We start from the raw sequence: 72,089 nt of genomic DNA on the forward strand, positions 1-72,089 counted from the left end.
TAACAACAACCCTACAAGTAGGACCTCTCACTCAAGTTGGACAGTAACAGTGTGAAGCTACAGTTATGAAGAGAAACAACCTCCAACTACCCTAGAACTAGCACATTTCACTCACTGTCACAGTAATGCTGAGAAGCGACAGTATTGACGAGAAACAACCTCTCAACAACCATATACCTACGACCTGTCACTCACGTGTACAGTAACAGTGAGACGCTACTGCAATGAAGAGGAACAACCTCTCAACAATTGCATAACAAGGTTGTATCACTCACAATGTACAGCAATGATGTGATGATACAGTATTAAAGAGGAACAACCACTCATCCACCCTAGAACTAGGACCTCTCACTCACGGTGTACAGTAACGTTGAGAAGAGATGACAATGACAGGGCTTCACCTTCTCATCAATCCTTTAAGTAGGAGGACCTCTCACTCACGGTGCACAGCGGCTGTGAGAAGCTACAGAAATGATGAGAAGAACCTTCTGCACAATCTTCTAACTAGCACCTCTCACTCACGGTGTACAGTACCCGTGTGAAAATACGGTAATGAAGAGGAACAAACTCTCAACAACCCTAGAACTAACACCTTTCACACACGGTGTACAGGACAGTCCTCGCTTTCTATCACACTACAGTATCCCACTCAAGAGGACAAATCATGTTGATCAAGCGTCCTTTCCTTAATTTTTTCTCCCTCTTCTTGATCGTATTATACCTTGACAGTGAGGAGCACGCGCCAGTACTGTTCCCGGTTTAATTCTACTCGAGACACACAAGCTAGTTTTGCAAACCCAGCTCACTATCCGGTGCCCTCCTGCAGTCACCATTCAATGCAAAGCTTGGAAGCCAGTTAACTGGGAAATAACCCAATAGTTTTTACAATCACCACCAAAGTGGTGATGTCATAATTTGAAATAAACGTTACAATTTATTGATATGATGATGGTGGTAATAATAATACTGAGGTGTTACTTTATGTACTAAAAAATCTAGGGGCGTATCAGCAAGGGCCTGCGATATTTATTGCCCAGCGCTTTTAGCTCAAGGATAATTATCGCAGGCTAATGCTGGATTCTATCGCGGAGATAGCGTGCTATTAGCAACGCTTATCTCCCAAGCAATAGAAATCCATGCCTTAGCTGAAAAACAGTGCGATTATCGCTGGAATTCCAGCGATAATCGCACTGCGACCAGCGATACCTTGCTGATAGGGCAGGGTGGTCTTAGCTATGTAATCCACCTCCCATGGCTAAATCAGATTACAAGAAGGCGTAAGGAAAGTAGCGATAACTGTGGTTAGAGCTACTTTTCTTATCACTCTGCTTGTTTGCGTGCAGCTTGATAATTGGAGAAATGGCGGTTAGCGACATTTCTCCAGTTATTTTGGCACGGAACGCCCACTTTGCATCTCATTAGAAAAACACTCAATAGCGTGTCTTTGCTGATAAGGCGATTAATTTATTGCCACAAACGCAGCGATAATTTCATAGTGCCCCCTTGCTGATATGCCCTTAACAACCTGACCATTCCCCCTGGATACATCGAAGTAGGTGGCTGTTCGCCGTGAGCACAGTGCTTTTCCCATCTTTCCCTGGTGGCCAGCAGCATGATGAGCGGCTGGTGCCTGGCCGTATCCCAGGCTTCTCAGCCCTGGAGCCCTGTAAGCCTCCACTCTTGGTGCCAAAACACATCCATTCGTCGGCACTGGTGACAGACCAGGCGATAAAAGGCGAGCAGGCGATGTCAGAAGGAGCGCAGAACTGACGACAAGTCCGCGTACTATAACCCTGGAGCCGAGCACGTCAGACGCTAACAAGCTTGACGCAACGAGGCAGGCCCCACGCTCCCACAACCCTCTTTGCCCAGTGCCAGGGTGCTAAGCCGCAGTTTGTCGGCCTCTTTCCTCGTGGCGGTCCATCACGCGTGCCTTGGCTCCACTTCTCTGCTGCCGCCCTCCAGATTAATGTTCAGGGCGGGAAGTTCAGCCAATCTGTTGTGTTCACTAGAGGAAGGGCGGCCAAGATGGACGGGCTGTTGAAGGCCCTGGCAGACCTCATTAGCAGGGCCTCCATGTGGGAACTCACAAAAGATATCGTGTTCCCGCCAAAACACCCTTAAAAGCAACATTTTTCATGTCACTCAAGGTGCGTGGCTTTGACGTCTCGCCTTTGCCTGGTACTCAATGAAAGACCAACTTTCTAACTTTTCATGGGCTTCCTTGACTGAATTATTACGTTTGTGGCCATTCAGTGAGCCTCAGTCTCAGACAGAATGCCTTTGCTTTTTAAATAATAGAATTTCGTGTAACTTGACTCAATATTACGCTACTTTATGGTGGTTTCTTGTATAGCTCTTTCAGCAGCCCAGCAGGGTTCAAAGCGCTGAATACAACTTGATTTATTGAGCTCGAAAGTGACAAAAGTAAAGGGGGTGCAAACCAATGAACTGTAGTTCACACACAGGCTCTTGCTGCAGGCCCTCAGCTGTCTGGTATGATGCATCGGAAGAGCTCCCTGACTAGTCTGCTTGCCTGGATACATGTTGGCATTAAGCACATTGCTCAATTAACATCACACAATTACTAAACAATTATGAAAATGTATGCTTTTAGTGCAAAATGTGAGCTGCGTCTATTGAATGTCACTTTTTCCCACTTGAAAACATATTTCAAGAGAAAGAAAGTTGTGTTAGATACTGAAGCGAGTGTGGTTGGAGGAGTAAACGTCTATTCGCAAGACATTTTATGTGTGAACTAGTGTCACACGCTCGACAATTATGTGAAATAGCATAATGTCAATTCTTATCGATTTCACATAACGTCAAATTCAGTAATTTCACAGATTTCGCAAATTTAAATTTCACCCAGGCCTAATAATCTTGAAAAACTGCATTCCCGGGTATGCCATGGTATGTTATGTTTTGGTATGACATGCTACGCAATTTTCTGTTACCTTACACTTTATTATTCATCCTTTAGATTGTGATGAAGTTTCTAAAGCGCCTCAGTTCCTCTAAAGCGCCCTCTTAGCGCTGAAGGGCCTGTCTAGAAAATGAAAATACATCACAACTTTGATGAATACAGTAATTCGTCCTAGAGCGGATTAAACCAGAACGAAGCAAGAATTCTAGTGCACTGGGGGCCTTATTTATGGCACTCTGGCGTAGGGCAGAGCAGCTGGGCACCTTGCTGCTCACACCAAAGTGAAAGAGCAGGACTGCACCATATTTAAGCAATTCGGTGCATTCTTGTCCTTTCTGCCTGCGCTGGTGCCGCTTTGGAAGCCTAGCGCCAACACAGGGCAAGGGTGCCTCCGTTGCAGGCAGGATTCTTTTTGTGCAGGAAGGGGCACCTTCCTGCACACAAAAAAAATCCTAGGCGGCGTTTTCCTCTTTCCATGTGTGCTTCAGAATGCAGCACCCATGGAAAGAGGAAAAAAGAATGCGAAATGAACGTATTTCTCCTTGTTACGCGTCGCCTCGAGAGGCGTACGGATTTGACGCTTTCCCAGCTTTACATCACTTTGTAAATCTCACTGCAACACCCATGGAACGCCTCCCGGGTGCAGAGTAAGGAGACGCAGAGATTTGCGCTGCATCACCTTACTCATTATTCATGAAGCCACTCAAAGCAACTCAGGGTGGCTTTGAGCAGCTTATTAAATCTTTATAAGAGCCCTGCGTCACGCATGTACCACTTTACGTGCTGCAAAAGTGACGCAGGCCTCTCATAGGGTGAGCTCAGATGCTGGCGATGCGCAGTGACGAAACCATCACAATATTGTTCCTAAACTTGCAGTATTAAGCCTGTGACATCAGATGAAAGATTGCCGGGTTCCTTATTCAAATTCTCCACAATGGAAATATAGAATATGAAATGGGAGTCCATGGAAGGGGTAATGTGACCACGGACAGTGTACCACTCTTCTGAGGAGCTCCTGCAGAGTCTGCAGATGCTGACATGCTGCAACCACCATCACCAGTGTGGCACAGGGGCATCCTCCTCTGGTGGTGGATACCACATGTCCACGAGCCGTAGTCTAAATTACATCCTAAGTCCTTGCATGGTTCTGGGCAAGGTTTAAGGATGAGACCAGAGCTTAATTTGAGCCAGTGGTTGCCAGTGCTCAGCGGCTCAGTGGTTAGAGGCGGCAGACCCGGAGGCTGAGAGCGGCCGTGGACCAGGGTTCGGTTCCCGACGCGGCAGGGTCTCGGGCTCAAAAATTCCACGGACTCGTTAATTCTCGCGCCGGTGCCTACTCAACTCACGGGGTCACACTCTGCGACTCTGGGCAATAGCTTGCTTAATCTCCACTACGGCCCCTCGCGGCGGGATGCCTGGCTTTCACCTTGTGGATACCCTGCCGGGGGTATCTCACAAGGGAATACCAGGACGGGTTCCCTAAGCAAGCGCCCTGAGACCTTCGGGTGATTTGTGCGCTATATAAGTCAAATTACATTACATTACACCTGCACTTAATTGTCAGCATCGGCACTTATGACAGCTGTCACTAGCTGCACTTTTGTGTGACTTAGAGACAGAAGTTGTTTCAATAATTCAATATACATTAAAAACAACTAATGCTCACTGTCAAAGCCTTTCTAATAGCTTCAGGGGCCTCAAACAGTCTGAATTGTCACACTTCTAGCAGTAGAATGATTAATAGTTCTGTAGGTACTGTGATGGCAGCGCTGACAGGGCCAGACAGTGGTGCAAGCTGCGATAGCCTCCCGAGGAGGACCCTAGCACTTATTTTTTTTACGAATTAATCACTGGATGAGACAAATCCGGGGATGCTTGTGTACAGCCAGGTGACCGTCTGAATCATGGAAAGCCAGAGAAGCTTGTGCCGCAGCCTGGTGGCTTGCAAAGTTCAGGAAGGCATGGCCTCAAGATGTGATTGCTTTCAGCTGAGCTATTTGTAAAAGATTCCCACTAGATTATGCAAAATTGTGAATGACATTTGTGGTTGATAATGGAAAGACTCTGCTATAATATTGAGGGTTTGTGCTGTCTCCAATTTCTCTGAAGATCCCGTACCCAGTAGATGGAGGAGTGAGACACTTCAGCTAAAACATGTCTTGTGATACTTTATGGAACCTCCCTTTTCGTGGAATGCCCGGAGGGTTAGTGCTATTTCTGCAGTATTACACCTTCAGGGGACTGGCACAAGCACAAGATGACACAGCCATTTGGTGGTGCTCTCAAGTCATCTTTTAACCCGTTTACCGCGGTGGACATTCCGCCGCGGTGCGGGCGTTCTGAAGAGTAGGCGGGGCTGCGTCGGCCAACGGTCATGCGCAGCATCAGTGAGGGAGTGCTTGCTTTGACCAACCGAACACGGTTAAGAGCCAAAAATATTGTGTACACTAGGGCATAGATGAAACAGCTATTGCGATCACAATTTCCGCTGGCGCAATTCATCAACCAAAAAAGCATGAAATAGCAAATACTCAAAAACAAAATCACAAAACCAATGTGGAACCCCCATTGTGATTCCTTAAGAGCGATTACCCACATTTTCTGTGAATTATATTGCGAATTCGCAAATAAATTGCTACCCAATTCATTAATAATCGCAAAAAGCGGAAAACACCAAAATCGCAAAAAGCGAGTTGCAATTTAAGGAGAAGCCAAACCAGGTGGTAACCATGAAGTTCAATTGTAAAAAAAAAAAAATGAAAAGAAACAGGTGTAGGGTAAATCAAACACACTTAAGGAGACACAGTAGGAGCATGAGGAAAGTCACAATGCCAGGTCTCTACATCGTGGCAAGACGGCTGAGGCTTCACGCTGCAGCCCGGAATCGACGCAGGATCCAGGAGCGCATCTTCCGGCTGCGGATTACACTCCTGGGCCACACTGAAGAGGAGATCTACTCCAAATACAGGTTGAATGGGGCAATGAAAACTAAGCCCATCAGAGACCTTGGACCCCTGATGCAGCACCCAACAAGGAGGACCAATGCGTGCCCACCCATGTCCAGATCCTGTTCTGCCTGCACCTCCTGGCCTCCGGAAGCTCCAGGGGATAGTTGCATATGCAGGGGGGATATCCCAGAGCACACTGTCACGCTGCCTCTGGAGATTCCTGGACGCCATGCTGAGCTGGATACACCACTACATAACCTTCCCAACAACCCAACAGGAGTTAACCCAAACAAAACTGGACTTCTATCACACCGCCCAATTCCCCCATGTCATTGGCTGCATTGACTGTACCCACATCCACATCTGTCCACCCGCAGAGACAGAATACATGTACCGGAACCGCAAGTCCTACCACTCACTCAACATCCAGATGGTCTGCAATTCGAAGACCATCATCACCGACATTGTGGCCCAATACCGGGGAGCACACATGATTCGTTCATCTTCCGATACAGCGGCATACACACCCGCTTGGCCAGGGGTGACTTTGGCGAAGGACATCTCCTAGGTAAGTACACATGCCCACATACAGTATGTCAAGACCATGTAGCTGCGCATAACAGGCACTGACCCTTTGTTCCTATCCTTCAGGTGACAGCACCTACGGCCTCTGTGAATACCTCCTCACCCCATTCCTCAACCCTGCTACACCACAGCAATGCGCTACAATGCTGCACACATACACATAAGAAATGTAAATGAGCGGACATTTGGGATGTTAAAGAGCCGATTCTGTTTCCTACACAAGACTGGCAGGCCCTCAAATACCAGCCTGAGATCTGCTGCCGCATCGTGGCTGTGTGTGCCATACTCCACAATATTGCCACCAAGCGGAGGATACCTGTGGAGGTGTCTGGTAGTGAGTCGGAGGGGGACAACCTGCCACCTGCACATGTGCATCATGCACGCGGGGAGAATCCTGCTGAAGGACACGGGTGCCGCAACAACATCACACGGAACTATTTCTAGTGCACCCATACCCCTCACACAACACTGCACTCATGCATGCCACATGAATTAATGACATGAGGAAGATTTGTGTTCAAAATAAAATCTTATTCTTATGTACAACAAGCTCTAGAAGTGTTTTGAATTATTAAACAATATCACAAATGGATTGCGTCATACAGGCTCTTGTATGCAGAGCAGGCGTGCATGGTTACATCACCATGGCACTGCTGGTAATTTTCAGTCAGTCACTGGCGACTCCTGCCGTATGCACCCTATCACCTCTCCAACTCCACGGTGGGAGTGTCTGGCCGGGATGCAGCACTGGGCCTGGAACTGCGGCATCTTTCTGGTTGCACCGGCACAGACAGGCTGCTCAGGCTCGATGTGCCCTCACTGGCATCATCACCCCCCCTTGCAGGGCCATGGCCACACACCTGTTGGTTTTGTACTGCGGTGGTAACCTGCTCCAGGGCCCTTGCTACATCTTGGCAGCATTGCACCATTTGAATCTGCATCGCCAGGGACCTGCGCGACAGTTGTGATGTGGCATTCCCTGTCAGGTGGTTCGACCGGGTATATGCAGATAGCCGGGTCAGCTGCTAGCGGTGGCGTCGGAGGGTGATGTCCTGCTGCACCACCATCAGTTGGTTGCTTTCTTTGACTGCAGCCGTTAGCTCCTGCACACTTCCTGTAAGCTGGTTTATATTGTGTGCAGTTTTGTACAGCTGCAGCTGCATGGCTACCATATGCTGTGCCTGCTTGCGGTGCACAGCTAGCATCCAGGCTTCGATACCTAGCCCTGGATCTTGGGCCTGTTGCTCCCTGTCTGCTCATGTGGCCATGGTGCGCTGCTGCCTCAACCAGCCGATTGCCTGGGACCGCACAGTTGCTGTGCGGCGTGTCTGCCTCCTGGCTGGTGGTGCCATGCGTGACGCCTGGGGTGGCTGAACTCCTCCTGTGGCTGCAGGGGTGGCCCTGTGCATTTGGAAAGGTGCTGGTACTTGTGCAGGTGCATGTGACGGTCCAGGTTCGGGGCTGGATGGCTCTCTCCCTCCATCTCCTCAGGAGTCTCCTCGATATGGAGTGCCTCGCTATCTGAGGTCTCTGCATCTGCAGCACCTGTGATGTGAATGGGAGCATGATTAATGATATGATTCTGGCACCTGGTATGTAGCAACATGCATGCAGCCTTGCATTCCCTGACTGGCTTTAGGGGTATGTTTCACTTGGCAGTTCTGGCTGTGTGTGGCTATCAGGAAACATTGTCACACTACAGGTCCCACAATGAAATGGGGCGTTTATGATGGGCAGGGACTGCATTACTGGGGTTTTCAAATGGCTAGCTTTGGGGGCATGGGCATTGTTAGGGGACGGAGTCGCAGTTGCATGGCTCTTACCTTGTGATTGGTGTGTGGGTTGGGAGGTGTCCAGCTGAGTGACCCCCACGCAGGCTGCAGGGTTGATGGTGTCCTCAACCAAGTCCTCAAGTAGTGTGTTTGCGTCAAATGAGGGGTCTCCTCCTCCCGTGGCCACTGTCTCCCCCAGCCTCTCTGCAATGCGCTCCTTAGCACGGCCTCTGAGGTCATACCACCTCTTCTGGAGGTCATCGATTGACCGCTGTGCCACTCCTACTGTGTTGACCTTTGCCCTGATGCGCAGCCAGATGCGCCTTTTGTCAGCCTCGGGCACCTTCCTGGAAAGCTTTCCAAAAAGCTTGTCATGGTCCTTGCTGACTCCCTCAGTCAGGTACTTCAGCTCCTGTTCTGAGAACTTGATGTTCCTCTTCCTGCCAGTTTCACTGGATCCTGCTGCATCCTGGGAAATTGTGGTTGGAATGTATGTCCTGTCTTAGGGCTGCAGGGTGTGTCTCCTGGAGCTCAGTGCTGTGTCTCCTCCTCTCTCCAGCTCTGTGTTCCAAATGAATAATGGAGCTGCCTACTTCCTGGTTGTGATGTCATCATTGTGCTCAAAATGCGACTTCCCGTTTTTGCGATCTCGCAATTTGCGAGATCGCTATTTGCAATTTCGGTAATTGCGAAATCTCAATTTTGGGTTGGAAAACAGCCGATTCTGTGAATTAATAGCGATTTTTAAAAACTTGCATACGGCGATTGCGGGTGATTGCAAATCACACTTTTTTTGCTATTTTGATGATGCATCCCAATCTGCGAATTCTATTAGCGATTCGGTATTTTCGCTAATTAGAATTCGTGGTGGTTGCTGCTTGCTGACCCCTGCACCGGACCCACGCCTCGCGGCCCCCGCTCTGCGGGTGCCGCTCGAGATCACCGGACCGGATTGCCTGCATCGGGACCCCTGCTGACAAGGGAGTGAAGCTGTATCACATCAAAGGCTGCAGCGGGACTGCGAGGACCAGCAGGCAGTGCGACAATCTGCCACAGCTGGTCCTCTTCCCGCCGCTTCCTCCCTGCAGTTGAAATTAGGGGCAGGACTTGGGTTCTGCGTGCCCCTCCCAGGAAACGAACTGACCTGCGGGCGTCGCTCTCTGTGGTTGCTGCTTGCTGACCCCTGCACCGGACCCACGCCTCGCGGCCCCCGCTCCGCGGGAGCCGCTCGAGATCACCGGACCGGATTGCCTGCATCGGGACCCCTGCTGACAAGGGAGTGAAGCCGTATCACATCAAAGGTTGCAGCGGGACTGCGAGGACCAGCAGGCAGTGCAACAATCTGCCACAGCTGGTCCTCTTCCCGCCGCTTCCTCCCTGCAGTTGAAATTAGGGGCAGGACTTGGGTTCTGCGTGCCCCTCCTGGGGCGTGGTTTTGCCAGGAAGCCTACATAACTGGACGCCCACACCAGGCCCGCGGGACGCGCGCGGGCGAAGACCGGGCAAAGAGCGGGCCGTTTTAGGCCGTTAGAGGCCGGCAGAGACCGGACCGGGCCACCCCTCTGACGCTCCCTGTCCCACAGCCCCCATCTGCTCAACCCCAAAATGGCGTCCAGGGTCTCAAGGAGTAAATCTGCTCAACAGTGTTCAAGTACACTGGAAAAATTCTTCCCTAAGGCGAGTGCTCGAGCCAATAAATGCCAGTCAGTTACGGAAACACACCTGGAGCTGGGATCTGAAAGCGTGACATTGGACCCCGCGGATACTTCTTCTACTGATGTCAGTATGCCTATACCACTGGAAGCCACCCACTTGTCACTAATGGACAGCATCGATCAGACCATTGAGTCGGTTCTCCAGCAGTTAAGAACTCCATCAATCCCCCAGAGGGATAGTGACTCCCCTCGGCTATCTGGGATCACTGACCACTCTTCTATTCCGGTCAACATGGGAACAGAGTCGCAGGAAGTGAGACAGGTTGCCCTTCTCACAGAGCCTGCAAGTAGCGGAGTGGAAAAACCACCAAAAAGGAAAAGGTCCAGGAAACCAAAGAGGGCAAAAAGGGCCAAAGTTGATACAATTGAGTTAAATCTGGATGACAGCACAGACATCTCGGCCTCCCCTGAGCTCATTTCACCAGGGTCTAGGTCGGATCACATAGGCTCTCCACTACCCACGGCCTTACCACTGCACCCGGGTCCATTTATATTCGGTGGGGCAACCTCCAACAGCACAGACTTGATAATCAGCTCACTCACAGACACTCTTAAGAACTTGCTGATCCCTATTTCTAACAAACTAGATGCCATAGAGGCTAGACTCAAGGCTATGGAAAACATTCACAAAAGGAACAGCCCTGGGTCAGCTACAAATGCTCCATTAGTTCCCCGGGATCCATCTGGGAACAGACCGTCGTCTTCTGCATTGACCCAGGACCCAAATCCGGACTTGCGCAGCACAAACGGTGCGCTTGCCCCCCAAACGCACCCTTTGCCAGCTCCAATGCCTAGGCCCCCTGTTCCGGCCCCTAGGAGATCTAAGCCACTTCCTGCTCCTCAATCTAGGGGAGATGAGAATTCTACCAATGGTCCCACTGGCCACACCACTACCCCCCATGATAGGCGTAGGGTGGTTAATCTGCCCCCAGAAGCAGTACCGTACACGGCAATCATGGTGGGAGTACCTGAGCTAACTGGTGACACAAGGGAGCCTCAGGACTCGTTACGCAACAAGGTCATAAGCTGGCTTAGTATTAACAGGCCTCTGCCCCCAAACTTGAAAGGTGAGGTTCTGATGGTCAGGAGGATCCCATGGATTGGCCTTACCCCAAAGAACAGGGCTGGGGATTGCATTATTGTTAGTTTCCAAAGCCCACATGTCGCCAACTATATTTGTAATTGGCTCGTAAGGCCTGATAAGTCCAACATTGAATTAGTACCCCTCTCACACTTCTACCCAAATGCTTGTAATACGGAGGTGGGGAGGGAGAAGGGGTGGACTAGAGTAGGCTTTGCTGTAGATGGCTCACGATATAGACCAAAGCATTACTTACCTCCTGTTCCGGTCAATATCATACATCACAATAGCTTTTCCTGCCTAGACCAAGTGGACTGACCACAAACTGGGGAGACTCTACTCAGCCCTGGAAAGATAGTGGGTGAGGCGCTAAATCGGGTGGGATTGAGTGCTGCCCCTATAACTGAGTCTGGCCCACAGGATACCGCCAAAGAACGAATGGTTATCCTGGATGATATTCTGGGCCAACAAGGGCTATCACCTAACACTGGGTCTGATCATAGTTTACAAACTGTGGAGATGGAGGTGGATGGTCCACCCATCACCACGGTTTGTAACATTGCTCCGCTAGACTCCTATCCCCCCACAGTCACTGCACCACCTCCTATTGGAGACCAAGGTACACTACCACAAGATCCAGGGCTGAGAATTCTCTCCTGGAATGTCCCAGGAATCGCAAACAAGGAAGGCACACCGGAGTGGGATCACCTATTAGGTACCAGTGATATCCTCCTTTTTCAGGAAACATGGGCGAGGGAACCCCAAACCAGGAGAGGGTTCGAAATATTTGAAATCCCTGCCAAATGGAGTGGGAGGGGGAGGCCGTCAGGAGGCTTGGCAATCTGGATAGCGAGTCACACTGGGTGCCAGGCGGAAAAGATGCATACGTGTTCGCAGGACATCCAGTGTGTACTGCTCACATGGCCTGGCAAACCATCGTGGGCCATTGTTAATGTCCTAACGATTTGTCCTCCTTCCTGGGTCAACTACTAGGAGACTATAAGGTAGTGCTGGGAGGAGACTTTAATTGTCATTTTGAACCCTTGGAAGGTCTACTGGAGGGTGCACTCACTGCTGAGGATGACTACTGGGGGGTACCACCCTCGTCCTCGCCCCACCCTAAAGCCTGGTCCCCTCTAGCAATACAACTCATGTCCCTCACCTTGAACTTCGCACTGAGGGCTTGTAATGGTCGCACCCCTTCCGATACCCCCTCAGTGTGTACTTTCAACAGAAGGGGCCATGAGTCGAGGCTAGATTACATCATGATAGATATCACACTTTGGCCAAAAGTCCTCGACTTTAGGGTAATAAATAGGGCAGATAGTGACCACAATGCCCTCTGCTTAAACATCCAGCAGCCCCTGCCCCTAGCGGTCTTGCCCGCAGATAATGGCGGAGAAGACATGGGGGAGTTGCTTCTTACTACAAATAGGCGTCGGGTTAAGTGGGGAAAGCTCTTGAGCTCAGAAGATGCTATTAGTAAGTTATACGGTTTGGCACTCCCAAGGCTCATGGAGGTGGATGTGCTTTTAAATGAACCAAGAACCGCAGAATATAATGAGAAACTGGGTAGCATACACCAGGAATTAGTGAGGGACCTGGCAGAGGTATTTCACCCGGTGGTGCCAACCCGGAAGAAAAAGTCCCGTGTTCCCACCTGGTATACCTCCTCCTGCAGGGCAGCCAAATCTGAGCTTATCGCCGCAATTAAGGAGGGGTCAAATAAGGCCAAGGTACGTGACCTCAGGAAGGTGTATAAATCAGTGATGGCAAATGCTAGGACCGAGTGGGACTGGATCCACTGGCATGACCTCCATGATGCCCTAAAAGCCAGAGACTCCAGGAAATTCTGGGCCCTGGTAAATAATGGGATGGGGGAACTTAAAAAAGCAATTGAACCCTGTGAGAAGGTGGCCTGATATGCAGTGGTCACTATTCTAGTGAACACTATGTATCAGTCCAGCAACCCTTATTGATGATTGGTTGTAAGTCAACCTTATAGACCAGCTATCCTAGTAGCGTGGATACGAGCAGTCTAAGGCTAAAGACTCGAGAGGGCGTGTTAAGCCAGCTGTTATACCACACATACCCCTTGAACACCAAGTGAAAGGACACCACACAAGTGTTATGAAAATAAACAGTTATTTATTAAAGATCACAACAGCCCTGTACTCTTTATGAGGACAGGGTACTAAGCACAAACCAAAACTCTTACAAAAATACTTAAGTTCGCACAGTATATACAAATGCCCGAGGGGCACGGAAAACCATATACTTGAAAAGTGGAATGCGAAATTACTAGCAGGTAAGTACAGTACTAATAGCCTTTGGAATCGCTAGGACTTGACTATAGAATCGTTAGATTACTTCTAGGAAACCCAGGGGACTCGGGTGCAGTGTGTGCACTCTCACGCGAGATGCGGGACAAAGTCTATGGTAGCTAGTAATGACAAAGTTAGTGTTCTCGGGCGAACCCGACCTGGTAGGAAGAAAACGAAAGTAGATTCTGACCCTTGGATACTGAGGCTATGATGGGGCACCGAAATGCCGAAGTTACCTAGCCCAGGGGCTGCAGCTGCATAGGACTCAAAAGACGTCGGGAATCCTCGTTGACGGACCAGGAGCCTGGAAGAAAGAAGTTGCTGGCAGGCGACCAGTGAAGAAAGTTCGGTGGATCCAAGCCTGGATCGATGGAAGATGACACCTGAAAGCAGAGGGGACCAAGTTCGAGACTACTAGCCAGTAGTCAGTGGGCACTAGGAGGGCACCGGATGGTAGCCACCTCGACAAGGCGTGTGGGTGACGCTGGGCTCGGAGATCTCACGGACCAGGAGGCGTTGTCGGCGACCAGGAAGGAGGATCGAGCTGTCCCACGAAGATAGAAGCTGTCGGCGTCGCTGGACCCAGGATTGGGCAACAAAGCCTTGGCAAATTCAAGCCCACGCGGTGGACCTAAAATGGCGTCTGGAGTGGACCAGGAGGGTCCGGGGTGCCTCTCTTCAAGAAGGAAGCAAGGGCCAGTCTGGAGCAACCAGACCAGCAGCAGTGATGTCGTCGGGCGTCGTTCAGAAGGCCACAAGCCAGCCGGCTAGTAGCCAAACAACGCGGTGCACAGCAAACAGCAGAAGGGCCCCACGCAGATCGTGGAGATGCAGTGTGCAGGGTCGGGGCTTCTCGGACCCCAAAGCACTCACCCGTGGAGGACACGGTGGGCTTGCAGTAAAGATGTCGTGCAGTCTTGGCGATCGTCGGTCCCTCGAGGTCTCGTCGCACTCACGGTTCTCAGCTTGGCTGTAGAGGTGAGTAGAGGTCAGAGGTGCCAGGGAAGCCGGGTCTCGTCGAGCTGGGTCGTCGGATTCGTGATGAAGGACTTGCAGCAGACCGTAGTGTTCTTTAGGATGGTGCCCGCTTGATGCAGGGTGACTACTCCTTAGCCACAAGGGAGAATCTTGAGGAAGAAATCTTGAAGTCCTTTCGCAGAAAGTCGTGTCTTGATTCCAAAGATGATCTAATCTGAACAGGGGGCCCGCTCCCATCTTTATACTAAAAAAGGGGGCTGACCCGGTGACTAGGTCCTGCCTATGGGTGGGACTAGGTGGGGGGTGGTTACACCCCTCTGCCATGCCGGACTTCCCCAGGCCAGGGGCTGGTGTGCCCCTGGAACTGGTTCAGACCGGCCTATGCGTAGTGAGCACCGGGGTGCCACTCAGCAGTCACCTTCCTGTAAAGCCCTGCCTACCCAGGATACACAAAACCATGTCTGGGACGGTGCTAGCACCGCCCCTGACAGGAAACCCTTTGTCCAGGCTCCCCTCGCTGGAAGGACTCCCAGCTGCAGGGGGTCAGACTCGTGTCTGTGGTGGCAGCATCCATTTTGTGGAGCTGAGGCTTCAGTTAACTTTAACCGGGGTTCACAGTTACATACATGTCGTGTCCCTCTAGAAGGGTGGAATGCTAACCCCGTCGCCAGAATTGGCGAGGGGTTAGTATTCCAATTCGTATGACACCTTACTCGACATGTTTTGATAAAGCAATACCAAAGTTAGCATTTAACCGCGAGGATTATAATGCACTTAAGAGTATATGGTATGCGATATCATGGAACAGCTATTAGGACTTGGTTCCGCAAGCTGCAGACAGGCTCAGCTCATGCCAGAGCACCATCTCACACGATTCCAAGCACTCTGCCTTCAGGATTGTCAAGGCCTGCCATAGGAGTGACTGATAGGAATCTGTGTGTCCATTTTAGGGTTAGGTATAGGTATACTACACCTACAGCAAAGGGTGATTACACAACTTTGCCCCAGCTGTCATGCAGCCAGTTGTGTCAAATTTAGGAGGCCAGCCAGGGGTGGCATAATACATGCTGCAGCCCCTGGCAGCCCTGGATACACCCATGCCCTGAGTTACAGGGTCTGATAGGGTGGCCCAGTACCAATTGGAAATGTACCTAGGGTACATGGAATCCATTTTTAAGAGAGAGCAGTAGGCCTGGGGTCCTGATTGGCAGGGTCCCAGGTCGACTATGTCCAAAACCAGCTAAAACACAGGGCAAAAAGTTGGGGGCAACCATAGTCAGGATGTACCTTCCTACACAACCCCCCCCCCCCCCCCAAACGAAAGGAGATAAGGCTATCCTTGTCCAGGTAAGCCTCTATTACCTAAGTGGCCATATAAGGAAGGACCAGCTCTGGCTTGGTTTCCCCCTGTGTCATGGTCCACTAGGCAACCCCTCACCCTAAGGGTATCTGAGGGTCTCCACCATAGGGAATCTCTGTCTCTGGTGTGTCTTGGGAAAGAAGAAGGCTGATGCTGGGATGGAGTACTGAAGTGAGGCTCCTCTACCTTTGGGCTCAACTTCCTCCAATCACCATCCATCATGTGTGCCTTTCTTTCTTTAGCTGAGATGCACTGAGCTCTCAGGGTCAGCCTCTGGCTACCTAAAGCTGGAGGCTGAGTCCCTCTGTTTGGCTTACTGGAGGGACAGGCCAGGTCTGGGGGTTTTAGGCCCCATGTTTGGCTGTGCCCAACAGTGTCCAGCTGTGGGAGGTCCCTAACTACTTTTAAGGGGGATCCCTCAGGAGTCTGACTTATTTTCACTTGGCTAGGTTTACCAGCTTCAGTGAGCCTAATCTGTTGATTAAGGGGTTCTTTTGGACAGGGGGCCCTTTTGGGTCCACCACTGGCCTCCCTGACCTCCACAGCCCTGGGCTGACTGAGGCAGGGTAGAGAGGTGCAGGTTACCTGCTCCAGACTGGGTCCCACCTGGGAAGGGTCCACTGACATCAGAGGTTCTGCCAGGCTAGGCCTGACTACCTCTGGGGCAGTTCCTTCAACAGGGGTAGAGTCAGTTCCCTGAGGAGGCTGGCTCTCACCTAGTGTCTGGGAGGGGGAAGACTCTTCTTCCTCCTCAATGCTCTCTGTTTGAGTGGAGTGATCCATTGTTTCAGGCTTCACAACCTCACTATCTGTCTGAGTAGAGGCTGAGACTATTTCAACCTTGCCAACCTTTTCAGGAGGGCACTCAGTTTGTGTTTGGGCTGTGACTGTCACAGCCCTCCTATCCTGTTCTGGGAAGTCTGTCTGAGCCTGGGCAGTGGCTACCACTGCCCTTCCAACCTTTTCAGGGAGGAATGGTGCTTGGACTGGGGCTGTAGCTATTACTGCCCCACTAACCTGTCTGGATAGGCCTATCATTCTGGAGTGAGTTTCTTGTTCCACCTCAGCCCATGCTGAGAGTTCCAGGTCATTCCCCAGTAAGCAATCTACAGGTAGGTTATCTGTCACTGCCACTCTCATGGGCCCTGTGACATTACCCCAACTGAGCTTGACTACTGCCATGGGATGCCTTCTCTTCACTCCATGAATGTCTGTCACCTGATAAGTAAAACCAGGGGTCAGTTGAGCAGAGGGGACCAGATGGTCACTCACCATGGTGAGGCTGGCCCCTGTGTCTCTGAATGCCTCAACTTTCTGACCATTCAATAACACTTCTTGTCTATACTTTCCCAAAATGTGGGGTCCAGTAGTGAAGTTGGCAAACCCCATGCCAGTCTCACAGACAAGAGTGTGGTCAGGGAACCTGGCTAGGCCATAGTCCTCCTGTTGGCCCAGAGTAATGCCCACCACATTCTTGGGGGCACTCCCACCACCTGGGGGATTACCACTAGTGGTAACAGGAGGTTTAGGAGTATTATCTGGGGGTATACTTCCCTTATTACCATTTTTAGGGCAACTGGCATCACTTTTGTAATGACCCACCTGTTTACAGGTATGGCAATAAGGTTTCTTTTGTTCTGAAGGAGTGTTCTGGGGCCCACTACCCTTGTTGGAGTTTTGGGGCCATTGGGAAGTCTTCTCTGTGGATTTATCCCCACCCTTCTCTTGAGGCTTGGTTGATTCCTTTTTCTGGTCACCACCCTGGTTTTTAGGCCTAACCCTGGTTCTGACCCATTTGTCTGCCCTCTTACCCAATTCCTGTGGAGAGGTCAGATCAGAGTCTACCAGGTGCTGATGTAATAACTGGTTCTGACAATTATTTAAGATTTGCTCCCTCATAATTAGATTATACAATCCTTTAAAATCAGTAACCTTACTACCCAGTAGCCAGCCTTCAAAAGCCTTAGTGGCACAATCAACAAAGTCAGTCCAATCTTGAGACTGAGTTTTCTGGGTGTCTCTGAACAGCATCCTGTATTGTTCAGTGGTTAAACCAAACCCATCAACTAGTGTATTCTTCAAGATTTGGTAATTGTTAGCATCCTCAACTCTAGTAGTGAGGAGCTTATCTCTACCTTTACCATCAAAGGAGAGCCACAAGATAGCTGCCCACTGACTTTGGGGAACACCCTGCACAGTGCAGGCTCTCTCCAAAGCAGTAATCCATTTGTGGATGTCATCCCCTTCTTTAAAGGGGGGCACTATCTTATTCAGGTGCTTTGTATCAAAACTCCTTTCCCTATTGCTAGGTTTATTGCTGCCACCAGTGGGCTGTAGCCCACATAATTCTTGCTCTCTAGCAAGGGCAAGTCTCTCTTTGGCCAGGGCAAATTCTTCCCTTTCAATCCTCAGTTTGATTGCCCTTTCTTCAGCTTCATACACTCTCCTCTTAGGGGAAGACATCCCTCTATGAGAAGAGTTGAGAGAGCCATTGGTTTGAAGGGATCTGCCAGAGTCTCTTGATAGAGATCTGGCTCGTCCATTCCCAATGTTAAGCTGACCTGATAGTGGCCCCAGGGGTCCCCCAGTACCACTGTCATGTTTGCTTAAGTTGGACCTGCTTAGTCTAACGACTTCTACCTGTCCCTTATCTGCCTCATCCCCAGAGGGCTCCTCAACCTCATCATCCTCTACATCTTCGTTCTCAGTTGAGAGGTGGATGAGGTCAGGGTCACCTCTGGTTCCCTCAAGGGGAGGCATGCCTCCTTCTGGATTAGAAGAGCTAAGAAGGGTCTCAGCTTTTCTGGCATCATAAGTCTCCAAGAGACCAATCAGAAAGGAAGTTGTGGGGTTAGACCCCTGCTTGATCTTCCTGGAGTGACACACCTGTCTCAACTCCTTGAAGCTCAGCACAGTATATCTTGAAGGGGTGACCTGTGGAGGGTCAGCTGACACAAGGGGAGACTCAGAGTTTCCTCCTTTGTCCGACATACTGTTTCTAGTGTGGTGTAAGTGATGCACCTACCTACACTATGTGTTTACCTACTGATCCCTTTGCTAAGAGTTGCAGCCAAGGTGTGCTAGGCCTTGAGGAGCTGCAACAGCTGGTTCTGTAGAACTCAGAGTATTCTAAGCTTTAGTTATATGTACCTAACAGTACTTATGTGATCTTTCAACAAGATATTCTTAGGATGCGTGTGGTAAAACAACAGCAAGCTCAAATCCCAACCGCTGCTCACCAATGTGAGAAGGTGGCCTGATATGCAGTGGTCACTATTCTAGTGAACACTATGTATCAGTCCAGCAACCCTTATTGATGATTGGTTGTAAGTCAACCTTATAGACCAGCTATCCTAGTAGCGTGGATACGAGCAGTCTAAGGCTAAAGACTCGAGAGGGCGTGTTAAGCCAGCTGTTATACCACACATACCCCTTGAACACCAAGTGAAAGGACACCACACAAGTGTTATGAAAATAAACAGTTATTTATTAAAGATCACAACAGCCCTGTACTCTTTATGAGGACAGGGTACTAAGCACAAACCAAAACTCTTACAAAAATACTTAAGTTCGCACAGTATATACAAATGCCCGAGGGGCACGGAAAACCATATACTTGAAAAGTGGAATGCGAAATTACTAGCAGGTAAGTACAGTACTAATAGCCTTTGGAATCGCTAGGACTTGACTATAGAATCGTTAGATTACTTCTAGGAAACCCAGGGGACACGGGTGCAGTGTGTGCACTCTCACGCGAGATGCGGGACAAAGTCTATGGTAGCTAGTAATGACAAAGTTAGTGTTCTCGGGCGAACCCGACCTGGTAGGAAGAAAACGAAAGTAGATTCTGACCCTTGGATACTGAGGCTATGCTGGGGCACCGAAATGCCGAAGTTACCTAGCCCAGGGGCTGCAGCTGCATAGGACTCAAAAGACGTCGGGAATCCTCGTTGACGGACCAGGAGCCTGGAAGAAAGAAGTTGCTGGCAGGCGACCAGTGAAGAAAGTTCGGTGGATCCAAGCCTGGATCGATGGAAGATGACACCTGAAAGCAGAGGGGACCAAGTTCGAGACTACTAGCCAGTAGTCAGTGGGCACCAGGAGGGCACCGGATGGTAGCCACCTCGACAAGGCGTGTGGGTGACGCTGGGCTCGGAGATCTCACGGACCAGGAGGCGTTGTCGGCGACCAGGAAGGAGGATCGAGCTGTCCCACGAAGATAGAAGCTGTCGGCGTCGCTGGACCCAGGATTGGGCAACAAAGCCTTGGCAAATTCAAGCCCACGCGGTGGACCTAAAATGGCGTCTGGAGTGGACCAGGAGGGTCCGGGGTGCCTCTCTTCAAGAAGGAAGCAAGGGCCAGTCTGGAGCAACCAGACCAGCAGCAGTGATGTCGTCGGGCGTCGTTCAGAAGGCCACAAGCCAGCCGGCTAGTAGCCAAACAACGCGGTGCACAGCAAACAGCAGAAGGGCCCCACGCAGATCGTGGAGATGCAGGGAGGCTGATCTTGGGTGCTGGAGCTGTGCAGGGTCGGGGCTTCTCGGACCCCAAAGCACTCACCCGTGGAGGACACGGTGGGCTTGCAGTAAAGATGTCGTGCAGTCTTGGCGATCGTCGGTCCCTTGAGGTCTCGTCGCACTCACGGTTCTCAGCTTGGCTGTAGAGGTGAGTAGAGGTCAGAGGTGCCAGGGAAGCCGGGTCTCGTCGAGCTGGGTCGTCGGATTCGTGATGAAGGACTTGCAGCAGACCGTAGTGTTCTTTAGGATGGTGCCCGCTTGATGCAGGGTGACTACTCCTTAGCCACAAGGGAGAATCTTGAGGAAGAAATCTTGAAGTCCTTTCGCAGAAAGTCGTGTCTTGATTCCAAAGATGATCTAATCTGAACAGGGGGCCCGCTCCCATCTTTATACTAAAAAAGGGGGCTGACCCGGTGACTAGGTCCTGCCTATGGGTGGGACTAGGTGGGGGGTGGTTACACCCCTCTGCCATGCCGGACTTCCCCAGGCCAGGGGCTGGTGTGCCCCTGGAACTGGTTCAGACCGGCCTATGCGTAGTGAGCACCGGGGTGCCACTCAGCAGTCACCTTCCTGTAAAGCCCTGCCTACCCAGGATACACAAAACCATGTCTGGGACGGTGCTAGCACCGCCCCTGACAGGAAACCCTTTGTCCAGGCTCCCCTCGCTGGAAGGACTCCCAGCTGCAGGGGGTCAGACTCGTGTCTGTGGTGGCAGCATCCATTTTGTGGAGCTGAGGCTTCAGTTAACTTTAACCGGGGTTCACAGTTACATACATGTCGTGTCCCTCTAGAAGGGTGGAATGCTAACCCCGTTGCCAGAATTGGCGAGGGGTTAGTATTCCAATTCGTATGACACCTTACTCGACATGTTTTGATAAAGCAATACCAAAGTTAGCATTTAACCGCGAGGATTATAATGCACTTAAGAGTATATGGTATGCAATATCATGGAACAGCTATTAGGACTTGGTTCCGCAAGCTGCAGACAGGCTCAGCTCATGCCAGAGCACCATCTCACACGATTCCAAGCACTCTGCCTTCAGGATTGTCAAGGCCTGCCATAGGAGTGACTGATAGGAATCTGTGTGTCCATTTTAGGGTTAGGTATAGGTATACTACACCTACAGCAAAGGGTGATTACACGACTTTGCCCCAGCTGTCATGCAGCCAGTTGTGTCAAATTTAGGAGGCCAGCCAGGGGTGGCATAATACATGCTGCAGCCCCTGGCAGCCCTAGATACACCCATGCCCTGAGTTACAGGGTCTGATAGGGTGGCCCAGTACCAATTGGAAATGTACCTAGGGTACATGGAATCCATTTTTAAGAGAGAGCAGTAGGCCTGGGGTCCTGATTGGCAGGGTCCCAGGTCGACTATGTCCAAAACCAGCTAAAACACAGGGCAAAAAGTTGGGGGCAACCATAGTCAGGATGTACCTTCCTACAAACCCAACATCGCCCCCGCGCTTTGGGAGGCTCACTATGGGGCACTCTATCAAGACACTAATACCTGGCCAGATAGAGCCCTGTCAGTGCCCACATGCACCCAGGACTCAGCCCTGGAACTATCCCTTGGGGAGGTGGAGGCTGCTCTGGAGCACTTATCGTTGGGGAAGGCGCCGGGTCTGGATAAGTTACCCGGGGATCTCTTTAGGCATCATCCGGACATCTGGGGTCCGTACCTCCTTATTCTTTTTAATGCCATTCTAGGAGGTATGGGGATCCCCGGCTCTTGGCTGGGGGCAGAGATTGTACCGATTCATAAGAAGGGGTCTACTCTGCTCCCGGCCAACTACAGGCCCATTAGCCTAATAGATGTACCCCAAAAGCTCTTTGCGCGCCTCATTCTTAACCATCTGCTGGATTGGGTGGAGGACAATGACATCATGAGCCCCCTCCAGGCTGGCTTCAGAAAGAACACGTCGACCATGGACCAGATCTTCCGCCTCCTCCTCCTTTATTGGAAGACGGTGACGTTAGAGGGGGGAAGACTGTACATGGTCTTCGTGGATCTGAGGTCAGCCTTCGATCTAGTTCCACGAAGGAAATTATGGGAGGTTCTGGAAAAGCTAGGAGTACCCCCTCAGCTACTCAGCATTATAATCAGGTTGCATGAGAACAACTATGCACAAGTGAGGTGTGGGAGGGATGGCAAGCTCTCGTCCAGATTTCCGGTAAATAGAGGAGTCAGACAGGGCTGTGTCCTGGCACCGACCCTGTTCTGTCTTTTCATTAATAGCGTTATACTACATCTTGATAACGTTAAGGACAATGATGCCCCGCTCCTGGCAGGCAGGAGGGTCCCGGCAATAATGTTTGCTGACGATACCCTCCTGCTTTCCAAATCCCCCATGGGGATTCAGAGGATCGTGAACGGTTTTGGCCTTTTCTGTCGCCAACACGGGCTGGAGGTGAACACAGAGAAGACCAAGTTCATGATCTTCAACCCCCCCACCAAAACCAGACCCAATCCCACACTGGGGAAAGTTAGTCTTGAGAGGGTCTCGACCTTCATATATTTGGGGGTAACACTCCAGGAAAACCTCTCATGGGACTGCCAGATAGCTACATCCAGGGTAAAATTGTCCCAGTTATCGGGTGCAATATTGAAGGTGGCTAATAAGTCCACCTTTAAGCCTGTAAGCCCGGCCCTGGAAACATATAGGTCCCAAGTCAAGGCATAAGCCATGTATGGTAGCGAGTTATGGGGCCACAAGGCAGGGAAGGCTTTGGCAGGAGTGGAAAACAGTTTTCTAAGGCGCTTACTTGGTCTCCCGCAAGGCACGCCACTTCTGCCCTTAAGATTAGACTTGGGTCTTCCCTCCATTGCTGAAGATCTTCTGTCAAAACCCGTGACGTTTTGGCACCGGATTTGGACCACTGACGAACTGTACCGTTACAGACAGGACCTTATTCATGTAATGAGCTTGAATGGCAACAATAAAATTCCCTGGCTGGCTTTTATCAAGACGGAATTGCTTAGTATGAACTTGCCAGACCTATGGGATGATCCAGCTCAAGGCTGTCAAAGGATTACCCGTAAAACCCTGGCCCAGATGTATAAGAATAAGAACTTGTCTCATATGGAAAATGCTTATAATAGTGGCACCCTGACGGCACGTTTTATGGAATCCAAAAATTCTTATGTTTTCGAACCTTTTATGGATTTTATCTTTCCTGTCCTGGCGAGGAAATTGTTTGTGCAATGGAGGTTCGGTACACTCCCCACTAAAATATTTACCTGCAAATGGTCCATAGGGGGTGACAAACTCTGCCCATGCTGTAAAGCCCATGATGAAGATGACCTACATATAATGTTTGTATACCATGTGACTTTTGCAGTGTCTCAGGTTCATTCTTCGAATCATGTGACTGTTGTAGTGTCCCTGGTGCATTCCTGGAATCGTGAATGGTGCAGTGTCTCTGGTGCATTTCCGGAATCATCTGACTGCTGCAGTGTTCCCGAAAAAATCTTGAAATCCGCAGCACCGGATTGGACATATCGGGCACCGGGCAATCCCCCGGTGCGCCGCACGGGTTGGGGCCTGTTTTGGGCCCCTGGGGGCCGTTTTTGTTACAGGGCTGATTTTGCAGCTATGCTGCAAAATCGGCCCTGTACCAAAATCGGCCGAGAACCGGCCCCGGCAAAGTGCTCAGCGGCCCCTCCAACCCCAAATCGGCCCCGGCAAAGTGCTCGGCGGCCCCTCCAACCCCCACTCCGAGTGGGGAGGGGAGGCAGGCCGAGCACTTTGCCTGGGCCGGTTGTGGTTCCCAGTCCGGCCCTGGGTGTCCCCAGTACAATCTTGAAATCATCTGACTGTTGCAGTGTCCCAGGTACATTCCTGGAATACTGTGACTGTTGCAGTGCCTTTAATTCCTGGAATCATGTGACTGCTGCAGTGTCCCAGGTACATTCCTGGAATACTGTGACTGTTGCAGTGCCTTTAATTCCTGGAATCATGTGACTGCTGCAGTGTCCCAGGTACATTCCTGGATTCTGTGACTGTTGCAGTGCCTTTAATTCCTGGAATTATCTGACTGTTGCAGTGTCCCAGGTACATTCCTGGAATACTGTGACTGTTGCAGTGCCTTTAATTCCTGGAATCATGTGACTGCTGCAGTGTCCCAGGTACATTCCTGGAATACTGTGACTGTTGCAGTGCCTTTAATTCCTAGAATCATGTGACTGCTGCAGTGTCCCAGGTACATTCCTGGAATACTGTGACTGTTGCAGTGCCTTTAATTCCTAGAATCATGTGACTGCTGCAGTGTCCCAGGTACATTCCTGGAATACTGTGACTGTTGCAGTGCCTTTAATTCTTGGAACCATGTGACTGCTGCAGTGTCCCAGGTACATTCCTGGAATACTGTGACTGTTGCAGTGCCTTTAATTCTTGGAACCATGTGACTGCTGCAGTGTCCCAGGTACATTCCTGGAATACTGTGACTGTTGCAGTGCCTTTAATTCCTGGAATCATGTGACTGCTGCAGTGTCCCAGGTACATTCCTGGAATACTGTGACTGTTACAGTGCCTTTAATTCCTAGAATTATGTGACTGCTGCAGTGTCCCAGGTACATTCCTGGAATACTGTGACTGTTGCAGTGCCTTTAATTCCTAGAATCATGTGACTGCTGCAGTGTCCCAGGTACATTCCTGTAATCCTATGTATTTTGCAGTGTCCCTGGAGCATTCCTGGAATCCTGTGTTTATTGCAGTGTCCCTGCAACATTTCCTGCATTCATGGATTTATGTGGCTGTTGCAGTGTCTCAGGTGCATTCCTCGAACTATGTGACTGTTGTAGTGTCTCAGGAACATTCCTGGAATACTATTGCAGTGTCACTGGTCGATTCCTAGAATGATGTGACTGTTGCATTGTCCCAGGTGCACTCCTGAAAACATGTAACTGTTGAGTGTACCCGGTGCATTCCTGGAATCATGTGACTGTTGTAGTGTCCCTGGTTCATTCCTGGAATCGTGAATGGTGCAGTGTCTCTGGTGCATTTCCGGAATCATCTGACTGCTGCAGTGTTCCCGAAAAAATCTTGAAATCCGCAGCACCGGATTGGACATATCGGGCACCGGGCAATCCCCCGGTGCGCCGCACGGGTTGGGGCCTGTTTTGGGCCCCTGGGGGCCGTTTTTGTTACAGGGCTGATTTTGCAGCTATGCTGCAAAATCGGCCCTGTACCAAAATCGGCCGAGAACCGGCCCCGGCAAAGTGCTCAGCGGCCCCTCCAACCCCAAATCGGCCCCGGCAAAGTGCTCGGCGGCCCCTCCAACCCCCACTCCGAGTGGGGAGGGGAGGCAGGCCGAGCACTTTGCCTGGGCCGGTTGTGGTTCCCAGTCCGGCCCTGGGTGTCCCCAGTACAATCTTGAAATCATCTGACTGTTGCAGTGTCCCAGGTACATTCCTGGAATACTGTGACTGTTGCAGTGCCTTTAATTCCTGGAATCATGTGACTGCTGCAGTGTCCCAGGTACATTCCTGGAATACTGTGACTGTTGCAGTGCCTTTAATTCCTGGAATCATGTGACTGCTGCAGTGTCCCAGGTACATTCCTGGATTCTGTGACTGTTGCAGTGCCTTTAATTCCTGGAATTATCTGACTGTTGCAGTGTCCCAGGTACATTCCTGGAATACTGTGACTGTTGCAGTGCCTTTAATTCCTGGAATCATGTGACTGCTGCAGTGTCCCAGGTACATTCCTGGAATACTGTGACTGTTGCAGTGCCTTTAATTCCTAGAATCATGTGACTGCTGCAGTGTCCCAGGTACATTCCTGGAATACTGTGACTGTTGCAGTGCCTTTAATTCCTAGAATCATGTGACTGCTGCAGTGTCCCAGGTACATTCCTGGAATACTGTGACTGTTGCAGTGCCTTTAATTCTTGGAACCATGTGACTGCTGCAGTGTCCCAGGTACATTCCTGGAATACTGTGACTGTTGCAGTGCCTTTAATTCTTGGAACCATGTGACTGCTGCAGTGTCCCAGGTACATTCCTGGAATACTGTGACTGTTGCAGTGCCTTTAATTCCTGGAATCATGTGACTGCTGCAGTGTCCCAGGTACATTCCTGGAATACTGTGACTGTTGCAGTGCCTTTAATTCCTAGAATTATGTGACTGCTGCAGTGTCCCAGGTACATTCCTGGAATACTGTGACTGTTGCAGTGCCTTTAATTCCTAGAATCATGTGACTGCTGCAGTGTCCCAGGTACATTCCTGGAATACTGTGACTGTTGCAGTGCCTTTAATTCCTGGAACCATGTGACTGCTGCAGTGTCCCAGGTACATTCCTGTAATCCTATGTATTTTGCAGTGTCCCTGGAGCATTCCTGGAATCCTGTGTTTATTGCAGTGTCCCTGCAACATTTCCTGCATTCATGGATTTATGTGGCTGTTGCAGTGTCTCAGGTGCATTCCTCGAACTATGTGACTGTTGTAGTGTCTCAGGAACATTCCTGGAATACTATTGCAGTGTCACTGGTCGATTCCTAGAATGATGTGACTGTTGCATTGTCCCAGGTGCACTCCTGAAAACATGTAACTGTTGAGTGCACCCGGTGCATTCCTGGAATCATGTGACTGTTGTAGTGTCCCTGGCACATTCCTGGAATCCTGTGACTGTGCCAACATGGCTGCTCTGGATTAGAGTCAGGGTTCTCCAATATGATCTGCACCTGGTAGAGCAGGCTTAGAATTCACCAGCCACAATTCAGAGGATTCAACAAATGGGCGGGATCGGCAGCGTGCCCCTACTTTTTTAATTTAATAGAAACCGTTCCTCTACTTTTTTATTTTAAAAATGTGTCCCCGGACGGCAGGAATAGCCAAGGCCTATAGATAAGGCTCGGCAGCTTGCGGCCGTTCGGGGACGGGCGGGGCGGGGAGAGAAGGAAAAGGATTCCCTCTCTTCCTTCTTGCCCAGAGAAGGACAGTGTCCACTTCTCCTGCTTTGCCGGCCCCCTCTCTTCTTCTTCCTCTTCTTCCCTCTCTTTCGATCTCTGTCTCGCTCCTCATCACTTCCTGAAAACGGTGATTTCAAGAAGAAACGTTTCTTAAAGCCTTTTGTCTCCTTTCCTTCATTCATTCCCCTGTTAAATGGATCCTAAAACATAAAAAAACACTTTTGCTGGAAATGTCATCTTTTTTTGTAATTTAAGTAAAAAATTGGCATTTTCGTAGTCATTTCAATATCGGTTTTACTTAAACTATTGTGAAATCTTTCATGCAGCTTAGTAAGTAAAGAAACCAACTTCAGACAATTTTAAAGTACCTAGTAAACTTAAGGTTCAGGTGAGCAAAAAGAAAATTATAATATTAAAGCAGTTCTACTGGCAAGTTGTATGTACAGCAGCTGCATCATGACAACAGATGTATGACGCTGCAGGAATTCAAAAAGAGATTTCTACACGAATCCAAGTCAAGGGGCAAGTGCCCCACAGGAGGCAGGGCTAGGGACTGCTGGAACCCCCATGTTGCAGGTGTGATTGGACCTGTGTATCCACGCCCTGGGATTCGGGGAGCCCCAGTTATCTCTCCCTAGAATTCAGCTTTGCAAAGGACGGTCCACTTCTTAGCAACACAAGTCAAATGTTTTAATAACTTGTGATGTGTTTGAGCTACAAACAATTTATTTAGTTAAAACCGTCATATTATGCAGCAGATGATATATTATGTGGCAAATATGGCAGAGCCATAATTATGTGGAAAACATTTGCAAACCAGGATATTTTGCTATTCATCTTTGAACTGCTCTTGCGGAAAAAAAGGAGAAGTTCTGATGACAGAAACCTCATGGTTCGGAGACAAATTGCTTGTCCTTCCACTTTTAAGTGAATTTGGGACATTCTATGATTGGAAACACATCCTACTTTGTAAATGTATTTTAATGCCAAAAACCATGCAACTTGACTATCCATTGGATAAATGAAATAACATAATAAGCTGTAACTGGTCACTGAAATGGTAAATACTAAAATTTTGGATGTTTTTCTCTTTCTGGCCACACCTCTGACTCCGCCCACTGACCAATCCTCAGGTTATTCCCGCCCACTGATTCTCCACCCACAGTTCCCCTACATTTCTTTCCACCTTGACCTCTGACTGGAACCGCCACGTTATCACTGAGTTAATTAAAACTGCACACAAGGTCTTAAAGCAGGAAAGCATTACCTTTTTTTTTATAATGAAGTGTTGCAAAGTTCCTGATTTTTTCCCTTGCAAACGTTTCGATGTTTCCAGGTTACCTTCTTCAGGGCAAAAACTAGTCCAGGCCCTCTTTCTGTCACTCATTGGCAGAGATAGCATAATGCTCATAGAGCGTTTTCTGTACATGCCCCTAGACTCTGAAACAGTGCTTAATTTGCGCTGGTGGTTTCCGGTGCTCAGCACCCACACTTAATTGTCAGTACCGGCGTTTGTGACAGTCTGCCACAAGGTGGCGCTGTCTAGCTAATTTAGAGATGACCACAACAACAGTTAATAATTAATTCAATATACATTAAAAGTGACTAATATCTGCCAACAAAGCCATAGTTATAGGTGTGGGGGCCTGAAATAGTCCGAATTGTCACACTTATAGGAGTACGATGGTTAATAGTTGTGTTGTTACTATCATTGGCAGCACAGCAGGGACAATGTGTGGTGCAACTTGTATTGGCCTCCTGAGGAGAGCCCTGGCACGTATGTTTTTTTTTACAAATTAAGCACTGCTCTTGAATGGCGTGATTGCCACTAACAGCTCCAGCTATTACTTTTCAATTCAGGAAATATCTCCAAGCCGGCCTCTTCGCCACCATCTTACCTTCCTAGTGACATCTCCCTCTCTTTTCCTTCATTGCCTCTGCTGGCTCATGCATCACATGCGTTTCTCACGACAGTGGTTTGTTTCCCATTGTAAACACACCCGCATGCCTCCTTCCATCATGTACCGTCAAGTCTGGTATGCATTCTTTGCTAAATTCAGCTCTCTGAGTTTCTGTTTTTTATAAATACTCCCTCAATCCATCATGAAACTTTTCATAAAAAAGTGAAATACAGCGCCCACTCTTGACCTCTGTGCAACCTAAATGCTACCATAGTGTATTTCAACAAGATCAACTCAGCCTTTCATCCTCCAAGGGTTGTACATTGACAGACTTTTTTTTAGAGAGTTTTACATAGCGCGAACTAGACCCAAGACATCAGGGCGTTTTACATGACGACCAGTTTCGTTATAAAAGGACACAATGATTTTTTTATTAGGCATGGGGAGATTAGGCGATTTGCCCAGAATCACAGGACGTTGAGGGTCGTTGCCGAGACTCTAACCCAGTTCTCCAGCTTCGAAGTCGACCGCTCAAGCCGTAAGGCTACATCCTCTCCCCAATTGATGTGGGTAAAAGCAGCACTAAAGGAGTTATAAAATGTCAAAACCGCAATATTCATTGTTAAACAGAAACAGATTTTCGACAGGATTCTGGCATGCATCCAATGGCTGACCAATGATGGCTGATCTTCAATATGTTGCTACATTTGGAGGTGCTCATGTTTAAGTGTAAAGGGGCTCCCACTTGGTACGCGTGTCTGCAGCCACAGCGAGTCAATACTGACTCCTTCAATAGTGTGACCTTCCAGTGCTTAAAGGGCTTTAGGCTGTCTTACACTCATGGCTTTGCTTAGAGACCGAGAACTTTTGGGCTCTCTGGGTCCAAATTACTACCATTAGGGAAGACACTCCAGGCCAAGGTTACTGGCCATAGCCTGTCCCAAGAGAACGGCAGCGGTAGGTAGATTTGACGCAGGTTGGCTAGAGCGACAGAGTAGCATCACCCCCACATCAGGAAGTTTCCCACCGGCTCCACCTCCAGAAGAGATGTCAGTTCAAGATGCTGACCCACGCCTACAAAGCCCTGCACAACCAAGGTCCAGCATGCATCAACCACTGCCTAAGCTTCCACCAACCCTCCCGACACCTGCGCTCCTCCTTTCTCTCGCTCGCTCTCAGCCCCGCATCCACCAAAGCAAAAGTGGAGGTCGCTCCTTCTCTGACCTCACGGCAATGTCCTGGATCGACCTCCCACTTTACCTCCGAACTTCTTCCTCCCTGCTGGAATTCAGGAAAGGGCTCCAGACCTGGCTGCTCAACTGACCCCCCTTCTGCCTCTGGGTTCTCAGCGCCTGGAGATCCTCGTGAGTGATCAGCCGCGCTTTATAAATCCTGTCTGATTGATTGATTGAGTTTGACAGTCAGCTTCACGTCATTGTTGCGGGGTTGAGTTCAATGGCTGTAACTTTGGACTGAGGGCCTGCTGGAGCATTCTACTGCAGGTGAGGTGTCCAGGATCTATGGACCTGAATATGCTCTTCTCAGAGCTAGAAGAGTTACAAAGCGTGCTCTTCTCCCAGGAGGTCCTACACAATGATGTAGCATGTTTAATGGTATAAACATCCTCAACAATACTGTCTCAGTGGTACCAAACTCCAGCATCCTGAGCTTCTTCCAGTCATGTTTCGTCAGTGCTCTCTAACATCCTTAATCTGTCCACTTCCATACAAGTCTCACCTCGGTGCTCTAGGACCGTGGCAGTAAAAGACTCATCCTCAAGCGTATGTGTGACCATCCCTAATGAGCAATATCTGAATTCTTTAGGGTACCTGTAGCATCACCTCTCCCAGCATTGCCAATTCAGAACCAAAATCTGGAGGAACCAGAAACTCCCGATCCGCCAGAGACCTCTTGCTCCAACCTGCAGGCTTGCGGAAAAAAAACTACAATCGTGCCTTCTCTGGGGCCGCACCAAGAGTATGGAACTCTCTCCCGCCCGCCATCAGAAGAATCCCCTCACTGGCACACTTCAAAAAGGATGCCAAAACCTTCCTTAAGGCAAATTCCTCGCTTAATTTTCGCATCAACCCCCAGAGACATCTGACACGATCGCTACGAGTAAATGTATAATGCAAAATGTACATACGTATCCTCTATCCCTTATGTACCCAGCACCCCGCCACCTCCTACCCTATTGAATACTTTTGAGACTATCGCCACGAGTAATATGTATAATGTAAAATGTACATACGTACCTTCTATCCCTTATGTACCCGCCCCTTCCTATACTAATGTGTATTTTTTTGTGACTTCAGACCTATTGTATACAGTTTTGTTCCTGTAAAGCGCTCTGATACCCTAAGGGGTCAAGTTTGCGCTCTATAAAACACTAACATAAATAAATAACTACTAAAGGTGCAGTATTAAGCATTCCCTATCTTGCATCATTTTCTTTTTCTTTTTTACTATTTACTTCAAGGCACTATGTTTTTTCATGTTTACACATGTTTATAGAGATTTACAGATGTTGGCACTAGGCTACCAGCAGGTTGCAGGGCAAAGAACATAGAACCAGGAATGTGTGATCCATCCACAGCTGGACTGGGACACCTTCTGGAAACGTTTTTCATTGTCTTTATGAGAATTGATATATACTTCCCTGCATAGTGTACACTGAAACCAAATTGAGTCCTAGCACTTAAAGGTTTTCCAAAGTTTTCAGCAGATAATCGAACAAAGACACAAACAGAAAGTAATTTGGCCAAGATCCAAGAACTTGATCAAGTAGAGCAGGCAGGACTTTGACCTCGGATTTCTGGATCTAAACTTTGCAATCCAATGGCTAGAAGTTATATCAGGATTCCCTGCTTATTGCACAACAAGGGGCATTTTGGAAAGTTGCCTTCAAGGGGTGAATCCCGTCTTGCTTATCTGCTTCTGTATTGATATCAAAGTTCTGAAAACTCCTGAAATCCAAGCAGCTGGCGAATTCCCTCATTTTGTCATCAATGTTGGCAAATTCAGCACCAGATATTAGTCAAAGATGAGAGTTGCTTTTTTTTCTAAATACCCATTTTATTTTACAGTTAGTAAGGGCTTCCCTTGCTATGTGGACGTGGGTAAAACACACAAATGTAAAACAATTTGCATGTACCCTTTGGTGAACGTATTATCCAATCTACAACTTGTTTTCTAGCATTTTGTAGGGGTTATTCGAAAGAAAATCAGCTGCCTTTTTTCAGATTAGGAGATTGTGAAAAAAGAAAGGCTGAAAATGAACTGTTGTAATCCTACATATCATTGTTCCAGTCATAACTGCAGACTTTGGTGCTGGGCATCCAGGTTTGAGTCTTGGCATCGGCTTAGCATCCTGTGATTCTGGGAAAATCACTTAGGGCCTGGTTATGAATACGGCGGTCCGTAGGATTGCCGTACTTGCAGTGGCGGTCCAACCATGGCGACCACTGCGGGCCAGCCTGCAGTATTCTGTCTGTGGCGGTCGGACCTCCTGTGGGTCCTAGTTCTATTTAGTCCTATTTTCACTCTGAAGAAGGTTGACCTCAGAGAGAGGTCTATACCGAAACGCGCGTCGGTGCTAATTCAACAACCATTCAGACCAGGAAATTTATCTAATCTGGTCATTTGATGAAGGACTCTCGGGCCATGTTTTATTTGCGACTTTGAATATGCAAAACACGGATTTGTTACTGCCTAACTTTTATTTTCCTGGCCTATAGAAAATGACCTCTGGTTGTTTTTATTGATCTGTGATATTTCTGCTAGAGTGACTGAAGTGTGGGATTGATCGGTATGACTTTTTGAGTGAATGGGAGTCTGACTGAGTTGTTTTGGGGGTGTTGGTATCTAGGGGTTCCCATTGATTTTTTCATACTTCAATGCATATATTGTATCATGGAGTTCTTTCTTTTGCTCATATTATATTTAAAAAAATACACTATTTTATGCGTTAACAAAAATTAATACATTTGTGATGTTCACTCTCATAAGAAAGATGTAACTATGAGATTTGTGGGGATCCCGATTGTGTGGGTTGTATTGTGACTTTTTGCGCTTTTCCATATATGATTTAACTCATTGTTTATATTTAGTTAACTGGCAGGGTTTTGTTTTGTTTGTAGATTGCTGTTTTTCCACTGACTTGCTGGTACATTCGTTTGCAGTGGCCCTCTTTGCATTATTTTTGTGGTGGTCGGACCGCCACAGGACCACCACATTCACCAGGAGCCAGGGACCCACGACAGTGACGCAGTGGTCAGGCACAGTAATATGCTGGCGATGCCGCATATTACAACTTTCATTTCCACCACCGTTTTCATGGCGGTGAGGGACCTGGGTTTGCCTGCAGGGGGGGGCACATATTGTGACCCCATGGAATTGAACCCCCGTTCCTGCACGGTATGGCATTCATGACATGGTGCACGCCACACCATGCAGGAGCGTGCTGCAGGCGCTGTCACGGTGGCGGTCTGCCTGTTAGGGTCTCTTATGAGCCTAACAGACCACCGCCCATCCCACCGCCCATCCACCCTGGATTGCGCTCGTAATCTGGCGGGTGGGCGCACTACAGGCTTGGCTGTCCTCCTGACGGCGCGGCAGAGGCGGGAAGAAAGGAAGACCATCAAACTCGCAACTAAATCCCCCCTTGCCTATGGACAGCGCCTGGATACCATCAAAAGGGATTAGCTGACATATACAAATCTGAGTATTTATTTATCTATTTATTCATTCAATTTATTTATAAGATGTTTCTTATGTCTTCTGGTGCTTGTCGCACAAAAGACAAAAGTCCATTAAATTGTTTCCTAATTGTTCACTTCACAGTCATGATTGTTCTGACAGTGGTTTAACTCAGTAAACCTTAAACTGGTTTGACTGGCAGCTTAATCCTCTGTCCCCTCTCTTTATTCCACTCAAAAATATAATTCCTACGTCCATAAAACGAACTGAGCCCAGCTAGGCAAGAAATGCACGAAGAATATTTCCAAGTTTACCTTTTGCAAAGATTTTCTATGCAGAGTGGTAAATGTTTGCAGAATATTTCTCTACATTTCACCTTTTCTGAGTTTTTCTATGCACAAATAGCCACGTGAAAAAATTTGCAAACTTCACACAGTTGTACATTTATCCACAAAACTTCCAGAAAGGTGCAAAATACCAAGGCAACTTTGCACACTCTAAGTCTAGACACTAGCTAGCCCATGCAGACTTTTCACTCCCTAAGGCAGCAGCGAGGGGCACTCATACCTGGCGAATGCAGGGAGTTAATTTTATTCTTTAATGTGGTCGACTCTATCCTATGTCGTTGCTCAGCGATTCTGTACACCTGGGGGCTTTAAATGTGAACAGTTTTTTACTGAACACTGCATGGTTGTAAGAACTGAAGGAAGGCTTGAGAGGAACACTAAGACACCGTAGGATTAAAAACCGCCATTTTCTCGAGCCATGTTGCTTTGGGCGCTACCATGGCTTTCAAACAAGGAGGGGTGCTTGTCTCCCTCGCCCTCGCTCCAAGGTGAATTCTTTGTTAGGTTGTTTTGACATTGGCAATCTCACATGAAGCCCAAGAATGCACCATTGCCACGCTATGCAACCACCCACAAACATTTAGCAGGCAGCGTGTCAACACGCGACAGGCTACGCACGCTTTGTAGTACCTGAGACAGCAGGTGAGGGAAGAGGAATCCAGGGGCCAGGTGAAGAGGCTGGGTGGCTAGAAAACAACTCACAACCACCAAATGCCTGGGTCACTAAGTGACATCACATACCCTTTGACCCCAGATGGGAGGTCAATGCCCATGCCCCCCCACCCCACCTACACTTAAGCCCTGAGCATCCTATTACTGTTGAGGTCTAGAGGGGAAGGCAAGGAGCAGAAATAGACAAAGTACAAATGATTCTAGGAGCCCTGTTTCTTTTGTGTTCCTGCCACTACGGACAGGGGTAGCAGGGTCAGCACCACAGCTACTACAGAGTAAGCGAAGGATAGCAGCGGCTACCCCTTGCTACTCGAATCTATGTCCATGTTTAGATTGGACCGATGTTACAGAGGGACAACATGTTTGATTTTGTGTCTGCATCTAGCATAGCTTCTCTGTTTTTATGAATCCCTACCATCCCTGCTAGTGTTAGTCCTTCTTCTGCTTTCATGTCAAGGGGCGGTGACTATCCTCCCAGATCCTTATTTCCTCGCTTCATTGCTCTTAACACAGATGCTGCTCCTTTTAGTAGGTCGCAGGACCTGGTACTGCTGTAAGACTGGTCATGGCTGCAGAATTACATTTTTTATGCCCATGCTTCAGCCCTTAGAATGATGGCTCCCCGCCATCTTGGTGTCAAAGTTTCTGATTGGGTGTTGTCGTTACTCGCTCTTTCGAACCATGATTTGGGTTGAGAATGCCCTTCGGCTTGATGCTTCAGTGCTTCACGGTTTTCGGTTCTCGTGCTACTGATATTGCTTCCGTGGCGTCGGGCCAGCTATGGCACAACCTCGCCCCACTTACCTGAAAACGTACTCTCGGAGAGCCTCCAGAGCAGAACCAAAAAACAGGAAGTGGGATGTGTTGTGCCTCCTCTTGTATGGGTCAGGGGTGAAGGAAGTCGGCCATGTTAGGGAGGGATGGGAGAACTAGAGCGCTAAATTGCTTCTGGCATTACAAAGTGGTCCTTCTCATAGACCCGCATTCACAAATGTTGTCTCAAGCAAGGCATTTCCTTTGCCTGTGCTCACGTGTCTACGCTCTTACTACAGAAGCATGAAGATGGCCAACGATGCCCTGTGGAGTCACGCAGAACCACCATCACCCATCAAATGGTGAACATTCAGTGAGCCCCCGGGAGAAACATGTGACCAGATATACATAGAGATTGATCACAAAAAATAACTGGGAATTACTCACTGACATATTTTGCAACTAGTTTTATTTTTGTGAGCTGGCCTGTGTACTAGTCTAATAGGTTGCACTGAAAAATCTCTGGTTTTCAAGGGGGTGTTGCAGAAGGACCTACCTCATGAATATTAATCAGGCAAGTTGCTATTTTGGTCTCCTTGTGATTGGCTGCACAAACCAGCATGTTTCTGTATGATCTGATTTTTATATTGCAAAAAAAAAAAAAACGGGCTATCAAAGCGCCTTGAAATGAAATCGGGGTAGTCTACATTATTTCTGTGTATACAGCAGTGTTTTCCAAACTGTGGGTGGGTCACGAGCCGAATTTTGGCGGGTCACTAAAGTCTAGCCAATAAAAATGCCTTTAAATTCTGTGTTTGAAGTGTCACATTTTCTGCTACAAAGACAGAGGTGGAAGGTCAGGCGCTGTCTTCTGACAAACTGCTGCTTATATTTCTTCAATATGGGATTCAATCAATCAATCAAAGCATTAGTATAGCGCGCTACTCACCCGTAGGGTCTCAAGGCGCTGGTGCTTACAAACCTCTTTCACTCTGCACTCAGAGAAAGAAAAGTAAAGAGATTTATGCGAGGATCTTGCTGGAGGACAGGGAGTGTGAAAGGAAAGGTGGTAGGACGTTATTCTTTTGTAACTCACAACAGCATGTAAATACCCCTAATTAACCTGTACACATTCAGCAGTTAGGCAAGCACACATTAAGAACTATTTTTTGGACATCTGAAGTCTGATGGAAACAAAGATTTTAATAGGATCAAAACACTTTACTTAGTGATACACAAATGATAAATATTTACTGAAAGCCGATATCCGCACATCATTTTTGTGCAATTTAGTTTTATCAGTAAAAATATAGGTTTGAGCAAGTTTAGTGGCCATTTCAATGTGAAATATGCTGTTTGTAAATTACAGTGCACTAATACACAATGCTGTAGTTACATAAAAAAAATCCACCACCTCATGTTCATTAGAGCTAGGTGTGTCGCGAAAGTTTGTTGTTCTAAAAATTGGATTGTGGTTGTAAAAACTTTAAGAAGCAGTGGTGTACCTGATTACAAGAGAATTGTACACATAGTTCACACTTATACACTCCTATACACATATACGTTAAAAATAAAGAATTGTAGTATAGCTCTACCTGTAGTTTGACTTATACATTGATATATAAAAAAGATTTCTTATGGTTGAAAAATACATTAAAACGCGTTGATTCTGGAGGCTGACTTCTGTATGTGAAAGCACAAAGACTTTGGAACACCATCAATCCTAACCTAAGACTGAACCCCCCAACCATGAGATGTTCAGAGTCCGTAAAACTTAAATCCTCGTTCTGACCTTCTATTGAGACCAATATGGAAGAAGGGTTACGGGTAAGAAGGTCAGACATGGTTTTCACCAAGCCCTAATTGGACACAAACTTCTCCTCCCAACATTTGATCTGTAGTGATCTATCTGGTATACAGTTGTATGTGTTACACAAGTGCTCGGCCTGTTCAGCACTAAGGATTGCATTATCTAGTATCAGTCTTTTAGGAGTAAGAGACAGTTCATATCTTTTTCAACACATCAGATGTAGGGTTTGTCCATATCCCAGGAGGAAGCGAGTCCTGGAGTGAGGACATGGGCTTAGACTTGGCCAGTATAACAGGATGTTGATTTCTGAAGATAGTCCTGTCAAGGGGAGGCTGTCGGAGATGTATAATGAGGGACAACTTTAAGAAGGGACAACTATTGAGCGCAGTATTTTGAGGGCAGAGAATGCGGAGGTCCATGCGCTATTGAAACCAATATAAATAGACCCCATGCTTCAGTACAAACAGAATAGAGTTCTTGTTGCTTCTAAAATAAGTAATATAAAGGGCACGTACCAGGCCTATATAGTATGTTAATGGACTGACTGACCAAACACGAGACGGGGATTTTCCCCAAGCGTACAGCGTGGGGCCGATTTTGCCTGAGATGCCAGCAATGCCAGGGTTACAGGCAGGCGCCATGTAGGTTTCCACCAGACACGTGCTGCAGTTAGTTACACCGCGGGCAAGTGTCTTCTGACTGCCCTGTTAGTTAAGACCGAATGAAAGTGAGATACACCACAGCAGTACATAGCTGGATCCGAACAACCAAGAGCCCTTTACAATCCTTGCTTTTAATATTCAGAGGTGGTGGTGGTGCTTCCGGTGTCCTGCATTAAGAGACAAGGCTGAATACTGGATATTCTAAATTATGAATGAAGGCAGAGTATCACTTACCAGGAATCGAGGCAGGATGGAATGTGTTTGTGAATACAGAACAATTGGGAAGGTGTCTGTCAGTAACACCCAGGTATGAAGCAGCCCTGTCCGAAATAACGTTTTGTTAATCATTTGCTTAGAGATATTGTAGCCAACACACTTTTCCAATGAATATATGCACACCCCCGCCTTGATTCTTGGCTGAAAGTAGTTATCGAAGAAGCCTAGGTTGAGGGAAGTAGTCTGTGTGTGATGTAATAATTGTCTTGAACAACCTGTGCTAGCTGTTTCTACATAGATATGAAATTAAACCTCTCTAGTCATCCTCTACCTGTTCAGGTTACAGGGAGAACCATGTTGTAACCTGTACTTAGAGACACTGGTAGCCATGTAGTACTTTCCACCTTTTCTTTATGGGTTCCATGTCAAGGTAGCATCAACAAACTGTTATGAGGTCTCTCGACAGTCGGCATCACCCAAGACAGACTCTGAGGGGAGTCGGATGCTCCTGTCTGTTCATGGACTTGGAGGGAGGTAATGAGTCTGGGTGCGTCTCTTGTAAGTCCACAAGAGAGGGAACCCATATCCACTGCTACCATATGAAACATCAGAGTACCTGTTCCACTAAAACCTGCAGCAGTGACAAGTTTGCCAGTAAATGTTTTTGAATGATAAATCAAGATTAGTGATAAGACAGATAGATCAAGAAAATTTCAGTATGTAGAGGAATCCCATTTTCTTTTGCGTCTCACAATGGCCTTATTGTTTGAAATGTCTTACTTTACATTTTCTTCCCATCTTCCATGCCTTCACCCTTCTCCATATTCTGACTCCAATCAGAGAACAAGACTCTATTTATAATTTTTTTTATGTGCATAATTCGGAGGAATACAGATCTTTGACTTATGTTCATTGATGTCCAGTGGCAGCTGCCAAGGCTCCCGGGTAACGGATCAGGTGGGAGGGGGTTGAGGGAGGTAACCGGGGGCCCCGCGGGGCACAATGTAAACATTTTTTTTAAAAATACACTTACCTTGCCACGGGGTTCCTTGTCCCCCTTCCAGCTCTCCTCCGTCTTGGACTCCAGAAGGCACAGGCAGGTTTCCCTGACTAATCATAACGCTTCAATGCAGCGTTGTGATTGGTAAGCCCCAGGCTCCCCTGACCAATCACAACGCTGCAATGCAGCATTGTGATTGGTGAGAGCACCATGGTTCGGCGCTCAGCCAGGGACTGGGTGTCTGGGCGAGTGCCAAGTCAACCTCTGTTTCCTAATGTCAGAATTAAAGTCACGTGTTCTTTGGCACTAATACCAACATTTACATTAAATCCAATGCATCCTACTTAATGCAAAACCTTTTGAGTTGTAAAGGGTCAAGCAATAAATTATTAAGACCCAGAAATGTTGATCAGAAAATTGATTTCAGCTCCCTACTTCCCAAGCTACCCCTGAAAACTGTTCAAATCCCCACACTTCCACTGTCACTAGAGAAATACCTGAAAATGGAGGATTTATTCACATGTATATATCTAGAGATTGCAAGATGTACACCATCCAGAGATTGTACAGAGACGAGGCTGAGGCTTATGCTTCTTGATCAACACATAGTAAGCCCTGCCACCTAGTTTCTTTCCCCCCAGGTTTGGGAAAAAGAAATATCGACCACTGAACTCAAATCTAAGAGTAATATGGTAAGCTGTAACATTATTTTCAACTAATATTAATATCAGTAAAACTCCCTGACCGAGACAGATTGAGCTAGTTTCACAAACTGCAGTTTGGAGTATATAAAGAAGTACTCCAGTACTATTACTTCAAGTACTACAATGTGCAGTTCATGAACTCCACCTCTTTTGTCTTTTCTCAATGGAGATGTCTGCCGGGTGTGGGAGTCTCCACACAGGGTACAGAATGTAGTAGTAAATGTGGAAGGGGCAAAGGGAAATGGCTTGAAACTGGGAATAATTACCACAAAATGGGTGGGGTTTATGAAAATGTAAAGTGGGCTTTAGGAGGGACAGACTAATTCAAAAACACGCCCACAAAAGAGTAAGTCAATAGTTATTCAGAAAATACACTTCAAATTCTACCACAGCTCAGATAGTGACAAGACAGGCTGAAATGTTCCTCCAAGCCCTGGGATAAGTCAGACACCACAAATGGCCAATCACTCTTACTGTAGCACACTCTCACAAACAATTAATGAAAGCAGTGAAGAATACTAAGGAAAAAATAGAATTTCATGTGAAAAATTGTTAATGCCTTAGACTGTTTTTAGCTAGCAATATTAGGAATTACAACAATGTTTACTTGTACCTATGTTCTTTGGAGGATCCAAACATGTGTTTCACCTTTGCCTCCTTTATACAGAAACCCATTTATATTAGGAAACATCTTAATTATATGCATTTACCTTTCTTTTGGCATCTTAAGTGACTCCCTGATGGCCCAGCATGTTTTTTCTACCTTCACCCTCTGTTACTGTTAAGTGCCTGACCATGGGGTAACGGCCTGGTAAGTCTAGCATAATGTTTTATATTTTTTAATTCTTTTTTTATAAAGGTTATAAAGGTAACATCACGTGAGACTCAGTGATCACAGTACAGCAGTGATTTTTTTGAAAGTTGTGTTTTAAAATAATATAAAATAAAGTGATACTTTAATTTGGATGTATGACGTTACAACGCATACTTTTACCATGCATGCCTTTACAACGCGGTTTTTACAACGCATGCCTTTACAAAGCATAGTGCTTTGGGGCGCTGGATAGTGAATAGTTTAATTTACTATTCCAACTCCAGTCCCCGTGGATAGTAGGGAAGGTGTTGGATAGTAAATTAAACCTATTTCCTATCCTAGAGCGCCCCCCAGCGCAATGCGTTGTAATGGTTTGCGTTGTAAAAGTTGCGTCGTAAAGGCACTGCGTGGTAAAAGTTGCGTTGTAAAGGATGTTTCCCCTTTATTTTATATTAACATGGCTGACCTTAGGTAGAAGTTTTTGTTTGATAGAGTTTAGTGGCTAACCAGGGGTCATCACAACACAGAAACTCATCAGTTGTTGATAGGTTCTCACCAGTACAGTTTGAATGCACTAAGCTGCACAGGCACTTTGTGATCCCATAGATTCAATCTAAACTTATTAAATCACACCAGCACTTTAGAACAAGTTGGCTGGTATCATATTTTGCTGTACGTTCATTATGGTTTTTTTGTTGCAGCTGATGAGTCTTGAAATGTCTTACAAATCGTGTGATATTGTGTTTTTAGTGTTTTTAATTTGCTATTTTATTTCTATTCTGTGTTGTACATATTGTATTTTATATCTTGTCCTCTATCGACGCTGAGTTTTAAAATATTGCAATGCCTTATGTCTAATGTTTGCTTCCAATGTTATTTGTACATTTATGGTTTTATTTCAAAACTGAATACAAATTTTAAGTCAACACTACTGAGTCAAATCCTGCTTGACTGTGAGATCCTGCTTGACAGGTCTGCTAGATTGACATGTGACACAGGGGGTACATTTGAAAGGAAGGGAGACAGGATGCCAAAACAATTCTTGCATATCCACAGCCTAGTTACTGAGAAACCTTATTTTAATTCTACCAGATTTCTGCCTGTGGGTTCATTGTGAGAACAGTGACTGTCCCAAACTGGATTATAAAATTAGATATGGGAGGACACAGGAAGTTACATACTCCAGCTCCCACATCGAGAATTTAAGGTCGAAATTCTGTGTGGCCAAAGACTTTCACCATCGTCAAAATGCTCAAAGTGTGTAGGAATGCCCTGGAAACTTTTTTTCTGCCAGATTTCTGGATTTTTCCATACAACACTAGGGGCACAATTGAAAGGAATTGAAACAGGATCCCAAACAATTCTTATGAATATACTGTCTTATTGATGGAAAACCCTACTTTTATTCTACCAGACATCTATCTGTAGGGTTATTGTGAGCACAGTCACTGCCCCAAACTGGTTTTTAGTGTTAGATGTTGGAGGACACTAGTAAACTTCCCACATGCAGCCCTCGGAGCCTAAATTTAGGGGCATATTACCAAGGGCCTTATCGCCGTTTTAGCGGGAATTTTTCCCGCTAAAGCGGCGATAATTTTATCGCCCTTTTACCTAGCTGTCGCTATCACCAGTTAGCCACAGCTAGTAGGAGATAGCGATCATCTTGCGGCCCACTTTGCATGCGATATTTATCGCTAATGACATGCAAAGTGGGCGTGCCAAGATGTTAGCGACTGTAGACAGTCGGTAACATCGCTATCTCCTATTACCTACAAAGGCGTACTTTTGGAAATAACGCCTGCCCAGAGCAGTTCTTAGCCATGTTATCCAATGGTAGGTGGGTAACATGGCTAAGAGCATTAGCTCGGTAATGCATAAATATTGCTGACTTTTCAGCGATATTCATGCATTTCGGCCGATTTTCATCACTTTTGATATAAACCTTGATAATAGCAAGGTTTGTCAGCGACAAAAATCGGCGGAGCTCGGCGATAATAATATTGCCGCTTACCGTGTTAAGCGATAATTATCTCTTAATCTTGGTAATATGCCCCTTAGTATTGCTGAAGACTTTCACCATCTTCAAAATGCCAAAAGTGGATAGGGAGGCCCCGGGAGCTTTTACCACGTTGGTTAGGGCGGGCCCAGGAGTTATTCCCACCCAAGTAGCTTTTGCCATGCATAAATATGCATCTTATGGAACCTACTTCAGATCATTCATGTACCTGAGGAAAATCAAAATAGGCCTGAATCTGCTTTCTGCTGCTTGAGAAAAGCCCTGAAGGACTACACCTGCTCTCACTTGTACCTAGGACAAAGAGGTGGGCTCCAAGGGGAATAAGAGTGGGCTGTTGAAGCTACAGGGACACAATAAGCCCCTGCAACTGCTGAGCTGACCAGTGGCAACTGGACCTGGACTGGACCCTGCTGTTTAGCCTCTGCCTGGCACCCTGTAAGTCTCTTAAGTACCTCCCTTGAAGTCCTGGGAAGTGTAATCCTGAGGTGGATTGGGACTTAAAGCACTATAGTTGGAAGGTCGAATCATCCAAGCTACGTCATCGGAGAAAATTAATACCCATTAACATAGAGGAGAATAAAACAACACTGCACAGTTAAAGAAGAAAAGGCCATGCTACTCACTGGCAGAGATTTACACACATTTTGGAAATAAAAGTACAGCATGAGCGGTTGATCAAACTTCCATTATATGAATCAGGGCTAGATTTTATCACAAAACGGTTGTCCCACATAAATGGAGAGCCGGGAGCAGCGCTCACTCCTTACAACTCACGAGTCCAGTTTAGTTAGTCACAAGGAGCCGGTGAATGCAAAGTCAGCACAAAGTGGTAGAATTCATATGGTTGCAAAGGACAATGTTTGCAAAATTGTCTTTAATCACATTGAATGTTGCATAATTTGTATTTCTTTGTCACATCATTTACCTTCTCCAGTCTCATCATTTCGTCACACCTGCCACTTTATTACCCCCCTGCCAGAAAACGTAAGTGCTAGTAAGGCCCTAAAATCAGACATTTTATGCGGTAATGTTGTTACTGCACTGGTAGCATGCAATATTTATGTTAATGTAACACTTTCCATGTCTGAATGTCAAATAACATCCTTAAACACTGTTTCTCCAAGTTTCTTTGTATATATTTTTGCAGCTACAGTTAGAAATCAGCTGGTCATAAAACGATGTTTCCATTCTGTGTTGCTGTTTTAATATGGCATAATTCTATATCAATTGAATACAATCGATGCATCTTAATCCTTCTGCCCTACATTTGGCAGAATTTTTTACTGTAAAGTGAAGGTCGATTTATGTACTTAGCGTAAATTGTTTTCTGGTTAGAAAAATTAGTGCACAGGGAATTCAATTTGTGAATATTCAATTCAATTCAGAAATAGCTTTATTCGATTTAAAAAATAAATCATAAAAGCACAGTTTATCGCACAGTACTTCAAACAGAAAATCGCAGAAGAATAAAATGGTTAAAAACTATTTAAAAGTCATATGTTAAGAGCCAGGATGAAAGTTCCACATTGATTTCCTCGAATTAATCACGCATTTTAAATACGTAAGTACAGAAGTAGTCAATATTTCATATTTTAAAAGTTGTAACGTCAAAAAAGATGGGCGACATTGTAACAAAGTATCATTGTGATCCACAAATGTTTTGTGAGTTACAATGTAACACTGCGATTCCATCTGAACTGCAAGGTAAAGGTGAGGCAAAGGCAGGGGCGGCTCTTCCGTTATGGCGGAGGTGCGTCGCCCCACTGCTGAAAGGCGGCAGAAGAAAAATAAAATGACAATAAAACTATTTCATTATCATTTTATTTTTCACTTCCTTACAGTCCGACGAGTCTACTGGAGGCCCATCATCGAAGCGTCACCAGCAGGGGGAGGAGTAGTGGTAGGCACTGAAAGTGCGCATGTCGGTTTGGTTGGCTGTCATAGGACGGCCAAACCGACGTGCACACTTGGATATCTCCGGGTTGTTCCTTGAGATATCAGGAGCACAGGCTCCCAGTCCCTGCTGGAGCATGAAACCGGCCCGCTCCACCCAATCCCAGCCCTTCTCTCATGCTGCGTAATAGCATGAGAACAGCGTTGGGATTGCGTGGGGAGTCTGGGAGCCTGTGCTCATAGGGATTGCAATGCTGGGAGCAGAGGAGCAGCGAGGTGTGGTGTGGGAGCAGATGATCACCAAGGCGGAGGCGGGCAGCGAAAGGTAAGTGAACATTTTTTGTTAAAGTTTCGCAACTCACTGTCTCCCACTTCCTATTGGCAGCAGCTGCCACCAGGCAAAGGGGTGTTTCCCCTTCCCTGCACTTCACAAGGGAATGTATCAATGGCTTGTAACTACAACTGCATTTCAGGGGCGTATCAAACACCCTCGCAGCCCCGCAGTGCGGGGTCCCCACTTTCAGTAAATGAAGGGGGCCCCCTCAGCTCTTCGGTGAGAGCTATGAGTGCAAGCCTCTCTCCCTCTAAAGCAGCCCTAAACGAAAGCAGCCTACACCAAGCTCCTGAGCTGGCCCAGGACTGAAGAGAAAAAAAGTAACAAGTTACATTGTTTCTCTTCAGTCAGAGCCACCAGCCAGGCCGGGATAAGGATGGGGGTGGGGCCCCAGAGACAGCATTCCCCACAGGGCACAGCCTCTGAGAAGCTTTGAACTAGGCAGCACAGAGCTGACAGGGGCAGGAAAAGGAAAGCAGCTCCCTCCAGGAACAGGATCTGCTGGGGCGCACTGGAAGGTAAACAAGCATTTGCAATGTATGGTTTTGCAATATATGCATTTGCATATATGTAAATCATATATGGTTTGGATTGGAATTGTTTGTTGTGGAATTGTGTTGTGTGGATTGGATCTGTGTTGTGAAATTATGTGGCGTTGTGTGCAGTGTAATTTTGTGGATAGCAATTGTGTGGTATTGAGTGTACTGGAATTATGTGGAGTGGGATTATGTGTCATGGAGTGGGATTGTGTGTCTTGGAGAGAGATTATCTGGAATGGTGTTTTGTGTTATGGAGTGGTAAGTTGTGGGGTTTACTTATGTGGTGTGCTGTTAAACATTGTAGCATGATGTGGAATTTTGTGGTGCAGATTGGATGCATGTGATGTGTTGTGTAATTGTGTTGTTGGTTTGAATTATGTAGTTTGTTGTTGAATTATGTGGTGTGGAATAGGAATGTGTAGAGATGAATTTGTGTGACGTGAAAGTGTGCGCTGTTGAGGGAAAATCATGTTAAGTGGTATTATGACTGTGAAACAAATAAGGTTTTGGATCCTACGTCTACCCAGCCCGGATCTCAACAACAGGGTAAACAGAACAAAATGGCTGGATAGGAAAAATTCATATCGTGAGTAATAGCGACGCAGTCAATATGTACTACGTAGCCACAGTCATAAGTACCAAAGCAAATTTATTTTCTTTTTATATGGTTTTTCAAAATTTCAAAAACACAAGCGCAAACCAAGGACTGTCACGACAGTGATTTCATGAGTACAATATCTACACATATACAAAAGTACAAATATACAATATTTACAATATGAATGAAGCAAAACAAGTGAAAGCAAAAAAGCAGAAGTGACACACCAAAAACAATGAATAAATACAATATTCACAAATTAATTGCATTTATAAACAGTAAAAAATTCGTGCAAGAAGCAAGGGAACAACCAGTCCGTGGGAATGTGAAACCAAAGGACAGGCGGGGACAGATGGAATGGGACGCCTGCCTGCCTGACAAAACTGCGGTTCAATCTTTATGTTGGGTTGCACAGCTAGGATCTCAAAGTGATGGACAATTTCTTTTCCTAGATGCACCCTTATGAATAACCGCAGGGTGGAGGTGTCGACGCGTTTCGAACCCGAGAATTTGGGGTTCTCTTCAGGACGGGGACTGGGAACAGTGAGTCTGCACGTGGCAAGGAGTATGCCTCGGTGTCGGTAATTCGCAAAGAAACAGTTATATCTGTGGTTCACCAGGTGTGATTCGTGTTGATATGTTGCCCACCGCGCGGTGCAAAGCTCGGGAGGGGGACGGCTCACATTGTCAATGTGTTTGAAAGCTTAGTACGAAGGTTTATGCAGAAAAAGGTGTCTGGTCTCAAACGCCAATTTAGAGCCAGCGGGCGGTATCTCCGAGGCCCGGGACTTATTTAGCAGGATTGAATCTCTTCTCCGTCGAGTAAACACACAGATAGACTGTGTGTTTACTCGACGGAGAAGAGATTCAATCCTGCTAAATAGACTGTGTGTTTACTCGACGGAGAAGAGATTCAATCCTGCTAAATAAGTCCCGGGCCTCGGAGATACCGCCCGCTGGCTCTAAATTGGCGTTTGAGACCAGACACCTTTTTCTGCATAAACCTTCGTACTAAGCTTTCAAACACATTGACAATGTGAGCCGTCCCCCTCCCGAGCTTTGCACCGCGCGGTGGGCAACATATCAACACGAATCACACCTGGTGAACCACAGATATAACTGTTTCTTTGCGAATTACCGACACCGAGGCATACTCCTTGCCACGTGCAGACTCACTGTTCCCAGTCCCCGTCCTGAAGAGAACCCCAAATTCTCGGGTTCGAAACGCGTCGACACCTCCACCCTGCGGTTATTCATAAGGGTGCATCTAGGAAAAGAAATTGTCCATCACTTTGAGATCCTAGCTGTGCAACCCAACATAAAGATTGAACCGCAGTTTTGTCAGGCAGGCAGGCGTCCCATTCCATCTGTCCCCGCCTGTCCTTTGGTTTCACATTCCCACGGACTGGTTGTTCCCTTGCTTCTTGCACGAATTTTTTACTGTTTATAAATGCAATTAATTTGTGAATATTGTATTTATTCATTGTTTTTGGTGTGTCACTTCTGCTTTTTTGCTTTCACTTGTTTTGCTTCATTCATATTGTAAATATTGTATATTTGTACTTTTGTATATGTGTAGATATTGTACTCATGAAATCACTGTCGTGACAGTCCTTGGTTTGCCCTTGTGTTTTTGAAATTTTGAAAAACCATATAAAAAGAAAATAAATTTGCTTTGGTACTTATGACTGTGGCTACGTAGTACATATTGACTGCGTCGCTATTACTCACGATATGAATTTTTCCTATCCAGCCATTTTGTTCTGTTTACCCCAAGTGGTATTATGAGGCATGGTGTGAAGTGTAGTTATGTGGCATGTTGCTACGTGGCATGGACTGGATTTATGCGGAATGTATTTATGCAATATGGAGTAGAGGATAATTATGTAAATGTATATGTGGTGCTGAGTGGTATTATGTGGAGTGTAATTATGTTGTATGATAAATTGTGTGGGGATGAACTGTGGAATTGTGTGACATGTGGAATTATGTGGCATGGTGTGGCGTATAATTGTGCGGAGTGGAATTATGCAGCATGTTGCAGGGTTGTATTTTGTGGAGGGTAATTATGTGTTTTGGAGTGGAGTGTAAATATGTTGTGTGAAGTATAATTATATAGGTTGAAGTGGAATTATGTGTAGTTGAATTGTGTTGTGTGGAGTGTAATTATGTGGTTTGGAGAGGTATTAAGTTGTGTGTTATGTTAATATGTGAGGTGGAATTATGTGGTATGGAGTGAAATGGAAATATGTGTTTTTTAATTTTTAGGATTGTAATTATGTGGTATGGAATGTTGTAGGGTTAAATTATTTATAGTTGAATAGTGTGGCATTGAATTATGAGATGTTCAAATGTGCTGTGTGCTGTAGACTTAGCATAGCTGCCAAGGTTTCAGATTGCGATGTGTGACATTTTCATAATTTCAGTGTAATTATGATTGACAATTCAACAACTATGAGTGACACTTTCTCGTGAGCAAAATCAAGCAATGAAGAGGAGGGAAACATATAAATATTAGAAATTGCGCCCATGTGAGCAACTAGAAACTCTAAGAAAGTCACTGAACTAAAGTGAGCAGGCTACTGAAAACTGAGCAGAGTGAGACTGTGTGAATGTCACCCATTATTACAGTTAAATCATGAAAATGTCACACTTAGCAATCTGAAACCTTGGCATCTATGAGTGAATCAGTGTGAAAATGTGCTCTAATTGAGGTGTATTCCTCTGCACCTTCATGGTGACCAGCCTGCCAGGTGTCTTTGCAAACTTGCAAGCGCCAAGCAGTTTTCCATCAGCTACATGTTAATGTAACTCTACAAAATAAATACATAGGTTGTTCTCTGCAAAATCTGAGGTTTGCCTTCGCCAGGTAACACTTACTCCAGCACTTTAAAAGCGGCAGTTCATTCAAGGTCCAATCAGGCCTCCCTTAGTGTCTGGTTACTCTGCGTAGAAATTCTGCAAAGTTTTTTGTAAATGCTAATCTGTGGTCAGATTAAACCTTCCGAAAAGAGCTGCTTTCATCTATGAGTAATAAATCCATTTCTGGGATGCTTAACTCACAGTAAGACCCAGTGAGTTACCCTCTAGTGCCTCCTCAGTGATCTTCTGTCTGAGGTAGGGTGCAACTGGGATCTAACATGTTTTAGGACTATGTGGTCTAGACTGCCCTGGGTGGAAGGGTTTCATCCATTTAACCAGGAGTGTGAGGAGGGGAGATCCGAGCCTGAAGCAGTATGTGCAGTGGTGCCTCTGATGTTCCCACTCTAGAGTTAGGCCACAGCTCCCTGCGCCACGGTAGGCACCTAGACCCTCAGCGTAATCAGTTTGTCTGCGGAGCAAGGTCTGTAGGTGCATTAATACAACACCTGCTGGACGGAGGGGGACTTGAGGCCTTTTTTGTGTCTGTGTAAATTGGGCCTCACGGGCCTGCGACCAGCAGGCAGAGGTCCAAACTTGAGTGGCTGGATGGGGCAATATAGTAGACTTTTAGAGCATGCCTCTCGATGGACTCTAGTCAAAAGAGGAGCATTGAGGACCGCGGGAGGGCCAACAGGCGTTAGATGGCTGCAAGGTGACTTACGACAGTAACAGGTAGAGCTACGAGAGATTACTGGAGGCGCTAACCCTCTGAGGAGCAATAATTCATGGCAGTAAGGGGAGGGGAAGTTATGTCTATGCACTCCGAGAGTGTATTGTGCGGTATCAATACAATGTCAGCTGCGTACAGTAACGCTTTCGGAAACCGTTGTCACTCATTTAGCAATTACTCAATGTTACACCCCTAATCAGTGTAGCTATATATCTATCTTGCTTCTGAAGAAATCAATGCTCTGACACAGCTAAGAGTTACCAATACATCCAGGTCACATGAGTTATGGGACCTTCAAAATTAACGTTTATTGTTTTTCATTCCAGTATGTCTGCTGCTGAAATTAGCTATTACCGCCATGTGAAAGTTTCGAAGAAAACAAGTAGGAATCAGCCTGGAAACAGACTCCCTGCATGTTATTCCTTTAATTCTTACTCATCATTATTTCCGTTCCCCCAACAACAAAACAGCAATGAAATTGAGCACTTCAGCGCTGTGGTGTCATCGTGTTGGAATCTTAGATCCCGGCTCCTCCATGCAGAGCGGCCGTTTTTGCACATCCCTCCCAGCAGGGAGGCGGAGGTTATCCGTGGTCACATCACCCACTCCAGACCTCCGGTGCCCTTCTCAAGCCCCTATCTCTCGTCAGGAACCAGTCCTTGCATATGTAGCACTCGAAGCGGCTGACATCATAGGGTTGCCAGTGCATGGCGCGCGCCTGCAACAAATCCTCGCTACACCTAACTTTATGGACATTCTACGGAAATACGGCAAAATGTTGTGGGCATGGAAAAGGGACATTCATTACAGGACTACCACACAGGCAGCTGTACGGCATAACGAAATTTACCACATCGCGTTTAGGAGACAGAGTAAGCACCAAAAAACAGACGGCCTCATGGAAATAATACCATACCAGCATTGATTAGCAGCACTGGTACCCGAGGAGGTGCGATGCCTGTTATGCGTGTTTTTGGATTTCAGTGTGGTGATGCGGCTCCCCAAACTGAAATGCGTTAGTCTAACACCAGATGCGTGGTACTTGGCAGCGCTGAATTAGGTGGCGTGGATTTGGACAAGCTGTGCAGGCTAAGGCTTTTATGTCATGGGGTATAAAGTGGACGTTTGTCTATTTTTCTTTGTAAAAATATTATGGGCTGTTTCTTTACCTTCTGGTACATTTCTGAACAATTTGTTAAGCTAAATTGTATTGTTGCATTGTGTGCGCATGCAGGGAAGAACAAGTGTATGGCAGACATGCAAAAAAAAACATCCTACGTCTCAGTATTAACTTCCACACTTCTAAGCAGTAATTCCAATCCTAGAATGAGTTACCTATTTGCTTTACAATGACAGTTAGTAAAACAAGTAAGTGATTTGCGAGCCTGTATAAGCAGCAAAGGTTTTAAAGGGACTTGTTTCGTGCAAGGTATTGCTTTTCCCAGTTCACGGAAGGGATAAAAAACATCTCTAGATAACAATAGGGTATACAGGAAGGTGCGATAGCAGAATATTGATACATGTGGATCTGGTGAGGACTTCTGACAGCAAGTGCTTGATACGCTATTTGCATAAGAAAATACTATTAGGCACATGCATTAACCTTTTTTGCGAGCACAAACCGTGCGATTCGCAAAAATTGGCCCTTTGCACCTGCAAAAAGGGCTTTTGCGAGGCATCAAAGTGTAAAGCACTCGCAATTTAAGAAATCACAATTTATTGCGCCTTCTTAAATTGCGATTGCATTTACGGAATCGCAGTTTGCGATTCCTTAAATACAATGCAATTTCCACTTTTAAATGGCGATTTCGCTATTTGGGGCGGCAAATTACCAAGCAATTAAACCTGGTCGGTAATATGCAAAACCTTTGAAAAATGCACTAAAGTGCATTTTTCAAAGTTTCATGTTGCACACTCACATGCCCTTGGGGCATGTGTGTGTGCAACATGGGTGCACATCACAATTCCAGGGGTGCAACAGGGTGTCCTTTTGACTGTATTGCCCCTTTGAAATTGCATGCGCAATTTACGAGTACCTATTGGTACTCGCAAATTTATTATGCAATTTCCCATTCATTCCTTAAGTACAACTCGCAATTTGCGAATAGCAATTAAGGAATGTTTAGGAATCGCTATTTTTATAGCGAATCCTACATGCATAGGCTTTTGCGAGTCTTTAATTGCGATTACTTAATAATCGCAATTAAGGACTCGCAAAATCATACCTTGATGGATGTGCCCCTATATATTTTTTTCATAATCCCCCATCATTTAGTCTTACGGAGACAAAGAATGCTGTGGTCTGTGGTAGATGCCGCCTAGAAGTCATAGGTATATGTATCAGGAGCTACTATTGAAAGGAAGTGGAAATGCGCTTTAGAGGTTGCCAGTATTGATGGCTCCTGTGCGGTTGCAGACTTCACTGGGCTGACAGTGGGTGGGAAATGCTATGTTGTCACTATAGATTTAATTACATGAATCACGCATTCTCTCTGGTGTTTGTACTTGGGGTACTTGCTGACTGGTGCTACATATGGGATCAGGTTTGCCTTTGATAGGAGGGATGGTTTAGTGGGGTACATTGTGTAAATAAATGCTGGCGTGAGGAAACAAAAACCAGACCCTTTGTACATTTAATATTATTTTGCGCATCATGCAGAGGATGAAATGTAGCAGGAACGGCTTTGATGCCGTAGAGGCTAGCAGGAAGAACTGTTTTGGGGGGGGGGTCAGTTGAAGAGATTGTTTAACATGTTTTAAACTACCACAGTGGCATTGCAGAGGGCAGCAGCTGAAAGGCTCTGTCTTTACTTGTAGGCAGAGGTTAGATGGGGACGCCCATCAGTCTTTCTGTCGGTGGTGGACATGGGAACAATGGGCGGTGGTCACGGGTTCACAGTGACATCCGAGGGGTGGTTTTAAAGGCAGGCGGAAAAGCATAACTGCAGGTTATGTCGGGGTCGGAGTAGAGTTAATGCAGGCATGAAGGCAGTGGTCTGTGTTTGGAGGTGGTCAACTGAGCGGGCTTCGCTTGAAGGTGGGTCATCAAGTAGGGGGATGTGTTTGGTGGGCCGGCTGGAGGCAGTGTTATGTAACTTTGCTGGAGGGTGCAGCAGCAGTATTTACTGACATATGTAAATCACCCGATGAAAGGGCGGATGTGACCAATGGAGGAACCAGAATCCTTTTTTTATGACTGGGGTTTGCCCCTGCAGTATGGCGGGTCGCTGGCCTGAGAGCTCGTGACTGAGGTGGAAAATGGGGGGCCCCCTCCTTGTACTTTGCAGGGGGGGGCCCTCAAGTTTCGTTACGCCATTGCTGCATTTATAATCATTGAAAGTTTACTCACCGTAGGAAAGTAGGATCTGCTTCTATAGTTACCCCCACTTTTTGCCTGGTGCTAAGCTGTTATTGACTAGTCTGACTGGGATCCTGCTAATCAGGACCCCAGTCTATCTGCTTTCTCCCTAAATTGTTATGTTCAGTAGTTAGGAACATCCCAGAATGGACACTGTGGTACCCTTATACTTCTCTAGTGTGTAGTACCAAGGTGCCCTAGACAGAAGTACCCCAGAGGTCCCCCATGGGCAGAAGCATTCATTATGCCACCCATGGGAGACCATTCAAAATAGAACTGCAGGCCTGCCTGTCACTGCAGCCTGTGTAAGCTGGTTTCATATATCTAAGATCACTGCACTTAAAACCTGTAAGTCATCCCTATATCAGACCTTTACAATACTGAAGGCAGGGTGCTTGGTTCTAAGTGAGAGGGTGCCCCTGCATGAGAAGGACATCCCTACAGCCTACGGAGTCCATTCTCCAGGGTTGTGGGTCAAGCAGCCATATACCATATAGAGAAACTGGACCAAGGATAATCAATCAATCAATCATCGCATTTATATAGCGCACTACCTACCCAGAGGGTCTCAAGGCGCTGGGGGAGGGGGATCTGCTACTGCTCGAACAACCAGGTCTTGAGTTGCTTCCTGAAGGCGTGGTGGTCCAGGGTCAGGCGAAGGTGGGTGGGGAGGGAGTTCCATGTCTTGGCGGCGAGGTAGGAGAAGGACCGTCCCCCTGTGGTGGCTCTACGGATGCGGGGGACGGCGGTGAGGGCGTGGCTGGTCGATCGAAGCTGGCGTTTGGGAGCGTAGAAGTTGAGGCGGCTGTTGAGGTATCCTGGGCCTTGGCTGTGTAGGGCTTTGTGTGCGTGGGTGAGGAGACGGAAGGTGATTCTCTTGTTGACCGGGAGCCAGTGCAGGTCTCTCAGGTGTCCTGAGATGTGGCTGCGACGGGGGATGTCCAGGATGAGTCGTGCTGAGGCGTTCTGGATCCGCTGGAGTCTCTTCTGGAGTTTGGTGGTGGTTCCGGCGTAGAGGGTGTTGCCGTAGTCCAGACGGCTGGTGACGAGGGCCTGGGTGACCGTCTTCCTGGTCTCGGTCGGGATCCACCGGAAGATCTTACGTAGCATGCGCAGGATGTTGAAGCACGACGAGACGGTGTTGACTTGTCTGGTCATGGAGAGGGAGGAGTCCAGGATGAAGCCCAGGTTGCGTGCGTGGTCTGCTGGTTTGGGTGCGCTGCCTAGGGCGGGGGGCCACCAGGAGTCGTCCCAGGCAGCGGGTGAGGATCCCAGGATGAGGACTTCCGTCTTATCTGAGTTCAGTTTCAGGCGGCTGTTCTTCATCCATTCGGCTACCTCTTTCATCCCTTCGTGAAGGTTGGCTCTGGCGGTGGCGGGGTCGTTAGTAAGGGAGAGGATCAGCTGGGTGTCGTCGGCGTAGGAGATGATGTTGAGGTTGTGCTGGCGTGCGATGTCTGCGAGGGGGCTCATGTAGATGTTGAAGAGGGTTGGACTGAGCGAGGAGCCTTGAGGGACGCCGCAGATGACTTTGGTGGCTTCAGATCTGAACGGAGGGAGGCGGACTCTCTGTGTCCTTCCGGCGAGGAAGGAGATGATCCACTCCAGTGCCTTCTCCTGGACTCCGACGTTGCTGAGGCGTTGTACTAGGGTACGGTAACAGACAGTGTCGAAGGCCGCGGAGAGGTCGAGGAGGATGAGGGCCGCTGTTTCTCCGTTGTCGAGCAGCGCTCGGATGTCATCGGAGACTGCGATCAGGGCGGTCTCGGTGCTGTGGTTGGCCTGGAAGCCAGACTGCAAGGGGTCGAGGGATCTGTTCGTCTCGAGGAAGGCGGCCAGCTGCTTGTTGACGGTCTTCTCGATGACTTTTGCAGGAAACTGGAGCAGCGAGATGGGGCGGTAGTTTTTGAGGTCGGTGGGGTCAGCCGATGGCTTCTTGAGTAGAGCGCTGAGTTCGGCGTGCTTCCAGCTCTCCGGGAAGGTAGCGGTGTCGAAGGAGGTGTTGATGATGTCCCGCAGGTGGGGTGCGAGTCCAGGCGCGGAGGGTGGTGGTGGGGGGCGGTGGTTCAGTCGTGGTGTTCGTCGGTTGAGTGCTGAAGCTGTTGTGTATGTCCGCGATCTTGTTGTGGAAGTAGGAGGCGAGGGAGTTGCAGAGGTCTTGCGAAGGGGTGATGTCGTTGTTTCCGGCGTTGGGGTTGGAGAGCTCTTTGACGATGTTGAAGAGTTCTTTGCTGTTGTGTGCGTTGTTGTCCAGTCGTTCCTTGAATGCAGTTTTCTTGGTGGCGCGGATGAGTTGGTGGTGTTTTCGGGTGGCGAGCTTGAGGGCAGTCATGTTGTCCGGTGTTGGGTCTCTGCGCCAGGTTCTCTCGAGGGCTCGGCAGTTCTTCTTGGAGCTCTTGAGTTCGTCGGTGAACCATGGGGCTTTCTTGCTACTGGGTCTGCTGGGCGGGGTCCTCAGGGGGGCGAGCTCGTCTGCGCAGTCGCTGATCCACTTCGTGAGGTTGGTGGCCGCCTGGCTAGGGTTCGTTGTGCTGGTGGGAGGGTTTATGCTCAGGGAGGACGCGAGCTGGTCGGCTGTGATCTTGTTCCAGCTCCTGCGTGCAGCCTGTTGCTGGTGGTGGTGGATCGTGGTCCTTGCGAAGCTGAAGTGGACGCAGCTGTGGTCCGTCCAGTGGAGTCCGGTGGCGTGGCTGAAGGCGATGTCCTTGCTGGATGAGAAGACGGGGTCGAGTGTGTGTCCGGCGTAGTGGGTGGGGGTGGTCACCAGCTGCTTGAGTCCCAGGTTGGCGAGGTTGTCCAGCAGGGTGGTGGTGTTGCGGTCGTTGTTGTTCTCCATGTGGAAGTTGAGGTCCCCAAGGAGGATGTAGTCAGCGGAGCAGAGGGCATGCGGGCTGATGAAGTCGGCGATGTCTTCGCTGAATTGTGTGCATTGTCCCGGGGGGTCTGTAGATGAGGGTGCCTCTGAGGGTGGTCTTGGGGTTGATGTGGACCTGAAAGTGCAGGTGCTCGGCGGTTGCGAGGGTGTCGTCGGTGTTGGTCGTGATGCGGATGGTGTTCCTGTGGACGATGGCGATGCCTCCTCCGGTGTGGTTGATGCGGTCCCTCCGGATGATCTTGTACCCGTCTGGGATGGCGATGGCTATGTCGGGCGCTGAAGAGGTGTTCATCCAGGTTTCCGTGAGGAAGGCGACGTCTGGGGCTGTAGTGTCGAGCAGGTTCCAGAGCTCGATGGCGTGCCTGTGGACGAAGCGGGTGTTGAGCAGGATACATTTCAGATGGCTGCTGCTGTTGCTCGTCTTAGTCTTGGTTGATGCTGGAGTAGTGCAGTTCCGGATACAGGTGAACTTGCAGGAGTTGCAGCAGAAGGGTCCGTGTGTGCGTCTCGGGGTGGCTTGGTAGCAGCCAGGGAGTCGGCCAGCGTTGAGTGCGTTGAGGGTGGCGGTGTCGTACGTCCGGCGGGAGGGTTGGGGTCTGCGGGGGCCAGGGGTCCTGGCACTGGGCGTGGTCCAGGCGCGGACGGGCGCAGACGGGCTTACCTTTGGCGCGCCTTCGGCGCACAATCGGTGCGTCCGCTGCGCGTGACCGCTGCGCGTTATCCACTCTGCCATAAGTGGAGAGTGGGGGCGGGGGGGGCGGAGCGAGGGAGGGGCAGCTGGGAGGCGGGAGTGGGGAGGGCACATTAAGGAAGAGGGTGTGGCTGCGAGAATGGCAGCGGGAAGCGGGGAGCGGGGCGGGGAGGGCACAGGGGGAACGAGCACCAGAGAAACGTGCAGAAAAACCGCAGTCACAAGTCACAATTATAGAAACTGAACTAAACAATAGCGCAGAAAGACAAACCGGGCAGCAGGGTGCTACCTGATCCGGCGGAGCCGAGTTAGAGGTGGAGAGCGCTCACGGAGTGCGAGCGTTGCCTAGCAGCAGAGCACACCGCAGGGGGAGGCGGGTCAGCTGGGCGGAGCTGGGCGGAGGTCTGAGCGAGGCTGAGCAGTGAAGGGAGAGGGCACCGGCACGGCTGGTGGCCGTGCGGCGCTGGAGTGTCCTGCAAGCAGGTCACGCAGGTCAGCGCCGCGCGGTCACCCTATATGCACCTGTGGGAGGGAGGGGCAGCTGGGAGGCGGGAGCGGGGAGGGCACAGAAAGGAAGAGGGCGTGGCCGCAAGAATGGCGTCAGGAAGCGGGGAGCGGGGCGGGGAGGGCACAGGGGGAACGAGCACCAGAGAAACGTGCAGAAAAACCGCAGTCACAAGTCACAATTATAGAAATTGAACTAAACAATAGCGCAGAAAGACAAACCGGGCAGCAGGGTGCTACCTGATCCGGCGGAGCCGAGTTAGAGGTGGAGAGCGCTCACGGAGTGCGAGCGTTGCCTAGCAGCAGAGCACGCCGCAGGGGGAGGCGGGTCAGCTGGGCGGAGCTGGGCGGAGGTCTGAGCGAGGCTGAGCAGTGAAGGGAGAGGGCACCGGCGCGGCTCGTGGCCGTGCGGCGCTGGAGTTTCCTGCGATATTTAGGAGTAACCTCCCCCCCTGTCCATACCCTCCCAGGAATTGCCCCAATCCTTTCTTTAGGGTACTTAAGGGCTTATCTGTGGGTGCGTCCCTAGATTCGTCGTGGGACAAGATTCAGATCAGACACCATTTCTTATTCTACTGTCTGGGCACTCTGGACTTCGCTGGACTTCGTTTGGGCTCGACTTTATCTTCCCTTCCAGTCTGCTACTGCGTCTGTGCCTGTGCACCATACAGGAATCTTCCAAGACCTGTGGGCATCAAAGACACCTGAGTGAATCTCCCTCAAAGTGAAGGAGCCACTTCCCTACATTCGCAGGCACCACACTAATTTGACCGGTCTGCTGATCCTGAGCTCCTCAGGACTCCGAAAGGTTCTGCAACACAGGTTGTGATTTTCCACAGCTCTCGAGGCTTGACCTGCCCTCTTATCAAGTTTGAGGCCAGCATCCCTTGTGGGGGCTGCAATGACCAAACCCCTGTTTACCAAGTCAACTTGCAGTTGCAAAGGCTTGTTGGCTTCCTTCCATCAAGGAGCCCCAACCTTAAACACCTTCAGTGACCAAAATCTTCAGTGACACCATATCATGTGCATCGTGGCCTGCATCTTTAGGTGAGCTGCTCGAGATCTCTTTGCAACTCCAGTGGCTCTGGCCTGCAGGTCCTATTGAGGGTCGCCTCTATGTATTTTGGGCTCTCCGGATTGCTCAGGTCCTGGCCTGACTCCCCTGCTTGTGGTGAGTCCCCTGGGCCTTGTTGGTCCAGACGCTGCTCCTTTTTCAACTCCTGCATTGGTTGCATTTTCCAAAGCTTGTTTATGCTCCTGCCGCCCACCGACCCCTCAGAACTCAACATCCTTTGTGGAACATCTAATGCATGGTTCCTGGTCTTCCTCAGCTTCGCCTGGTCCTCCCAGCTGCAGAGTCAAGGTCATTGTCAACTCTCCTGCAACATCTGAGGGCATTTGTCTTCCAAGTCTCCTGGTCACTCCTGAGTGACATAGACTCTGTCCCATCTGCTTGCAGAAACCTCTCATCTAGAATCCGCCTTTGGGTTCCACTGGACACTTTCTCCTTCTTCATCAGCGGCACTTTCCTGAAGTCCTCCATTGGGTTTGACTGCGGTTTCCGACACCACTTCACAAATATGCACCCGGCTTCCCTGGTGTAGGTAACGTTGGTACTAGGGTATGCACGGGGTGGGTGTCTCTCCAACTTCCTGTCTTTCATGGGGTTTCTTCAGGGTCCACTGGGAAGGGTCCTTAATCTTTTAAATAACCATTGACTTACACTTAGTCTTGTCCGGAGCACGCGGTTGTGTTACCACACTGCACACGCTCTCCGTGGAGTTACCAGCCACTCACCTGGGTGCTTCCTTGGGTCCCCAGCACTTCCACTTCCTCTCAACATTGTCTTGACCCAAGTCGAAGTTCTTATACCACTTTCTTCTTATATGGTTTGGTCCCCTACTGAGGTCCACTGTGTATTCTGTACTATTTACAGAATTTCTTTGCAAAGTATTGTGTGCATTGAGCATATCTTTGTGTAGGAGATATTAATATGTATTAGAGATTATTATATAATAAATACATATTTTTATAAATACCTTGTGTGGTTCTTTTTTCACTTAATCTATACGAAGACATTGCATTCTGGTACAACAAGCTGCTTTACACTCCTTCTGGACTAAGCCTGAAGGCTGCTCTCCATAGCTACCACTTGGAGAGATTTCTGAGGTTGTCTGAGACCTCTTAAATCACCACAAGCGGTGTCTGGGCTGGTGCAATGTGCCCACTTACCGTGGACATCATACCCCGCCAGCTTCTCACACTCACTGTCCTAGCTACTCAACAAACATTAACATAGTGGAAACTGTCCTTGAACTGTCCACCATGTGAGTGGACACTGTGGGCTTCAATGGGACAGACAGGACTCCCCACCATGTTCTGCTTCCAAAATGTGTCACATATTTTTGTGGTATCACGACCCGTGTCCAATGTCCACTCATTGTGAATGAAGACTTGTAGGTTTGCCATTCTTGGGAAACAGCCTTTACAACTAAACTTTTTCCACGCAGTACCTTTACAATGCAGGAATTACAACGCAAGTCGTTACAACGACTTGCGCTGGAGGGCGCTGTAGGATAGGGAATAGTTTAATTTACTATCCAAAACCTTCCCTACTATCCACGGGGACTGGAATTGGAATAGTAAATTAAACTATTCACTATCCAGCGCCCCCCAACGCAAGTCGTTGTAACGACTTGTAAAACCTGCATTGTAAAGGCATGCGGGGAAAAAGCATGTGTTGTAACGACATACATCCGCCATTCTTTTCATGTCTCCATCTCTGCATTTGCAGCCCTTCACATGCCTTCATCTAGGGCAATCTAACTCTTATAAATTCATGAGCCAGGATTGCTACGAGTTCTAGAAATGGCTTCTATGTGCTGTGCCAGAATGATACATCTGCCACATTGCAAATATGTGCTGTGCAAATAAAGTTCCTGTGAACATAACCCAGACAGTAATCCATCTGGCCCCAGCCAGATAAGCACCAAGAGAAATAAGAATGGAAAATGGGAATTTAATATATTCAGAAAACTCTTACAGACTTCATAAAAAATTAAGCTACTGCCTGGGCAACAATTGGAACCACTAAAGCAGCGATTAAATGCTAAATCGTTTTTTAAAAAGTGTATTTCTCTAGCTTGTTTACAATGCACATTAATATCCTAAAATACTATGTAGTTCTGAATTATAAAAATATCAAAACAAATTACTTCAATTAACGATAAAACTATATTCGGTATGCGGACAAAAATATCTGGCTCCCTGTCATACACTATAAGCAAAATAATTGAGCTAATATATCACAAAAATATGTGGAACCAGACCTTTTTTTTTTAATTGTTTATCTAATGACTTTAAATCCAGATGATTGGGTTGTGATGGGGATACAGAATGGAATTGTTGTTATTGCTTGCAAAGCTTTGTACATATTTTCAGAGCTGGGAAACAGGATGGGAAAGAAATTAGTCAATATTTATATGTAGCAAATTGGGGGCAGCCAATGAGGGTGTTCCAGTATCTACAAGTCAAAAGTTGAGGAAATGGTTGTCTTGATTGACAGCAGGAGGGCTGTAGAATGTGTCTTCTGGGTGATTGGGGAATAGTTCAGTGTGCAGGGAGAGGTACTGTTGCAGGCTGGTGAGCTGTGTTGCAGGTACACAATGCTCTATAACCAGAGTTGAGTAGCAATATGATGGACCTGCAAGTCCACTTAACCCCTTCGCTGCGGATGACAAAGCCAGCTCGTCATGGGCGTTACCTGCGCTACGCGGATGACGAGCTGGCTTTGTCACAAACGGCGCGATTTTCAAATTTAAGCGCACAGCGGGAAAACCTGCTAGCGCGCTTGCGGTTAAAGAGCCGGTCACTTCAGAATGCAGCTGCTTTAAAAGCAATTTTAAAGATTTGTTGGTACAACATAACACAACAGATGTAATAGCCTGAAGGAAATTTAAATTAAAATCTAATTAAACCAGTTGATAACACATTTTCCCACTTGTGATTTTGCACCACATTTATGGACCTCCCATACCAGTGTCTCTATGAACTTCAGCTTTGTTCCAATTAATCAGAACAAGAAAATGGTTCCCTCTGGTAGCCATGGTGCCACCTTGTACTTAATAACTCATGAAATGTGTTCGTTGGTACCTTTAAAAGACCCAATTTATGAGGGAAGGCCACAAAGGGTGGACATAACGTCCTTGGCAATCATGGTAATTCTTGATGGAAGACAATGAATTAATGCTGGTGTTAAAAAGCAAAGCACCACAATGACCCTGAACCAGGAATGATGAAGAGCCCAGCATTGATCTTTGTGTACTAGAAATAGAAATAGGACTCCAACTAAAGAGTAGAGCAAATATCAGGGACATAAATGTAACCAGTGGTTGATGAACAAGACAAAAGATAATGGAACAAATGGTTTATGATGCTTCTGCCTCACAAATGCTTCCTTATTTGTGGTCTATAAAGGAAATACCATCACAGACATTAGACGAGCTCCATCTTGGATTGAGAACTTCAGGCAGCAATCCCTGGAAATGCCACCATCTTGGTAATTGTTAACTATAAGGCTGTCCTTACTGACATCTTCCAAGATGAGGGATTGAGAGGAACATCATATTTGACATACATTTACCCCTGGAGCTTCTGTGCCCCGATCATCGCCCTTCGCGGTTGGTGTTGCATGCAAGCAGCACCTCTCCGTGTGACTGCAGAATTGCTGATATGGTCTGAGTGGTGAAGGTAAAGACATCTTCCATGCTCTGAGCTTAGGGACCAAGAATGTGGTGCCTGGTCATGCTTTGAGCGTGGAAACCAAGACTATCCTGCCTTTTCATAAATGCATACTGCTGCTTCTGGTAAGTTCATGAAAAAGATGTAGCTGTATGCCCCCTACGCAATCTCCAAAGTTATCAGGATTCCACTGGAACAAAATTACGAACCAGCAGCGGAGGATGAACTGAAGAAGCCTGTCACAATGACCACTCACTACATGGATTATCTTTCAAAGGATGCGAAAATGGAAGACAACCTCAAACATTTGAGATACACAGATTTATTTAACCCCATGTTCTAGGTGCATTTGTACCATAATTGGTGGAGGCTGTTTTCAGTTCCTCGCATTTTTAAAGCCAAAATGGGCGGCCGTTCATTTTGTTATTTAGCGGCCTCCTATTGGAATAAACTACCCCTTGAATTGCGGATGGAACCCTCCGAGAGGAGATTCCGCTTGAAACTTAAGACGCATCTCTTCCCTAAAGACTAGCGGTCTGTGTCTGGTTAGAGATTCTACTGATCTGGCTGGTCTGATGGTTTAATGATGGGGTTCTATAGCGCGGGGACACACTGTTCAGTGTAACCAGGCGCTCAATAAATGGTTTTATTATTATTATTATTAGGTTCAGAATAAGATAAGACTCAGCCAGTGGCGGCTCCTCCATTAGGGCAGAGGAGCGTCACCCCACTGCTTTCTCGCAGTGCGAGAAGCAGATACATAAAATGGTAAAACTACCATTTTATGTTTCGGCTTCTCGCACTGCAAGAAAGCAGAAGGGTTTTGGTTGGGGCGGGCAGGTGGGCGGATTTTCTCTAGGGCAGCGGAGGAGTGGCTTACCCCTGCTGAGGCCGCTGACTGTTTGGCCGGTCCTCTGGGGTTGACCAAACATGTCATGCGCACTCTGCCTTTTCTCCATGTAGGCTGCATGCAGCCTACATGGAGAAAATGGCTTCCCCATAGGCGCCTGGCTGGTCGGCATCCCGACCAATCACAACAATGCCATTGCACTGTTGTAATTGGCTTAGGGGAGGGGAGGGAGGCTGCCTGCATCCTGTTCCTGTCGGAGGCAGTAGCGCAGGGAAACGCGGGACACGGCCGGCCGGCAGACAGGTATGTTTTTTTAATGTATTACCCCAGTGCAACCATTCCGCGTGACCCCTCCCCCCAAACTCTCCTCCCTCCACCCCCCCTCCCACCCGCGATTATTGCCAGCGGCGACTGGACTCAGCTGTGAAGAACAAAAAATGTATTGAATTGTCCAAGTACAAGGCAACTTTAAATGAAAGGCTAAGTGTTACTTAGATGAGTAATGATAAATGGACTGGCAATATATGAACAGGAAGAAGCACGAAGATAACCAAACTTGAACTCCAGAAACAGATGGAGAAGTGCTTAATCTTGACTTTTCAGCAGGTTCTTTCATTTTATTTCAAGACTGACAATTTTTTTTCTGTAAGTGAGTCATAAAATCAGTAGCAACTGGATTCAAGAATCAATATGAAGTGCAGAAGAGAAAACTCATGGGAGTAGAAAAATGGTGAAACCTTGGGGATTAAAAACAATTTGCAGTCAGTACATTGCATACCTATTTTTCTTAATACAGTGCCATCGACGATCCTGTTGCCAGAGTTTGATTAGTTTTTTCTGTTTACCCACTAGACTGAGGGTCATAACCAGATGAAAGAGTTTGCTCAACTCCTAAGGCCTTGCAAAGAACCTTCCAAAATATGGAAGAATGTAGTATATCAATCAGAAATAATGGCATATGGAGTATACTATACAGACAAAACATTTCAGTCAAGAAATATTCAGCTATTTTTTCTGCTGTAGGTCATTTAGAGCACATGGTCCAAATATACACTATCTCATCATGCATTAAGTGTGTAAACCTTTTGTTAACTGCGAGCTGCTGCCTTTGGTGAGTTCCTGGAGCACATGTAACACTCTCATATTCAAATAATGATCAATGCTACAATATATAAAAAGGCTTCATAGGACCAATAGCTGTGAGGAACTACTACATTGCGATACATTGACGCAAGTAATTTTTATGAATTTTAATTCTGATATGTTTTATATATCCTACAGTCTCAATCATCAACCACATTATAGAAAGAGTGTTTCTTGGTGATAATTTGGTGACTCAATACATTTAGATCATCTATCTGCTGTTTAGCGTCCAGTGTGTCTGTAAAGGTGATCTTGAACACAGTGATCCTACTGTGAGAACTACTTCTTTGCTGGTTGCTGTGTTTGCATTGGGGATCTGTGTCTTTTCTTTCTGTGTGGAGTGTCTGCTGCTGTAAGTGTAACTTGTGCTGATGCTGCAGGAGTTGCTGGCTTCTTGTTTGCTGTGCTTGCAAATGCAAATGTATGTTTTGTCTTATATTGGTCTCTAGAGTGCTTGCAATTGTAATGATGTAGATAGTGTGGTTATTGCAGGAGTTGCCTTATTGTTCGCTGTGTTTCCATGGGAGGTGTGTTATTTTTATTGGTATTAGAAATGGCTGCATTGGCAGGAGTTGCTGCCTTGTCGATTTGTGGGTTTTCATGAATGTGTTCTGTTGATATTTCGAGTCTCTCTTGTGATAATGACGTACAGGCTGCGTTTGCTGCTCTGGAGTTTCTGCCTTGTTGTGTAGTCTGTTTGCAAGGGGGTTGTAGTTTATGTTGGTGTATAGAATGTCTGCTACGGTGATGGTGTACATATTGAGGGGCATATTTTTTATAGGCCAGCAATAATTATCGCTGACCGTGTTTAGCGATAATTATATTATTGCATGTTATCTCTGGAATGTATCGCCCTGGTAGCGCGTTATTAACAACACGCTACTCCAAGGCGATAAAAATTCCAGAGATTACGAGGTTATCGCCGTTTTGCAGGGAACATCGCTGGTTTTCCAGTGATTTTCCTGCAAGACAGCGATAACCTTGCTGCTACGACCCTGTGGTCTTATCAGCATAATCCCCCCCCTCCCCCTCTTTAAAGCATAGATAAGTCTGGATTTTGGCAGACGTTAGTTTTTGGCGAAAACTGCAGTTTTCGCCAAAATCTAACGTGTGCTAAAATCCTGTGGGCTGCCTTGTAAATATTGCGAAGTGAACATCAGCGATATTTCCAAGGTAGTCCATCCGGGGAGCGCCCAGTGATGCCCACTTTACATCTCATTAGAGATGCAAAGGGAGGCATTGGGAAAAAGGGTGCTAACATGCGATTATGTATGTTAGCACCCTCTTGTAAATAGGGCGATATTTTTATCTCCGCTTTTTTGGCTTTCTATAGATAATGCCCTTGTAAATATGCCCCTGTATTTGTTGCAAGTGTTACTTTGTTGTTTACTCAATTTTCATAGTAGGAATAGTACTTAATTTGAGTTGGTGGCTGTCGGTGGGAGTCACCGGCATCTATTTTTGGGGTCTGGCACTTATTTTTCTAAATTAGTGAGAAAGAGAGAGAAAAACAGACATACCAGAAAGACGGAGGAAGCGAAAGACGGAAGAACTGTCATATAGAGAGACAGCAGGAACCCTGAGAAAGTGAGATAAAGGAGCAGGGAGTGTCTGGTAGTGGATTAAAGAGGCAGGAGCTGGTTTTAAGACTACCAGACTTGGTATTTGGTATTTAATTGCATTGGCCGCAGGTTTCTGAACAGAGTTTTTGGGAACCAGCACTTTTTCTTTACAAATTAAGAACTGGAGGGAAGTGTGTTGTGTGTGTGTTGGTGTGTGGGGATCTGTCACAGGCTCCCTAAACAGCTTTCTAGTGTATGAAGTATATTTGCTGCAGGAGGCATTGCCTTGCTGATTTCATATGAGGAAGATGTGTTATGTCTTTTATTTTTGTGTGGAATATGTGTGCATGGTTGTAACGGTGTAAGTATGTCGATTTGTGCAGAAACTGTTGGTTTGTTGTTTACTGTGTTTGCACAGGAGTGAGGTCTGTTGCGTCTTTTGTCAATGTGTGGAGTTTCTGTTGGGGTAATGGTGCATGAAGTGAGGTTGTTGCAGGAGTTGCTGTCTTTGCACGGGGAAAGCTGTTGCATCGTGTTTTGGTGTGTGGAGTGTCTGTCGGGGTAATGTATGTAGTGAGGTTGTTGCAGGAGCTGCTGACTTTGCAAGGGGAGAGTTGTTGCATTGTGGTTTGGTGTGTGGAGTTGCTGCAGTGGTAATGATGAATGGAGTGCATTAGCTACCGGAGTTGCTGCTTTTGTTTGCTGTGCTTGAATGAGTAGATACGTTTTGCCCTGTGTTGGTGCGTGGGTTGTCTGCACTGGTAATTACATATGTAGTCTAACTGATGCAGGAATTGCTGCATTGATGTAATTGTGCTAGTCTTGTCTTGGTTTGTGTGGCACCTATGGTTGTTATGGTTCAAGTACTACATTGCTACCAGAGTGGCTGCCTTATTGTTTGCTCTGTTTGCCTGGGGAAGTGTGTTGTGTCTTATCTTGGTAATGCTACTCGTAGTTCAGTTGCTGCAAGAGCTATTGCTTTTTTGTTTGCTGTTTATGCATGGGGTGTTGTGTTGTGCCTTTTGGTGGTATGTGGGATGTCACCAATGAGAGTGATACACTCATAGCGGTTATAGCTGACACTGTTGGTGACTGTAGAAAGTACATGCATGCTCTCTGCTTATGCGTATGTATGGTGTGCAGATAGAAAGCATCAGACTATCTGAGTAGTAATGTAGAGCTGTACATTAATGGAGATGTTGAAAGATGACGTAAATGTAAATGTAAATGTGTTTCGATTTATATAGCGCAACACTTTAACCCAGGGGTCTCAAGGCGCTTGCTTAGGGAACCCGTCCTGGTATTCCCCTGTGAGATACCCCGGCCGGGTATCCACAAGGTGAAAGCCAGACATCCCGCCGCGAGGGGCCGTAGTGGAGATTAAGCAAGCTATTGCCCAGAGTTGCAGAGTGTGACCCCGTGAGTCGAGTAGGCACCGGAGAGAGAATTGTCGACTCCGTGGAATTTTGAGCCCGAGACCCGCCGAGGCGGGGAATCGAACCCTGGTCCACGGCCGATCTCAGCTTCCGGGTCTGCCGCCTCTAACCACTGAGCCACGCTTCTACGTCAATTGGTGATTTACAAACTTTGATGTGCAGAAGACCTGAAAGTACCAGTTGGCTGGCGCGGCTGTGTAGATAACATCCTGCTTTCGTTGGGGTGTGAGACACCGACCATAAAGTACCTTAAATGAAGAAAAACCATAATATATACATTGGTTTTGATCCACCTCTCACAGACCAAGACCAGTGGCCTGCTCGAGCCCAGTTCAGATGTACTTCTTCGAGGGCGCCTGAATCCGCCGGTGGCCTTACAGCCTGTGGGCACTTCCCTGCCACAGACTCACCACCTCTCCCCCTGTGCCTCGGGTTCAGATAGGGTGTCATCTTGGGGCATGCCAGGCCAGGGCTATCCATCCTTGAACATGGAGGGCGATGTAGTAGGTTTGTAGCAAATAAGTGTAATGGATGCATATACGAACATGTCTTTCAATATCCAAATCAATTTTAGGCCACCAGTACAACATTTTAATATTCCTCTTTGTGCGAGATACTCCCGGGTGCCCTTTATGGCCTATGACAAGAATCCTTTCCCTCACGCCTGTGTTCCATGGCCCACACACACGCTAACGTCTCGCGCTCTATGACAGAATACTTCTCTTCTGCTGGAGAAAGAGAGCGAGACGCCAACGCTATGACAACCTCCTTGCCATCTTTAGTAATTTGAGACAGAACACTCCCTAAGCCTGTGCCACTGGCATCTGTTGTGACAATGGAATTAGCAAGCGGGTCAAACCCCTGTAATGCAGGTGCATGTGCAATGGCTTTTTTATGCTCTCAAATGATTTCTGACACTTGTCACTCCACCCAAAAGGAACTTTATTTTTCATCAACAGACGCATCTCATGTTTTCTGTGAAAAATTATTGACAATTTCGAATAGAATTCTGCCAATCCCAAGAAGGATCTCAATTCGTCCTTTGACTTGGGAGAGGGAGCATTCAAAATGGCCTCCACTAATGAGCTTTTGGGCTTAATGCCACCACCTTTCAGGAATACTTGCTTTTCTCTTATCATACTTGGCATTTTTTTTTTAGTAAATTTTTATTAAAAATTATATTTACATGGTGCGTAACATATACATGGGAGGTAATTCACAAAGGGAAAAAAAGGAAAAACACCGGGGGGGGGGGGGTTATAGGGAGGCAACACAAGTCAAACATCTTGGCAATTAGTACTTCTGACTGTGGCTGTGCAGTTCTGGTAGTGTATTCCGTTAGTTCGTGCCCTCGTATCGGTAGTCTTTAGTTTTCCCCTCCGTCCCCCCCTGATGTCCTTTCTATTGTCTCCCGCATGTTTGTTGATTACCCACTCGCCTAGTCCCAGTGGCCGAGAAAGAGAAGAAGAGAGAGTGAAGAAGCACAGGGTAGGAGGAATATTTATGGTGCGGTGTATGGGCGGTGTAAAATTTTTATAACCAACTTTCTTTTCCACTATCTTCCCCACAATTTCCTCTGGACTCTTCTTGTCTTGTGAAAAAGTAACTTTGGCACATCGCTCTGACAGTTCAGCCTTCTTCACCATTGCAATAATTTCCTTAGACACTTATCACCTTCAACCCAAAGTTTATCCTGTAAACTCTTGTTTTTAGTGTGCATGACTACCTGATCTCGAATAAGATCATCATGCAACTGAGCAAACTCACATTTGCTCGCTAATTTCTTCAATGCTGATACATATTCCTCTATTGATTCCTGTTTCTCCTGCTTCCTGTGGAAAAAGGAATGTCTCGTGACTGCAATACACACTGAAGGGGAAAAATGGTCATCAAGATTTAACAACGCTGTCTTAAAAACATCTAAATCCCCTTCAGATCTTTTATGTGTGTGCAATTCATTAAAGATGCGTAACCCTTCTGGACCTAAAGAATATAAAAGCATTCTTTTTTTTCTTTCAGGCAAAAATGCACCATTAACATCCTCTAAATTTGCTGTGTAATTAAGAAAATATGATTTCCAATCCAGCCAAGCAAAAACAGGTTCTCCAGGTGGATGTCCAGAGGTCGGACTTTTCATTCTTGTCTCATTACTACCCATGTAAGTTTAATGCACCTTGTATATATAAATTCAATAAAAAAATTACTGGGAAAAAAAAAAACAGGTTCTCCAGGAACTGACAGAAACTCCTTTGGAGAGTTGATTTGTAGATTTGGTACATTAGTATCCCCTGAGGCATTTGTTTTCGATGTGCTAGCTTCCACTGACATGTTCTTGAACACGTTATTTTATATGCGAATCCAAATTGTTGAATAAAAATCACCAAAAGTAAGCGTCGAAGCACAGTTGAAGGGGAATAAAATAAAACTGAAAAACTGATTTTGAAAGGTCACAGGAATTTAAAACTGCGTGTAAGTTTTGCAACTGCGAGAATAATGAAAATAACTTTGTCTTCGTGCAGAGGCGGAGAACGTTCCGGTGCGGGATTCAAAGGTAAAAACGATGCACCCGTTCACCAACGTACTCCTGCATGCACCAACGTAGTAGTAGCTTATTCCAGAACACGATACAAGGCCAAAGTTGAAAGCAGTAACAATTGTGCAAACCGCTTAAAAACATACTCGGACAGAAATGTTGGAATTACACCTTGCGTGTCTCCGCTTCCACCTGGCTCGCAGTAGGATAATTCTGACGGAACAAACTCACTGGGTACTCTGCAAACATACAGGGGCATACTATCAAGGGGGTTTATCTCCGCTTTTTTGGCTTTAACCCCTTCTAGGCTAATGACGAGCTGGGCTCGTCATGGCGCTTACCTGCCGTGCGCGGATGACAAGGCCAGCTCGTCATCAGCCCCACCCTCGGGGGAAGCGCTGGCGCTCCCCCCGAGGGTCTGCGATCTTGGTTGTGTTGCTGGGGGCGGCAGCGGAAGAGCTTCCGCTGACCCCCCCCGTCCTCCCCCCCCCTCCTTGGGAATCCCTGATGACATCAGCGCGCACAGCGTGCGCTGACATCATCACGGTTTCCCTGCGCTCGGGAAGCCATTTGCTTCCTGAGCGCCGTGCAGCAAGGTAGGTTTTTGGACTCCGGCGGGGGTTTGGGGCAGCGAAGAGGCATCAGGGGAGAGGAAAGAGATTTTCCTTTCCCCTGATGTCTCTTTGCAGGGCATTTCTGCCTCACGATCGCGCACAGCGTCGCGATTGTGCGGCAGAAATGCCCCCACTAGCACCAGGGATTGTTTATTTAGCTTTTCGGAAGCGACCCCTTGGGCAAGGGTCGCTTCCAGGTGGGCAGCCAAATAATTTTCAATTTTCTGCCCCCCCCTGGGGGCAAATCGGCCCGTTTTTTCGGCCGTTTTGCCCCCAGGGGGGGCAGAAATTTCCCACTAGCACCAGGGTTGTTTTGTGAAGCCAAGATGGCGGCGATGGCTTTTGTTTACGTTTTTCTGTCCCCCCCTGGGAGCAAATCGGCCCGTTTTTTTTGCCGTTTTGCCCCCAGGGGGGACAGAAAATGCCCACTAGCACCAGGGATTTTGTTTTTAGCTTTTAGGAAGCGACCCCTTGGGCAAGGGTCACTTCCAGGTGGCCTCATATTTAACTTTTTGTTTTTCTGCCCCCCCGGGGGCAAATCGGCCTGTTTTTCGGCCGTTTTGCCCCCAGGGGGGGCAGAAATTTCCCACTAGCACCAGGGTTTTTTGTTGGGGCAATGTGTTTGTTTTGGGAAGCGACCCCTTGGGTAAGGGTCGCTTCCAGGTGGCCATGATGGTTTTTTTGTTTTTCTGTCCACCCTGGGGGCAAATCGGCCCATTTTTTTGCCGTTTTGCCCCCAGGGGGGGGGGGCAGAAAATGCCCACTAGCACCAGGTAATTAAAATTTTGTATTTAGGTAGCGACCCCTTGGGCAAGGAGTAGTGCTTGGCTGGCGGTGTGTGCGGAGTGGCGCTTGGCTTGCAGTGTGCGTGGAGTGGTGTTTGGCTGGCGGTGCGTGTGGAGTGGCGCTTGGCTGGATGTGCGTGCAGTGGTACTTGGCTGTCTGTGCACGGAGTGGTGTTTGGCTGGTGGTGTGTGTGGAGTGGTGTTTGGCTGGCGGTGTGTGTGGAGTGGTACTTGGCTGGATGTGTGCGTGGAGCGGTGTTTGGCTGGTGGTGAGTGGCGCTTGGCTTGCGGTGTGCGTGGAGTGGTGCTTGGCTGGCGATGTGTGTGGAGTGGTACTTGGCTGTCGGTGTGCGCTGAGTGGTGTTTGGCTGGCGGTGTGCGTGGAGGGGTACTTGGCTATCTATGCACAGAGTGGTGCTTGGCTGGCAGTGTGTGTGGAGTGGTACTTGGCTGTCTGTGCACGGAGTGGTGTTTGGCTGGTGGTGTGTGGCGCTTGGCTTGCGGTGTGCATGGAGTGGTGCTTGGCTGGCGGTGTGCGTGCAGTGGTACTTGGCTGTCTGTGCACGGAGTGGTGTTTGGCTGGTGGTGTGTGTGGAGTGGTGTTTGGCTGGCGGTGTGTGTGGAGTGGTACTTGGCTGGATGTGTGCGTGGAGCGGTGTTTGGCTGGTGGTGAGTGGCGCTTGGCTTGCGGTGTACGTGGAGTGGTGCTTGGCTGGCGGTGTGTGTGGAGTGGTACTTGGCTGTCGGTGTGCGCTGAGTGGTGTTTGGCTGGCGGTGTGCGTGGAGTGGTACTTGGCTATCTATGCACGGAGTGGTGCTTGGCTGGCGGTGTGTGTGGAGTGGCGCTTGGCTGGTGGTATGTGTGGAGTGGTCATTTGCTGTCTGTGCATGGAGTGCTGCTTGGCTGGCGGTGTGTGTGGAGTGGCGCTTGGCTGGTGGTGTGCGTGGAGTGATACTTTGCTGTCTGTGCACGGAGTGGTGCTTGGCTGACGGTGTGTGTGGAGTGGCGCAAGGCTGGTGGTGTGCGAGGAGTGCTACTTTGCTGTCTGTGCACGGAGTGCTGCTTGGCTGGCGGTGTGTGTGGAGTGGCGCTTGGCTGGTGGTGTGTGTGGAGTGGTACTTGGTTGTCTGTGCACGGAGTGGTGTTTGGCTGGTGGTGTGTGTGGAGTGGTGTTTGGCTGGCGGTGTGTGTGGAGTGGTACTTGGCTGGATGGTGTGCGTGGAGCGGTGTTTGGCTGGCGGTGAGTGGCGCTTGGCTTGCGATGTGCGTGGAGTGGTGCTTGGCTGGCGGTGTGTGTGGAGTGGTACTTGGCTGTCGGTGTGCGCTGAGT

Source organism: Lissotriton vulgaris, chromosome 4_1, assembly GCF_964263255.1.
Source record: "Lissotriton vulgaris chromosome 4_1, aLisVul1.2, whole genome shotgun sequence".
Classification (NCBI taxonomy): Eukaryota; Metazoa; Chordata; class Amphibia; order Caudata; family Salamandridae; genus Lissotriton; species Lissotriton vulgaris.